The sequence below is a fragment of the Orcinus orca genome, chromosome 4 (assembly GCF_937001465.1).
Source record: "Orcinus orca chromosome 4, mOrcOrc1.1, whole genome shotgun sequence".
NCBI lineage: Eukaryota > Metazoa > Chordata > Mammalia > Artiodactyla > Delphinidae > Orcinus > Orcinus orca.
This window is the reverse complement of record NC_064562.1, coordinates 115,673,174-115,745,262: the sequence shown is the minus strand read 5'-3', so window position 1 is coordinate 115,745,262 and position 72,089 is coordinate 115,673,174. Positions and strand designations below refer to the sequence as shown.

The window sequence follows — 72,089 nt, the reverse complement described above, 5'->3', positions numbered from 1 at the left end:
CAGTTTGATTAATACATGTCTTGGCATATTTCTCCTTGGATTTATCCTGTATGGGACTCTCTGTGCTTCCTGGACTTGATTAACTATTTCCTTTCCCATATTAGGGAAGTTTTCAACTATAATCTCTTCAAATATTTTCTCAGTCCCTTTCTTTTTCTCTTCTTCTTCTGGGACCCCTATAATTTGAATGTTGGTACATTTAATGTTGTCCCAGAGGTCTCTGAGACTGTCCTCAGTTCTTTTCATTCTTTTTTCTTTATTATGCTCTGCAGTAGTTATTTCCACTATTTTATCTTACAGGTCACTTATCTGTTCTTCTGCCTCAGTTATTCTGCTATTGATCCCATCTAGAGTATTTTTAACTTCATTTATTGTGTTGTTCATTGTTTCATCTTTAGTTCTTCTAGGTCCTTGTTAAATGTTTCTTGCATTTTCTCTATTCTATTTCCAAGATTTTGGATCATCTTTACTATCATTATTCTGAATTCTTTTTCAGGTAGACTGCCTATTTCCTCTTCATTTGTTAGGTCTGGTGGGTTTTTATCTTGCTCCTTCATCTGCTGTGTATTTTTCTGTCTTCTCATTTTGTTTAACTTACTGTGTTTGGGGTCTCCTTCTTGCAGCCTGCAGGTTCATACTTCTCGTTGATTTTGGTGTCTGTCCCCAGTGGCTAAGGTTGGTTCTGTGGGTTGTATAGGCTTCCTGGTGGAGGGGACTAGTGCCTGTGTTCTGGTGGATGAGGCTGGATCTTGTCTTTCTGGTGGGCAGGTCCACATCTGGTGGTGTGTTTTGGGGTATCTGTAGACTTATTATGATTTTAGGCAGCCTCTCTGCTAATGGGTGGGGTTGTGTTCCTATCCTGCTAGTTGTTTCGCATAGGGTGTCCAGCACTGTAGCCTGCTGGTCATTGAGTGAAGCTGGGTGCTGGTGGTGAGATGGAGATCTCTGGGAGATTTTTGCCATTTGATACTAAGTGGAGCTGGGAGGTCTCTTGTGGACCAGTGTCCTGAACTTGGCTCTCCCACCTCAGAGGCACAGCGCTGACTCCCAGCTGCAGCAGCAAGAGCCTTTCATCCACACGGCTGAGAATAAAAGGGAGAAAAAGTAGAAAGAAAGAAAGAAAAAAAGAAAGAAAGAAAAAGAAAGGAAGGAAGGAAGGAAGGAAGAAACAAAGGAGGGAGAGAGGGAGGGAGGGAGGGAGGGAGGAAGGAAGGAAGGAAGGAAGGAGGGAAGGAAGGAAAGAAAGAAGATAAAATAAAATGAAATAAAGTAAGATAAAATAAAGTTATTAAAATAAAAAATAATTATTCAGAAAAAAAGTTTTTTTAAGGAAAAAAACAAAAAAAAAACGTACGGATAGAACCCTAGGACAAATGGTGGAAGCAAAGCTATACAGACAAAATCTCACACAGAAGCATACACATACACACTCACAAAATGAGGAAAAGGGGAAAAAAATCATAAACCTTGCTCTCAAAGTCCACCTCCTCAATTTGGGATGATTCGTTGTCTATTCAGGTATTCCACAGATGCAGGGTACATCAAGTTGATTGTGGAGATTTAATCCGCTGCTTCTGAGGCTGCTGGGAGGGATTTCCCTTTCTCTTCTTTATTCTCACAGCTCACAGGGGCTCAGCTTTGGATTTGGCCCCACCCCTGCGTGTAGGTCACCGGAGGACGTCTGTTCTTTGCTCAGACAGGATGGCGTTAAAGGAGCAGCTTCTTCGGGGACTCTGGCTCACTCAAGCCAGGGGGAGGGACGGGTACGGAGTAAGGAGCGAGCCTGCAGCGGCAGAAGCCCGCGTGACGTTGTAACAGCCTGAGGCGCGCCCTACGTTCTCCCGGGTAAGTTTTCCCTGGATCACGGCACCCTGGCAGTGGCGGGCTGCACAGGCTCCCCAGAAGGGAGGTGTGGATAATGACCTGTGCTCACACACAGGCTTCTTGGTGGCGGCAGCAGTAGCCTTAGTGTCTCATGCCCGTCTCTGGGGTCCGCGCTGTTAGCTGCGGCTTGCGCCCGTCTCTGGAGCTCCTTTAAGCAGCGCTCTTAATCCCCTCTCCTCGCGCACCAGGAAACAAAGAGGGAAGAGAAAGTCTCTTGCCTCTTCGGCAGGTCCAGACTTTTCCCCAGACTCCCTCCCGGCTAGCCGTGGTGCACTAACCCCTGCAGGCTGTGCTCACGCCACCAACAGCAGTCGTCTCCCTGGGATCTGACCTCCGTAGCCCGAGCATCAGCTCCCAGCCCCGCCCGCCCCGGCGGGTGAGCAGAGAAGCCTCTTGGGCTGGTGAGTGCCGGTCGGCACCGATCCTCTGTGCGGGAATCTCTTCTTTTTGCCCACCGCACCCCTGTTGCTGTGCTCTCCTCCGCGGCTCCGAAGCTTTCCCCTTCTGCCACCCGCAGTCTCTGCCCACGAAGGGGCTTCCAACTGTGTGGAAACCTTTCCTCCTTCACGGCTCCCTCCCACTGGTGCAGGTCCTGTCCCTATTCTTTTGTCCCTGTTTTTTCTTTTTTTCTTTTGCCCTACCCAGGTACATGGGAACTTTCTTGCCTTTTGGGAGGACTGAGGTCTTCTGCCAGCGTTCAGTAGGTGTTCTGTAGTAGCTGTTCCACGTGTAGATGTATTTCTGGTGTATCTGTGGGGAGGAAGGTGATCTCCGTGTCTTACTCTTCTGCCATCTTCCCCTCATCTCTGCTATAAACTTTTAATACTGTTTTTGCTGCATCCTCTAAGTTTTTGGTATGTTGTGTTTTCATTTTCCTGGCTCTCAAAGCATTTTCTATTTCCTTTTTGATTTCTTCTTTGATTCAGTGGTTGTTCAAGAGTATGTTGTTTAAGTCCCATACATTTGTGAATTTTTCAGTTTTACTCCTGCTATTAATTTTTACTTTCAATCCATTGTGGTCAGAAAAAAATACTTGGTATGATTTCAATCTTCTTAAGTGTTTTAAGACTTGTTTTGTGACCTAACATGTTATCTATCCTGGAGAAAGATCTGATCATTTGATGCTGTGCCAGGGGCAGGTCCTCTGGTGAGAAGGGGATCTGAATCTCCCTACTGTCTTCTGTTAGTCTGATTCACATTCTCCTGGGTTACAGGAGTCTTTCACCTAATTTCTGGATTTCTCAAAAAGATAATTTGTTCATGAATTGTTGCTGAATTGGTGTGTTTGTAGGGGCAAGAAGATTCCAAAACTTCCTACTCTACCATCTTGTTGACATCACTCCTGAAATTTCTTAATGACATATCCAATGTGGGTCTTAAAATTTATCTTGCTTGTTATTCAGTAGGCCTTTTTATTTTTATAGAATTCATATTTATTAAAGGGGAATTCACAAACAAGGTTATCCATTTTTGAAGAACATTTTGATAAGCTTTCACAAACATATCGTTTAAATTTACCACTGTATCAAGGTACAGGATATTTCCAGCCCTTCATGCCTCTTCTTAATCCCCAATCTTTCATCTCCCATGCCTAGAAAACACTAATCTTATTTCTGTCTCTATTGTTTTGCCTTTTTGAGAATGCCATACAAATGCAATCAAACTGTATGTAGGCTTTTGTGTCTTCTTTAATTTATTAAAATACTTTTCAGATTTATTCACATTGTTGAATATATCAGTAGTTTGTCCCTTTTGGTTTCTGTAATATTCTATTGTTTGGATGTACCATAATTTGTTTATCCAATCAACAACTGAAGAACTGATGATCTCTTGGGTCGCTTTTTTTTGATATCATATAAATAAAGCTACCATGAACACTTATTTACAGACTTTTGGGCATCTGTTTTGACTTCTCTTGTGTGAATAACTGAAAGTAAGATTTCTTGGGTCACAACATAATTACATGTCTAACTTCATAAGATATTGCCACTTGTTTTCCAAAGTGGATGTACCTTTCTGTTTTCCCACCAGCAGTGTATGAGAGCACTTGTTGATCTGCATCAGCCCCAGCACTTAGTATTTTCCATTTTAATTTTATTTATTTTCTATTGTTAGACATTTCAGTGTATATATAGTTATATCTTGTGATTTGGACCCTTTCCTTTCGAGGATTCACATTTCCTTCAGTTCAGAAAACTTTTCTTGTATTATTTATTTGGCAATATCCTCCCCACTCACCCCCCCCCCCCCGCCCCCTCCATCATCACCATTACTCCTTTCTAGAATTCCTTTGAGTCCAATGCTGGGCCCATTGGACTGTCTTCCATCTTTTCTCTCAAATTCTTCTCTATCTTTTTAGCTCTAGGTTCTGTGCCAGTTATTTGACTTAATCTTCAACCCGTGTATATGTTTTTCCTTTCATTTTATCTGTCATATATATTTTTCAACTCCAAAGAAACTCTTCTTTGTTGTTTTGTGGTTTGCTTCTCATGGCAACTGATTCTTATTTTTTGATAGCAGTGTGTCCTTAGATTTGTCAGGGTACTAATTAGAACCTGTTTCCTGTTAGAACCATCTATTTCTCCTAGAGTCTTTATTCTTCAACCAATTCATCGCAGTCTTTATCATGGTTTCTTCACATTTCAGGAGTTTCTGTGTTGTCTAGTCATATTTAGGAATTAGGCAAAAGGATGAATTTTTGAAGTTTTGTGTACAAATGGGTAAGGCATTCAGACCAACAATCTTTCCTTCTATTTTCCTCCTTAACAACTCATTGCTCCATAGGAAGCAAAGGCAAGGCCTACAGCTACTGAATTACTGTAGAGGGGAATGTGGTGCAGTTAATATTTATTAAGAATTAACACTGTGCCTGAACACTTTCAAATTATAGCAGTAAAAACAATTAATTGTTGTTATGTTATGCTTATAATCTGTCTGGCCCTCTTCTAAGAACTTTTCATATGTTCATTTCATTCCACTATAACCCTGTCATGGATGCCTATTACTATTATCCCTCTTTAAAGAGGAGGACATTGAGGAACAGAGATGTCAACTAATGTGTCCAAGTTTGCACAGCTAATAAGTGGCAAAGCTGTGTTTTAAACACAGAAGTTGGATTCAGTGTCTTTGCTCCTAAACAGTATGCTGCACTGACTCTCCGATATTGACTTTCTCCCTGAATCCTTTCAATAAAACTGTGATGTAGGTATTAAAAATGCCACTTTGCAAAAGAGAATGTTGAGGTCCAGACAAGTTAAATTAAAAACCTCATTCCACAAATCTCAGGCATGGAAACTGACTACAAAGCTCAGATTTGTCCAAAGGATGATCACTTTAAACACTTACAAATAAAGATTGCTTGACAATTAAATCAATGTTTATTTGAACCGGAGTAACATTTGAACTCCATATTTTGGTTTAAATGGTAAAAACAACAACAAAAAACTGTTACTAATGATCTGTACAAACTGTCTCTTTTACTTTGGAACCAAAAATTAAGACCTGAAATATCAATTATATTGTTTCTCAATAACACAACGGATCAATAACCTTCATTTGGTGTTCTTGATTACTGCATGGGGGTTTCTACAGAAACACTCTGAAACAGATCTTGCGTATTAGTCTCTGCACACAGTTCTTGTTCCTCACAGTGGAGCAATCAGACCCTGATTAATGTTAGCATTAAACTAACTGCTATCTAATCAGTTGACAAAATGCTCCTTTTGACTCTAGTTTCTGGGGTTTGTTTGTTTCAGATGCTTCTGATTGGTGTTTGCTGTAGGAAAGAATAAATAAATAAGACATATATTATTCACTGAAGTGAATAAAAGGATTTGTGTGTTATTCCCTCTGGCTTTGACAGAATGACAGAGCATTCTGTCAAAGCCAGAGGGAACTCAAGGCTTCAATGTAAACCACTGTGCTCCCCATCCTGCTATTTTTTGATGACTAGAGAATTTAAACCAATCATCCAATAAGTAAAATATCACTCTGGAATTCCACATTATGAAAAATGATACCACTAGCCACCAACTTGCCCAAGGTGGAAAAATGGGAGTGAGTCTCTTTCTTCTCTTCCTTGTATTCTAGATTCCTTCAGATCCTCAGACCATTCTTTCTGCCCTAATTAAAAATGCTGTTTACCATCTTTCTCTTCATCTATTTCCATGCTTTTGTAGTCATCCATCCCAGCATCCATTTTATCTCCACCCACCAGTCCTCCACACTGTACAGGGTGATAATCCCAATACATAGTATCCTATCATCCACTTCATGTTCAAAATTGTCCAGGGGATCTCTGATGTGTCCACTAGCTCTGCAGAGCCCCAGGGTTCAGTAAGGATGTCTCAGGGGTCCAGGTATGCCTGAGAGGAAAACCTTCCACCTGACTTTTAAAAGAGCAGTTCTGTTTTTATCTGCCTTCTATCAAGGGATTCTGAATCATATTTTATTTGAAAAGTAAAAAGCCCTGTAACTGAAAAGATTTGAAAACTACTGACCCACAGAAGGAAATTCACATTCCATCCCACAACATACATGTATAACATACATATACAACATTCATCCTGCATACTACATTCCATCCTCTATTATACTATGTCATATAATAACATAGAAGATTACCTGTGAAGGGGTCCCTGCCTTCCAGTCAATCCATATTATGCTCCCTATTCCAGAGCATCTTTTAAACATTTAGGTTTATTCTGATTTACTTGCATCTCACTAGATGATCTGTGTCTTCTCATGTCAGATCCCTACCTTGGCACATTCTGTTTCCTCTGCCTGAAATCTCTTGCCTCTGCTGTTTTCCTGAAAGCTCCTATTTAGTCTTCATGTCTCAGCCAAGAGCTGCTTTGGGTGAAGAGTTTCTGATCCTCTAGCCTAATGCTGTCCAATAGAATGCGGTACAAGATAGGAGTTTTCTATTATCTGCACTGCCCTGTTCTACAGACACTAGCCACGCATGACTGTCAAGCCCTTGAAATGTGACTAGTGCAAGTAAGGAACTGAATTCCTAACTTTACATATAAAATCGTTTTAATCATTTAAATAATCATACATGAGTGGTCACTACTGCTTTGGAAGAGCAGCTCTAGATAGACCTACATTGAGACTTACTTCCATTACAGAACTTTTAATAAAAACTGCATCATAATTATTTATATGAACATTTTTTCTGCTGACCTACCAGCATCTGTGGGACAGGACTGTGTGTTTGCCTGTACAAACCTTTGTCACTAGCACTTTCTCTGGGACGTAGTAGGGATTCTTCGAATGTTGAATGAATAGGTAAAAGAAAGCAGCGTTATCAAGTAGGAAATACAACATATAAAGGGAAAATTACAAGGACTTTAAATTAGACACTCCTTATTTGGAGTTCATGATTTTGCAGGTAGTTGGTGAATGACGTAGGCAAGTGGCTCTTCCTGAGTCTTACATTCTCACCTATTTAATGAGGATGATGCATAATTTCCCTCCATAAGATTTGTTGGGAGGATTAAAGGAGCTATGATATATGAATTAAATACAAGTTAATTAGGTAACATTAATCCCCTTTCAAGATAACCCACTATGTATTTAACTACTTATATATTTTGTCCTGAAGCATATTTACAATCACCTGAAATTCAAAATTCTAATGATAGAAATGTTTGAAAAATCCATACCAAGAAATAGCAGATTATAATATACACAAACAGCGAAAAAATATATACTTTTAAAAGAACTACAGCTGGTGAGTTGCAGACACAAGTCAGCACAGGTGTGTTCCTAACTTCAATGAAACCAAATCCGCCTCTACTTGGGTAAAAGTATTTGCAGAAATTTGCCAAGTGACAGGTGGTGAGCTACGCTAGCATGACTAATGTTGGAAGAAAAGAGGAAGGCAGAGGGAGAGAGGCTGCTGGTGGAAACACAGTGATTTATTATTTACTGGGAAAATGCAGTGTCAAGAAGTATAGGATCTTGGCTGACATCAGTGCTCTGAATCAACTGAAACAGTTTTATTTGGGTGAGCTGCAGCCAGAAACAATTGTCCACCTTTGTCATCACTTTGTATGCCTAAACACAAAATGAAGTGAAGGCTGCAATCAGCAGAAGGGAAGGAGGCCATAAGAAAGTATTAGAGTTTTGGCATATGTATATGTAGAGAGACAGCAACCCTGAAAACACTGTGATGATGTACATAAACAAACACAAAAATACATGCATGAAAATAACCTCATTTCCAAATCAAAGCCATGAATTCATCACAGCACACTCTAGGGGCAGTCTAGTGATCCTTGCTTTCCTACAGCTCCAAACCAGATCCCTGTTTGAAGTTTAAGCAGAATCCAGTTTAGGAAACCTTCTGTCATTAATCAAATTGAGGCATTAACAGTAAAGCAACTTTGGTAACTTATAATTATTATTTAATTATTGAGCTTGAAAGTTGATGGGACTCAACTGCAAAATATGCAAAACTGCAAAACTACACATTCATTTCTCAGGAGGTTTTTCTTTCCATTTTGTGACATTTCTCTTCCAGTTTTAATCTCTTCTATGGATCAATGTTCATCATGAGAGGACTGCAATCCATTTCTTTATTTTTATTTTTATTCTTTATTTGAGGTATTTTTTTCACTACACATGCAACAGAGCATTTAAAAGGATAATAATCAGTGAAACTGATGTCAATTCAACCTAAAAATTAATACAAGGATCAATTATCTTTTATATCAGAAGCTCTGCTAGGTGCTGAGAAGGATACGCAATAAGATTTTCTTTCCATCTGCAGTAGGCAGAATGTCTAGGTAAGGCCACCAGAATCTACACTCTCTCTAATCCTTAGCACCTGTGAATGTGAGATATCACACCCATGATTGTGTTATAAAGCAAAGTTGACCATAAAAAAGGGATAATACAATATCTTGGTGGGCCTGATCTAATCACATGAGTCCTTAAAAGAAAAGAACTTTCTCTGGCTGGTAGCAGAAGAAGATAGAGGTAGAAGCCACAGAGGTTCAAAGCATAAGAAGAAGTTGAGTTGATGCACCATTGTTGGCTTTGAAGATGGTGAGAGCCATGTGAGAAGTCAAGGGGACAGCTTCTAGAAGCAGAGTGGCCCTGAGGTGACAGCCAGCAAGGAAACAGGGAACCCAGTCCTATAACCATAAGGAACTGAATTCTGCCAACTTGCATAGTTGGAAATGGATTCTCCCCAAAGCCTCCAGTGAACACCCAGGCTGGCTGACATGTTGATTTCAGTCTTACAAGACACTAAGCAGAGAACCTAATTGAGCTCATCTGGATTTCTGACCTACAGACTTTCCAGATAACAAAGAGGTGTTATTTCAAGCCACCCAGCTTATAGCATTTTTTTGCACGGAAGTAGCTAATTACTACAGTATCCTTGCAGAACATAAAGTTAGCTTAGCAAGAAAGGAAAATGTCTGAGTAATAATTATAATGCAGTGCAATATGTGTTGATATAGAGAAAATTTGAAATGTGCATCTAGATGACATTTGACTTGGGATGTGAAGAATGCATAGAGTTTGGCAAGTGAAGATAGAACAGAAATACTACCCAGGCAGAGGACACGTATCTACAAATAGCCAGTAACACAGACTGGTTCCTTGGGAAGCAGACTTGGAGATAGAGATTAGTGTGCAGGAATTTTTTTTTTTTTCAGGAATGCCCTGGGATCTACAGCTGTGGAAGGGAGAGAGAGGAATCAGGACTCTACAGAGGGAGAAACTGAGCTGTGATTCAGCCCCAACGAAGTCTTCAGGCAGCCCTAAAGGGAGAGAGCTCATCAGAGATGTCCTGAGTTGGGGAAAGGGAGCTGGGACTTTATAACCTTGTGATGATTAACAATGGATGTAGGGTGCCTTGTGGAAGCAGGTGTGACCTTGTGTAAAGCCATCTTCTATAACTGAGACCATTCCCAGTGAAGCATGACAACTAAGAGCTGCTTCTTTCATACACATTTCTGAAGTGGGGTCTGAGAGGTGCACACGAAGGCATGGAGGAGTCTGCCCATTCAAAGATAAGTGGAAAATTTAATGTAGGTGAGGATATGCAGAAAAACAGAGAAGATTAGTAGGAAATTAGTCTAGAGAGATGGATGGGTCTCAGCTCATGGATGGGGTACCTTTGGAAGGTTTAAGAAGAAGGGTAACTTGGATTTGTATTAGTTAAATGTTCTTGTGGCAGTGCAGATAGAATGTGTGTCTGCTTTAAGGAATGGAGAGAAAAAAAGTGAATCAAGGGATACATAGAAGAAATCAACAGAATTGGGTTTGAAATACAGAGGCAAACTGGACTAAGATATAATTTCATATATTTATAGTTTACATTTATAATGGGCTCCTGTGATATACTTTATTGTTTGTGCAACTGGGCATGTATGTTGGTGCCATCTACTAAGCTAAGTAATAGAGGTGGAGTAGATTTAAAGGTAAAGATAATTTCTGTATTGAACATGTTTTTGAGGTGGTAAAGCTTGGTATAAGTTGTAGGAAGTAGAAAATTCAGAAATGGAATAAAGGAGGCAGTACCACAGTAGAGACAGAAATTTAGAAGTCATTGGCAGGACATGACACTTACTAAAGCTGAGAGAGGGTTAACATTTCCTAGATATAGCTCATTGAACAAGAAAAGAAAGTGACCAAGATAGAAACTCAAGGAAACCATATTTTAGAGGCTGTTCAAAAGCAAGAGGAGAGTGAAGAATTCTGAAGGAGTTTGAGGTGTAGGAGAAGATAGAAAGGTGGTATCAAAGAAATCAAAAGAAAGCAATTAAGAGAGTGGATGGTCAAGAGTGTCAAATGCTGAGCACTGGAGATATTAATGGTAAGCAGAGCTTTGACATGTCCATTGACCTGATGGAGTTTACAGTCTAATGGAGAGATAGACATGAATTGAATAATTACAAGCACACATGTAGAATATTACTGCCATGGCAAGGGCTGTGAATGGATACACAGTGTAGGATGCTATAATAGACTGTAGTGGGGAAGTCGGACTTCATTTGGCATATCAATAAAAACTTCTCCATCAAAGTGATATTTGAATTGAAATCTGAAGGATGGGTAGTATTATGGGCTGAATTTATCCTCCCAGAATACATATGTTGAAGTCCTAACCCCCAGTACCCCAGAATGTGACTGTATTTGGAGACAGTGTCTTTAAAGAAGTAACTGAGTTAAATTGAGGTCGTTGAGGTGGGTCCTAATCCAATACAACCGGTGTCCTTTTAAGAAGAGATTAGGAGAGAGACATAGGCAGAGGGAAGGCCATATGAAGATACAGGGAGAAGACGGCCATCTACAAGCCAAGGAGAGAGGCTGCAGAAGAAATCAACCCTGTGAACACTTTGATCTCAGACATCTAGCCTCCAAAACTGTGAGAAAATACATTTCTGTTATTTATGCTCCCCTGTCTGTTGTACTGGGTTATGGCAGCCCTAGCAGGTAGGGCTGATACAGGTAGGAATCCACCCACCAGAGTGGAATGATGGAGATGTGGAGGAAGTCAGTGGCTATGCAATGGGTACCATAAATCGGACTTGATGGGAATGAATTGGATGTTGGGAAACGGCGTTTGTTGCATATGGTAACACAGATCATGAAAACAGTTTACAGTGAGTGGTGGGCTGAATCCAGGATGCAGGAAGTTGGGAAGTTGAAGAGTGGATGAGAGAAGTGGAGGCTCAGATAAGAGTGTGGTGCACACATTCAGGTGGTCAGTTGCACATATTCAGCATCTTCTAGCTCTCAGGCATGGGGGCTGTACTCTCCTTGTAGAATGGACAGAGGCTGACCTCATGAAGCTTAGAGATTATTGAGGAAGCCAGATGTTGTACAAGCAACTATGCTAATAACTATTGACTGATGGATTAAGTCTTTTGAAGGAGAAATATGTTATGAAAGAATATAATCATGCAAGGAAGTAGATTGGGCTAGAGTATGGATGATTATTGCTAAGGAAGGGATTTTAGGATAGGGACAAATATGATCATTGAGATAAAGGGAAGAGGGAAAACCAATAGGTGATGTCAGGGCGGAATGGGAGCAGGAATTTGTAACCGTGAATCTACCACATCCAGTGTCCCTGTGGGAAGGAAGTTCATCTGAGAAGGCAGCCAGAGCACTGACATTTATCACCATGGAGCCCAGCAGATACAGAACCTGCTCTGACTGAGCAACATTCACAACACTGTTCAACACACCTTGTCTGGGGACAGCCATGCAGTCTTACTGCACTGCTCCAGCCAGGGGGCTAGCTTCGTGGATCTTCCATGATGGGAGAAGCAGTGAGCTGCTCAGACAGTCAAGAAGCTGCAGCTCTCCAAGTTGGAGGGGCCACCTGCCAAGGCTTTGGGATCCGAGAGGGAATGTCTTAAAGTGACAGTGTTCATTCACTCAAAACATATTTAATGAAAGCCTGTTGGGGGAAAGGCATTATGCTGGGTTCAGGGACTCAGGTGGTCCCCAAGAGAGAGAAGGTGTTTGCTCTCTGTATATTATGCTCTTCCCTCAAAAGAGGATGTCCAAGTTCTAATTCCTGGTACCGTGAAGATGAAGTTATTTATAAATAGCATCTTTGCAGATGTAATTTAGCTAAAAGTCTCAGAATGAGATCTTGGATTTAGGGTGGGCTGTAAATTCAATGGCTGGTGTCCCTACAAGAGAAAGGAGAGGGGAATTTGAGACACAGACACACAGACACAGAGGAGAAAGTCATGTGGGGCAGAGAATGGTGTGGCACGTCTACAAGCCAAGGATCACCAAGGACTTCCTGGAGCCACCAGACGCTGGAGGGGAGCCAGGTAAAGCATCTCCTTCAGAGCCTCCAGAAGGAAACAACACTACTGACACTTCGACCTCAGACTCCTGGCCACCAGAACTGGGAGATAATACATTTCTGTTATTTGAAGCCACTCAGTTTCTGTTACTTTTTCTAGCAGCCCTAGGATAGTAACACACTCTCTAAGCTCACTTTACTGGTAAAAAAAATGAACAAGTAAATAAATGTCAACTTAGGTACAGATCTTTGACATGTAGATTTAAAAGCTAACCTAGGGAAGGTGGTAGAGGGCCAAGTAGGAGGGAGGCATACTAAGAATGAGATACTCAGGGAAGTGTCACATCTATGGAGGGGACATCTGAGCAGACACCTGCAAGGTGAAAGTAGCAGTTCTGGGGAAGACATTCTAGGAGGAGGTAAGAGCATGGACAAATGTTCTGAGTGTGAGAGGGACAGAAAGGAGTGTGGAGCCAGAGCCCTGGAGGAGGCTGGAGACAGGTGCCAGGCACCTAACGGCCATGGTACGGAGTTTGCATTTTATTCTTAAGAACAAAGGGTTATAAATAAACTCAAAATGGATTAAAGACCTAAATGTAAGGCCAGACACTATCAAACTCTTAGAGGGAAACATAAGCAGAACACTCTATGACATAAATCACAGCAAGATCCTTTTTGACCCACCTCCTAGAGAAATGGAAATAAAAACAAAAATAAACAAATGGGACCTAATGAAACTTAAAAGCTTTTGCACAGTGAAGGAAACCATAAACAAGACCAAAAGACAACCCTCAGAATGGGAGAAAATATTTGCAAATGAAGCAACTGACAAAGGATTAATCTCCAAAATTTACAAGCAGCTCATGCAGCTCAATAACAAAAAACAAACAACCCAATCCAAAACTGGACAGAAGACCTAAATAGACATTTCTCCAAAGAAGATATACAGATTGCCAACAAACACATGAAAGAATGCTCAACATCATTAATCATTAGAAAAATGCAAATCAAAACTACAATGAGGTATAATCTCACACCGGTCAGAATGGCCATCATCAAAAAATCTAGAAACAATAAATGCTGGAGAGGGTGTGGAGAAAAGGGAACCCTCTTGCACTGTTGGTGGGAATGTAAATTGATACAGCCACTATGGAGAACACTATGGAGGTTCCTTAAAAAACTAAAAATAGAACTACCATATGACCCAACAATCTCACTACTGGGCATATACCCTGAGAAAACCATAATTCAAAAAGAGTCATGTACCAAAATGTTCATTGCAGCTCTATTTACAATAGCCAGGACATTGAAGCAACCTAAGTGTCCATCATCGGATGAATGGATAAAGAAGATGTGGCACATATATACAATGGAATATTACTCATCCATAAAAAGAAACGAAATTGAGTTACTTGTGGTGAGGTGGATGGACCTAGAGTCTGTCATACAGAGTGAAGTAAGTCAGAAAGAGAAAAACAAATACTGTATGCTAACACATATGTATGGAATCTAAGAAAAAAAAAAAAAGGTCATGAAGAACCTAGGGGTAAGATGGGAATAAAGACACAGACCTACTAGAGAATGGACTTGAGGATATGGGAAGGGGGAGGGGTAGGCTGTGACGAGGTGAGAGAGTGGCATGGACATATATATACTACCAAGCATAAAGTGGATAGCTAGTGGGAAGCAGCCCCGTAGCACAGGGAGGTCAGCTTGGTGCTTTGTGACCACCTAGAAGGGTGGGATAGGGAGGGTGGGAGGGTGGGAGACACAGGAGGGAAGAGATATGGGAACATGTGTATATGTATAACTGATTCACTTTTTTATAAAGCAGAAACTAACACACCATTGTAAAGCAATTGTACTCCAAGATGTATAAAGACGTTAAAAAAAAAAAAAAGAACAAAGGGAATAGTCCTGAAGGAAGAGGGGAAGAAAGGCTCCGAGATAGGTTTGGGGAAAGTCCTGACAACACAGAATCAGCATTGGTAGAGCTAACAGCAATCGCAGAGAAACAGCAGTTTTATCTTCCCAGATGTGCTTATGACTGGTAAGATTTCCATCCACCAGCGATGTCACGAACGGATGTTTCTGGTCACTTTCTCCAGTCCCCGCATAAGCACAATGCCTTATGCCAGGACTCTAATTAAACTGCGCTTAATGAAAGTGGAGATAAATCCAGCAGTGGTGGCCAAACTATAATAGTGAGAAGGTGAACATTGGACACTTTTGGGAGATATATATATATTTACAAACATAGATACACTGATTGCATGGCTCCATGCTTATCCTATGGGGTCAATGACAATCTTATGATTTTCTTTGGTGTGGGATAGAGTTGGAGAGAGAATTAGGAAAGACTGGTTGTGGCCTCCTATGGAATGACAGTAACTACTCAGAGGAAGAAAGCAATGAATATTTTTGGTTTTAACTACTACATACCAGGCATTATACTGAATATTTTATATGTAAGAAGCCAATTACCTTTTATAATCCTAGGAAGTTGGCTTTATTATCCATATTCTTCATCCAAAGAATCTGACACTCAGAGGGATTAGGTGATTTGTCCTAAGGCACCCAGAATGGAGCCAGCAAGCTGAGGCCAGGGACCCAGAGCTCATGTCTTTCTCCGATACCAAGCCTTATTTCTCTCCCTGCCAAGGAGAAGATCCCGACTCAGTGGACCCCAAATCAGACACTCTCACACATGCCTCAGTTTCCTTCCCTGTTAAAGAGATTGGACTAGACGGCTGTAGAGAGGATTTGCCGAGGTTTCTGGAGTCCCAGAGCTTTCCTATTTACCCTGCCTGGGCAAATACATTTTGAGCATTCGGTATGCACAGTGAAACATATTCATTCCCTCTCTAGCTGCTCTTGGGGTTGTAATTCTTATCTTTATTTCTACCCTTGCAAGGAGGAGTAAATCATTATGTGGGTATTTTTCTTGGCTTTTTCTCTCTTTCAAAGTTAATCGAGTTACTTCCATATAATTTTTTACAAAGGAAATTTCCAACTACCTTTAACTACATATTAGTCATCACATTGGGCTTTTCGGGGTTATATTAAGTCATCCGTCATAGATGCTGCCAATAATAGCTTAGGCTAAACGTTTCCTTGTTCAGGGTATTTATCACATCCTGTACTTGCCATGCCTATGAAAATAAAAGGCAGTGAGGCGGGAGTGAACCCGTTCATAGCAAGCACACAATAATAAATGTGAAAGAGCTGGAAAAACTGCAAAGGCTTCTGTAGTTGGGAAGTGGTTTTCATTGTCATTAAATCACTCTTCAGCATAGTGTATCTCTGAATGATGAAAGGGACCAAGAGGAAGTGTATACATGTTCACGAATACATAGGGGGCTGTGTAGGAAGAAGATGGGCTTTCATGCCTGGAAACCAAAGCTAACTTTGACCTTGGGCAAATCACTTACATTCCCCCCATGTCAGCCTCCTCACTTGTAAAATGTGAATTGGAACCTCTACCCCATAGGGCTGCTGTGAGATTTAAATGAAATTGTGTTTGTGAAACATTAGCTGGATGCCTGACCCCTGGCATTCTGTAGATTTCGTCTTCCTCTCACTCGAGGCACCCGCCTAGAAGGGAATCTTGGAAGTAACAGCTGGATTCATCTGCATTGATTGTGTCACACCTCATGTATAGTATGTGTACTATAGACATCTGCTGAAGGAGTATGTGGGTTCATGTATGTACAATATTCGTTGAATAAAAGAATACATGAACACACTGACCTTTATAAATAACTCTGTCTTGGTACTTGGACTAACGGGGATGGGGCAAACATTTAGTGGGCTAGGGGCTGGTCCTTTCAGTGCATTTTTCTTTTTGAATGATAACTACTTCAATCTATCAGGTTGGGACTGTTATTCCCATTTGAGAGATGAGAGAGAAAAGAGGCTCAGAGATAAGGAATTTTAAGTAAAAGGATGGTAATAAAGTGCCTTAGTTTCTCTGACAAAGAGTAAATCCTCAGTAAGGGCTTTCAAATAAATAAACACTTAATTGGTTACATAATGTAGGTTAGAAAATTATGTTTAGTCTTCCAATTGTTGTGTTTACTATTATTATTATCATCACTGTCACCAGTTTAACACTCGTATTCTCGTTTAGGCAAATGAATTTGAATTTGTTCAAGGACACCTGACTCTCCATAAGAATTCATACCACTCAGATTCCTTTAACCAGAGGCATGTGATCATACTCCACCTGAGTTTCTCCATGGCCATGCGGTCCCTTGTTCTGTCTAGGATATGGCAAAAGTCAGAGGGTGAACAGAGCACACGTGTTGACTGTCTCTAACAGAGAGACCAATGAGTCCCAAAGTGAAAAGCCCCTGGGCACATGGTGACCAAGTAGGGCTGGGACTGTCCCTAGCCAACTTGGGCATGTGGTCAGCCTGGGTAGAGAGGCATGAGGTGGAGAGCTCAAAGCCTGGGCTTTGTAGTCAGGAATATCTAGGTCAATGCTTGAACTTGAGACAGTGGGCAAATATCATAACCTCTCCAAGGCTATATTAATAATGAGGATATAACCCATACTTGGTACATCTGTGGTGAGGATTAAATTAAATCACACATGTAGAGAACTCACTGAAGTGTCAGACTCATGGCTCATCCCAAGTATGCTGTAGCTACTATTGTTAAGTAGTCCTATGCTTCCCTTGTTCCTATGAAGGGGCTGAGACTCCAAGGGTGTTTTGTGTCGATCTCAGCCTACTGATAACCAATGCTGTGGTTCTTGTTAGGATTGCAAGACATCCTCAGAAATAACCATCAGGAAACTTTGAAAGAAATAAGGTTTATTATTTTCAGGTCCTGGAAATTACACAGCACACCTGGGGCCACACAGCGGGGTTGCAGTTAAAGAACACTGGTCTGGGATTCTACTTTCTTTGGGGTCGAGGGTAGGGGCTAGAGTTTCATAGATTCACTCTTTTTTGTTGTTTGTTTTTTTACTGTTTTTTTTTTTTTAAAGTATAGTTGATTTACAGTGTTGTGTTAATTTCAGGTGTACAGCAAAGTGATTCAGTTTTATACATACATATATATATATGTATATGTATATTCTTTTTCAGATTCTTTTCCTTTATAGGTTATTACAAAATGTTGAGCATAGTTCCCTGTGCTATACAGTAGGTCCTTGTTGGTTATCTATTTTATATGTAGTAGTGTGTATATGTTAATCCCAGTCTCCTATTGGTGAATTTAATGTATGAGAGGGGCAATTTAAAGCAAGGAAAAAGAAAAAAATGTGGCCCGAAATGTCAGTTATTTAAATCAGTAGAGATCTCTAAAACAAAGAGTCCTGGTGGTGGGGAAGGGACGACCAGCTCTTTATCTAGTCCTGTGACTGGCAGTGTGTTTTTTGGTTACCCTTCTTTGAAATAGATGCTTAAGTAAAAGCCTCAGCAGTCAAAGCTGAAGTCGGGGCTTACATTACAAGGGGTCATGGGACTTGTCCAAAGTTACCCAGAGGCAGAACTCACATAAGGGACAAGGTCTACAAAGTCCCTCATGTTCTCTGTCCATCATGATGTGATGCTCTGTTATTGCTTTCTTTATCACTAGCCACTAACACAGTGCTTGTGAAATGAATGACTCCATGCTAACAACACTAATAGTATCCTTCATAATGGGGTTCCACTTTATTTATTCATTCATTCAAGATTTATAAGACCCTTACTATTTTCTAAGCCCTGAGGTATAGCCAGGGGTAAAATAATGGTGAATGCAGACAGATGCCCTTGGTTTCATGAAGCTTACACTCCATTCTCAGATTAGTATGATACAGATTGTTTCAAAGGCTAGTTTCTCTACTCTGGCTCTGGGAAATAGAAAATGAGACCACTTTTTATTTAATATTTTTTGATTTGATTTTTTTTTATTTACTATTTTTCACTTCACCACTTTTATTCTGAGAAGAATTTTCATTCCAATTCTCTGGCCTTACCAGAGTCACTAAGCAGAGATAATTCTTAAACAAGCAACAAGATGAAACACATGGTTTCTCTCTTTTGATGAATACATAACAATGTTTTTAAAAATCTATTTTGGGATACAACATCTTTTGTTCAAATTTTGTATATAATGGTTTAAAGAAAAGAACAACTAAGGCATGTAAACAAGAAGCTTTGTATTCATATTTCAAATGGTTCATAAAAAACATTAACTGTTTTTAAAAAAGCCACAGAGCTCCCTAATTATCATCAAGTGTTATTTTTTAAACTGACCACACAGGGCAGCTACTTTAAGATATAAAACAGTATAAATATAGAAGGCTGAGCCTACACCTTCAAAATGAGATAAATTGGTCAACAGGTGTATAGTAAGTACCTACATGTGCAAGACAATGTTCTAGGTATTGGTGCAAACAAGAGAGACATAATCATTGCCCTTAAAGAAATTATATTCTAGAGGAAGAAACAGAAAATTAATATGTAAATAAAATGTTATGAGGATAATGTTGGGTCCCGATAAGCGCTATGAAAAAGAGAAAATTGATCTGTGTGTTAAAGAGGAACTGATGGTGCTGCCATAGCTGGAGGTGGGAGGCTCTGACATGACTTTTGTGGTGGGACAGAATGATAAGATCATCATGGGAAGGTCTGAAGGAAAGTATTACAAATAGAAGGAATGGCAGATACAAAGGTCCTGAAATGAATGTACTTGATGTGCTGTTCTTGGGAAAGCAAGAAGGTCAGTGTGGTTGGAGCCTAGAGGTGAAGAAGAATGTGACCAGAGATGAAGTTCATGAAAGGAGCAGGGACTACATCATGAAGGACCTTGAAGGACATAGTAAAGAACTTGGGGCATGGCTTTATGCAGGGAGATTACACTGACTGTTTATAAAGCTCCTCTGCTTCTGTGTGGAGAGAAGACTTCAGGGCACAGGCATGGAGGTGGGGATAACAGGAAGGATGATGACTCTGGAACTGGGTGATGGACAATGCTGACCTGGATTCAGGTTTCTATGGTAGAGATGATAAAAAAAGACAGGATTTAGGATGCATTTTGGATAAAAAGCTCATAGAACTTGTGGATGGATCAGGTTGGGGTAAGGGTAAAGGAAGAAAATCAAGAGTTGTTCCTAGTTTGGGGCTTTAGAAATTGGGGTGATGCTGGTTCCATTTGCTGAGATCCAGAGGCTTAGGGGAGAGTGGCTTTTGGTAGGCGCAGGGGTGATGTGGGGAAACAAGTGTTCTGTTCTCTTCTGGGCCAAGCTAAGTTGCAGGTTGTTAAGTGCACATACTGAGTAGGAAGTTATGCACACGAGCCTAGGACTCAGAGAAGTTATCAGGTTTAGAAATGCAAATTTGGAAACCTTCCTGTATCTATATATTTAAAGGCAGGAGACTGTATACAATTACCTGAGAAAGAGTATAGCTAGAGAAGATAAGCCATTTAGGAACAGAACCCTAGGCGCTCCAAAATTTAAGGATCTGGCAGAGGGGTAAGAGAGCATAAAAAAGATAAACAGAAGGAAGGAAAACAATGTAGGGGGCATATTCTTCTTGTCCTGCTCTACCCTCAGGACTTCAATTCAGCATGTCCAGATCCTCTGTTTCTGGTGAGTTTCCATCTTGATTGATAGTCCTATAAACTTCTGGATCCAGTTCTGGCTTGGGATCTATATCCTAAATACTCACTTTGAAGATCCATGAGCTTAAAATCTGTGAGGGTGTATTGTCAGGGCCAGAATCACAGGCTTTCCAATATAGAAGAGGTAACAAACAAAACAACACAAAAGACTGTGAAAAGTGAAAATTCTCTGGTTGTACTCATTCACTTTTTTATCGAACAGATAGCTTCTGTGTATACTTTGGGATAAGTAGGGACTGTGGTTTTAATCTTAAGCTCTGCTTCGATTCTGGTGCCTGGATAGGAGAGATGATGTTTCATAGGTGAAAGGCCATGGATCTCTGGGAGAAAGATCTGGAACAAAGTGTCTTACGGTGCCTGTAATAGATTGGTATGCTGATTTGTCCACATGTTTCTCCGTCTTCTAGGCTATTAGTTTCTCATAGAATAGGAGCCATATGCTAATAATAATAACAACAAAACTGATAAAACAACTAATATTAATTGAGGGTTACCTCTATGCTAGGCACCATGCAATAAAGAGCTCTATTTCATCCTCAGAACAAAGTTAAGAGGCAGGTGTAATTATCATCTCCTTTTCTGAGATGAGTAAACTTAGCCTTATAAAGTTGATTACCCTCTCTCAAGATCACAGAGCAAGAAAGTGGCCAAATTGCAAACCAAACTTAGATTTCTTGACTCCAAGCCTCCCAGTGACTTAAGCACTGGTTTAAAATATAGACTTAGAGTCAAACAAGCCTTGGGATCTTGTTGAAAATGCACGTTCTGATTCAGCAGGTCTAAGCTGGTGCCTGAGAGTCTGCATTTCTACCTACCTCACAGGTGGTGCTGATGCTGCTGGTCCATGGACTGCTCTTTGAGTAGTCACTTGAAGAGTCTATGCTAGACTCCCTCTCATAGCATGTTTGCCATTTTATGGGTGTTGAGCAAATGTATATGGAGAGAATCAACACAGGAAGATGGGACAATGGGTAAGTCGACTGATCGGCTTAGGGAAACTCATCAAAAGATTCAATCTGGGCTTCCCTGGTGGCGCAGTGGTTGAGGGTCCGCCTGCCGATGCAGGGGACGCGGGTTCGTGCCCCGGTCCGGGAGGATCCCGCGTGCCGCGGAGCGGCTGGGCCCGTGGCCGTGGCTGCCGAGCCTGCGTGTCCGGAGCCTGTGCTCAGCGACGGGAGAGGCCACAGCAGTGAGAGGCCCGCGTACCGCAAAAAAAAAAAAAAAAAAAGATTCAATCTGACCTCTACATTTCTTAACTCCCAAGTAAGGAAGGAGAGATTTCAGTTTGTGATTGGGTTATTATATAAGGCTGAGTAAAAATACATTTCAATCACATTTTGGCTAAAACTTAAATCAAGAAATGAAAGAAATCCTGAATTGGGTCAAGCATCTTCCGGTTTGTACCTTTGTGTATAAGATCAAGGGGAACTTCACCCAGATTTCTCAGGCTTAACCATAAATTACATTTTGTGTGTGTGCATGGTAATTTTTTCCTTGCAGTATTTTTCTCCCTGCTAAACCCGAAGTCCTTACGGCCTTATCTCCCTTTCCTTCATGCTGCTCATAACATAGGCTCAGTTTTCTCTACTTTGCAAAGGAAGGTATGGGAAGCACAGATAACTTAGGGATTTGCCTAAGGTCACTCTGGGAATCAGGGGTGAAAGAAGGAAGTAGACCCTGTGCTCCTAGCTGTTGGGGCACGACACTGTCTCCTTCTCCACCCTTTGCTCTGTGCGACGTGCATTCTTTCTCAAGGAAACAGAATGCTGATCAAAGAGAGGGACTTAACCTCAAAAACGTGAAAAAAGCGTTTCTGAAAAACAGGTACTAGGAAATCTCTACTATACTCTTCTCATGAATTCACGAGGGATGCTCAACTCTCTGCCCTGTCATTGTGTCTGGACTACAAAGTGACCTTTCAGCTTTCACCTGCCCATCGACCTATGGATAGAAGTCACTCTTCTCATCCTTCTAACCACTACCATAAATTTTACAAAAGGCTGAACAAACAATATGGTGGACACATGATAGATTGTTTAAGAGAATGCTCCCTCTAAGGTGGAGGTGTACATCTGGCCCTTTAAAGATACCCAGAGACACTAAAACAATCTGTTAGAGAAGTTAGACTCTGCTATGCTCTGTGTTGAATTCTTCTTTATTACTTTCTCCTTTCTTCACTTGTTTGTTGGAGGGATCTAATTTGTTGTTTTTATTATATGTAACATATATTATATAATAAACTATATAGATATAGTTTACTATAGTATATATACTATAGTCTACTATCGTATATAGTAACTATACTATATATATGATATATACACTATATACCATACCTGTGTACCTGGTATGTTGATTTACTTATCTCTTCTTCACTCTCTCCTGGCCCCTTTGATTTTATTTGATTTTTACCCACAGTTTCCCCTGTTATAAGTTTCTTGTTCTTGGCCCACAATCTCACTTTGTAATTGGCTCAAGAAAGAATCTTCAAATATGGAAGCTTGAGGCTGGCTCATTGAAGTTAGTCCGACTGTAGTACTTTACCTACTCGACCCACCTCTTCCTTGCTTTGCTCCCTGGCACTCTTCATGAGTGGATGGGTTTGAAGCTGTCTGGTTGGTGGACACTGAGGGGCAGATCTCATTCCCAGGCTGATAAGCATCAAAGACTGAACACACAAATTGGTTACACAGGACAGCCAGGAGCAGGCAAATCTGGAGATCATGGGCAGAGCTAGGCCCAAGGGAGACTGTCAAGGATCTTAGCAGATTTGCCAAACCTACTGTCAGAATCATGGAACCAGAAATAAAGATTGAAGCAAACTATAAGAAGCCAGGTTAACACAAGCATAAAGTAGAAGACATGAATGAAAGAGGGTTCAAGGCAACGGTGTTTGGGACCTTGTGTGCAGAGTGTTATAGGGATAGGGCTCCATTATTCTGGGGCTGGCCAGATGGTACCAGGCCGGGTTAGCCTGAGATGGAAACACAGAAGCTCAGCAGAGACCAGGTCAGCTTTCTCCACTAGGCTGTAAACACTTGAGAAAAGGAAATATGTTGTAATTATCTTGTATCTGCCACATAAATTATCAAAGTTTTTAGAACACAGAGAGTGTTCAGTGTATGCTCACTGCCTGTATTTTGTAATCTGTCTCATACAGATTCTGTTTCACTTATGAAACCTACTTTTCTTTTGAGAAAAGATTACAAGACATGGTGCTCAGTGGGAAGATGGGTTCTATTAACTTGACATGAGATGATTTCAGGTGGCAGTTAATGTGTGGTTCGCCTTTCTGGGTTTGAATTTAGTCGTGCCATTTGCTTAGCTGTGTGAGTTGGGAAATTAGTTAACCTCTCTGTGCTTCCATTTCCTTGTGTGAAATGGGGAAAATGACAGTTTCTGCCCCTCTGGGCTATGATGAGATATAGATGGCTGTAAAACATTCACAGCAGAGCCCAGTGCTGAGGAGGTGGCTCAACAAATCTTAGCTATAATTATTATTAATTATAACTTCATAATGACTATCAGTCAGGGTTGACCCTTTAACAACATGGGTTTGATCTGCATGGGTCCACTTACATTTGGATTTTTTTCGATAGTAAATACTACAGTACTACACGATCCGGTTGGTTGAATCCACAGATGCTGATAGGGAGGAACCTTGTAATGGATGAACTGGGGATACTGTTCTCCCCTCTCCACCCCACTCGTGTGTGTGTGTGTGTGTGTGTGTGTGTGTGTGTGTGTACAGAGAGACAGCAATTATGATAATGCAAATGTAATAAAATTGGTGAATCTAGATATACATGTTTTCTATACATCTCTTGCAACCATTCTGTAAGTTTGAAATTATTTCAAAATAAAAAGTAAAGAGAGGGAGAGAGATTTGTATGCAATTTATATGCCATTGTACACCTGGTTAAGGAGTGTCTACAAGGCTATCTCCACATCTGATGCTGAAGTTTGAACTTTACAGGGAGCATAGTCAGTAAGGAAGCATCAGGAGCAGCCTGGAGATGGACCCCACGGGTTCACGTTGGGCTTAGGAGGCCATGAAATTATCTTGTATTTATTCTCCCTTCTTCTTTCATGGAGGCAAATTAAACTTGCATTTCCTAAGCAGCCGAGGGCTTATGCAGCTGCTCAATGAAATCATGAAAGACCCAGACTGGTCTAGCTTCTAATCCGCCATCTAGAGCATATAGTTCTCATCATCAGGGTTACAGGATGGCTGTTCTGCCCCCTGGACATTGATTCCATATTCCAATCAGAAAGAAGGAGGTAATAAGGGAGAATGGAAGCTTCTATGGCTGGAGGAAAAAGGTTTTCTTAGGAATCGGCAAGAGAACACAGTTTATGTCTCATTGCTCAAAACAGTATCAAATGTCTACCTTTACCGTCAAGGAAGGCTGTGGATTGGGGCTTTGGGATTTTGTTTTCCTATGGACATGTTACTGCTTCAAACAAAATTAGGGTCCTGTTAGTAGAGAAGAAGAAAGAAAAGGTAGGTATTGGACAGGTCAGTGACTTTGACAACCAGAGGGAAATAAGGCAGGAACTTTCAGAAGAAGAGTCTGGAGACTTGGAACATGGTGGTCATGAGTGGACCTGGTTGCAAGTGGTGGAGTCAGGATGCATTTTGAAAGCAAAGCAATCAGGATTTGCAGGAAGATTTTATGTGGAGTGGTAAGAAAAAAGGGGAAAAAAAAACACCTCATGAACCATTCTTGATTTAGGATAAGGTTTGGATATTGAACTTCCTGGATTTAGTGACAATGTCACAGGTTCAGGACTCCATGCTTCACCCTTACTTCTCAGAGATGCAGCTGGATGCAAGGAAATCCTGACAAAATCAAGGAATGAATAGCTGGTGTTTTAGATGATTGAATCCTAAAGGCTGAAAGAATGAGGCCAAACCTAGGTAGGTGTCTTGGCTGTACAATGAATGAAGAAAGTTGTAAAACTAAAAAGTGGGAAAACCAGGGTTGAGTAAATACCCAGCAACCTCTCTTAACCACCTGTGTATGCAAATGACCTACCTTCTCTGAGCCTCAGCTTCCTCCTCTGCAAAAGTAGGAGATTGTCATTTGAGGGCTGTTCTGAGAATTACTTGGGAATCTTATATAAGAATAATTTAGCTTTCTTTGTTTGTTCCTGGTCTGGGAAAGTACCCTCTTTTTTGAAACCCCAGGCAACTCTGATATCAGACTTAGTGTTCTAGAGACAATCTGATATTGTGGAAAGGACTAGATTTCTGCATCAGACAGATATGGTCTCAAAACGTGCTTCTTATCAGCAATGCGTGACTTAACATATGACTATGTGTGACTTAACTTTTCCCAACTGCAGTCTGACAAATGCAAAACAGAGAGAATGATACTGACATCATGGGATTACTGAGAATTGTTGGGAGAATTAAGTAAACTTAAATGTAAAATATAGCACATAAAATTTGTAGCCCAGGATGTGGCATCTGGCAGTTAGGTTCTTATTCAATGTTCATTCTCCTCCATCAAGATAAACAGGGATATATAAGCAAGATAGATTATTCATCTTAAAGCTATTAGGTTTTCTGTGATACTGGCTTCTTAACCCAGGCCTGGTTGACAATTTTTTGCTAATTTTTTTTTTTTTGAGATACCCTGTGTCTCATTCTGGAAGCTTTCCTTACTAATTCCATAACCCTCTGGAATTAGGGGATCTGGAGACTTTGGGTGGAGAATAACCCATGGTGCAATGCAGTCAATGTGTCCTTCAGCACCCTACAAATACAATAAGTCCTGGAATGATGCAAGCAAGGGACTCTAAAAAAAAAAAAAATAGGTACAGGGATTAGCTAGGAAGGAAGAGATGGATTTCCCTTGAGCCAGTGGTGAAATAATGAATCATGAAAATAGAGACCTTGTATTTTAAATGACACACAAGGGACACCTCCCCATCCAACCTGCTTCCCACTTAGGGTTGTCAGCACAAATCAGAACTGGGACAGTCTGCCAAGGCAACAGGCTGGTTCAGCGTGTGACAGGAAGGCTGTCAGGGAGTTGGGTCGTGCCTTACATGTAGAAAGCCTCCTGTCATCAGACTAATCACAGAGCCTTTTCCTTGTAACTAATGGGTAGTTTTCTTTAATCTCCAGAAATCTCTGATCAATTAACTGCTATTTAAGCCAATCAAGGAAATTGAGATATGGGGTTAATTAGCTTTCTGAAGGTTACACACAGTATCAGTCAGCAGAGAAGCCTGAAGTGGAACTCAAGGCAGAGCAGGTAGATGTGTGCAGCGTGAAAACGAGGTGACATCCAGGTGGTAATGAAGATGTGAACGGGCACCAGGAGATTAGACATTCTCCGCCCACCATGGGAAACCCGAGGGTCCTCTACTGCAGCTCCTTCAAGGAAACTAACTTCTCCATTGAACAATTAATTGTGTTTGTGTTGGTGTTCTTAAAGCACGTTTGACTTCACACTTATTTCTTCCTAGGTCAGCCCATGGCCTCATCAGCCTTTAACTTCGCTGGGCAATTGTGAGGAATTAATGGTACAGCACGTGTGATGATTTGATGGTGAAGATTTAAGGCTGTAATGCCCATGAAAGTTTTAGCCAGCGCCAAGCACACGAGGGCAATGATCAGCCATTATTATCACTGTTATCTGCCCCCAAGTTCTATCAGTGTAAACTCCCTGAAAAAGTTCTATCGGTGCAAACTCCCTGAAATATTATATTTTCTTTTCTCTCTCCCTCTTATTCTGGATAACTGCTTTCTCCTTTTTCAGTTTTAGGTGGCTTTACCACATGGTTAGTGGGCAGCCCTGCCCTGTCTTCCCAGTGCCCCCATATCATCCTGGTTTGGCATCTCTTCCCCAGATTTTTTTGCGTTCTGTCAAGCTCATGACTCAGTCAGTTTATCTGAATACAATTTGTTTTTCTGTGACAAAGTGTGACTTCTACTCAAAGGGATATCGGGCCGTGTTTCTTGGTCAGTCTAAGCATGGGATGTATTTGTCTCTCCAGGTGTGACATGGCAGAAATCCTGGGACAGATTGATAGTCTTGATTTCTTTGGTTGTGGCATAAGTTTCCTGTTGCTGCTGTAACAAATTTTCATAAATCTAGTAGTTTGTAACAACACACATTTATCAGTTTTCTTCCTCTCTCCCTGTCTCTCTCTGCCATACTTCCTTTCTTCCTAAGAGATTTCACAGACAAAGTATTATAATTTAGATAGGGGCTGCAGAACAAACATTTATAGAAAGCTATATAATTTCAAAGATTTCATTGCATGCATTATCTCAACAGATCCTTACAAGTCCCCATGGAGGTGTTTACGTTAATTACCCTTATTTGCGGATGAGAAGACTAAAGCTCTACAGCCTAAGGTCACATACTCATTCCGTGAAATCACATCTCACTTCTTCCAGCTCTTATCCTCTTTGCACTAGGCCACCACATCTCCCTGGTCCCCATTCCATCCTTTATATAGTTTCCTTCTGAAATTCCCAGTATGTTGTATTATCTCTGAAAATATCTTTGGAAGTTTTTTAGTTTTTGCCTGGAAGATTAACAGGCAAAATGCACTTTCTTGAAACTACTATTGATGGCATTTCCATGACTAGGGTCATAGGTTGGTGCTATTTATTACTGAGAATGTGAGGTTTGCTTTTCCCCTTTGGCAAAAATAAATGGAACAAAAGGAAAGTGGATAATCTGGGATCTATGAGAGTTCACACTCTAAACCCTGGGAATCCACCTTCCAACCTGCAGGCTAAGTGAGAACCACTTGAACTGGACATGGGCTCCACCTGAGATTCATAGTACAATAAACACTTATCCTAATTAGCCAATAGACATGAACTCAGAGGTCAGCAGGACTTAACCACCTGTCCAGATACCATGTCTCTCTGACACCTCAGACAAGAGGCCATGGATCAATGACTAATTTTCATTGAAGCTGAATACATTATTTGGAACTACACAAATTGCATTCCATTACAATGAAAAGTCTTGAAACAGAAGCTATAAGAAAGACACTGACAAGAGAGAGGCAGTGTAGTGGAGGAGAAAGAGTACAGGTTCTGTTAGAAGTGGATGGTCCACGGCTTTTGTCCTGATTAAAGCATCCTCTGAGGCTTTGGCCACAGATTATTATTTTTGTCTGCTATTGCCAAACTTTGTGCCATTTAATTCCACCACTCTGGTTACAACTGATTATGGTGTGGAACAGTTTTCAGGCCTCCAGTGACCATGAATATGCTTGATATTATCAATAGTAATGACATGAGCTCACTGTGCAATAGACTTCCCAACAGAGACACTTCATATTAGATACTGTTTATTGGAGCATAATAATGTGAAGAGCAGTGAAGTATACAATTGGCATTTGTTCATACCAATTTCTCTCTCCTCATACCTCCAGCATCTCTATCCTCTTCCTCACATTTAGCTGATAATCACATTTCTAACTTTACTGAGAAAATGGAAGCACTCAGAAGATCTGAACAAACTGCCTCAACTTTTATATCCAGCTACCATCATCCCTACTCATAATCTCTATTTTTACTCCTACTAATCTGTAGAGATGAATTGCCCATGTTTCTCTCTATGACTAACGCTTCCTCTTGTGCAGTAGATCCTGTCTCTTTGTGCCTGTCCAAGGATATTACCCTTCTTTCTTCTGCATCAATTTCTTCTTCTATTCTGGAACATTACCATCAAGATAAAAAAACACTATTGTTTCTGCATCTTAAAAAAAATGTCCCTCTTGACTTTGTTTCTTCCTTCAGCTATTACCATCCTTGCTTCTTCTTCATAGGGCAATTTCTCAAAAATGATACATGTACTTACTGTTTCCAATCCCTCCCCTCCCGTTAATTTTTTAATGAGCTCTAATCAGATGTTCATTCTTACACTCCACCAAAACTCCTTTATAAGGTCACCAACGACTACTGTGATGCTCAGTCAATCCTGTTGTCCTGTTGACTTAACAGCAGCATTTGGTAGAGTTAATCACTCTCTCCTCCTTGAAATATTTTCTTTAGTTAGACTCCAAGATATTACACTTCTTTGATGTTCCTCCCTACCTCACAGTTCTCTCATCCTCAGTTTTCCTTGCTGGTTCTTTCTCTATTCCTGACATTGGAACAACCCAGGGCCCAGTCACTGATTCTCATCTCTTTCCTATCTACACTCAGTTGTTGATTTCAGCCAGTCTGAACACAGGTAGCAAGTCCCACCTGTGTGTTGAAGACTCTCAACCTTACATCTCTAGTCCAGACCTCTTCCTTGAACTTTAAGTTTGTATGTCCAACTGCCTACTGGCCATCTTCACATGGATAAAATGGATATCTCAAACCTAACATATCTAAAACTGAGCTCCTGATCTCCCCCAACCCCACTGGTACTCTAGATATTCTGCTCAGATGATGGAAACTCAATCTTTCCAGGTACTCAGGCCCCAAAACAAACAAAGAAACAAACAAAACACTCAGTGTCCTACTTGTCTCCTCTGTTTCTCTCACATCACATATTCTACTCAGTTCATCAGGAAATCCTAAGTCATGCCTTTAAGATAGTATATCCAGAATTTGACTCCTTCTCACCACTTTTACCATATTAACCAGGCCTGGGCCACCATTAGCTCTTGCTTTGGCTATTGTAATAGCCTCTTAATGATATTTCTGCTTCCATCTTCACCCTCCTACCATTTATTTCCAACTCAAGAGCCAGAGTGATCTTGTTACAAAATAAGTCTGATCATGTCACATTTCTGCTTTAAAAAAATTCCTTAAAGTGGCCTATTAGGCCCTTCACAATCGGGCCAATGTTAAGGCTCTAACCTTACCACACTTACCCTTACCTTAGTTACTCCACTTCAGCCACACTGGCTTTCCTCTCCTCCTTGAACATGACAAGCATGTTTTGGTCTCTGGGCCTTAGTAATTTTTGTTTTCTCTGACCAGAGGATTGACTGATTCCTTACTTCCTTTAAATACTTTCTTAAATGTCACCTTCTGAGGTTGAGGACCTCCATGAACACTGTATGTAAAATCACATTCCCAGCACGTTTCTTTCCTTCTTTGAACAATTTTTGTCCATAGCTATTATCACCTGCTAGTACAATATACGGACCATTTATGATTTTATTTATGTCTACCCTTCCAGTCCAGAATATAAATTTCTTGAAATGAGGGTTTTTTGTCATTTTTGTTTGTTGATATCTCTACAGCAGCTAAAATGGTGCCAAGCTTAATAAGCACACATACACATTAGAAATTTTCAGATTAAAGGGAATGAGTGAATAAATGAATAAAATAGACTTCTCAGAGAATATAAAGAGTACCTTCTCACAAGCACTCTTTTTATTGCTAAACAAAATAATATGGAAATTTGGTTATGATAAAGGTGACATCACAACCCACCAGAGATACATCAGAAAAATATATGAATTCATGTATATACAAGATTATTTGTTTAAGTGTAATCAAATAGCCCTACATGGCAATGAAAAGTTCTTCAGAGATGAACTCAAGCTAAAATCCCACTACTGGGCATATACCCAGAGAAAACCATAATTCAAAAAGACACATGCACCCCAATGTTCATTGCAGCACTATTTACAATAGCCTGGTCATGGAAGCAACCTAAATGTCCATCAACAGACGAATGGATAAAGAAGATGTGGTACATATATACAGTGGAATATTACTCAGCCATAAAAAGGACTGAAATTAGGTCATTTGTAGAGATGTGGATGGACCCAGAGACTGTCATACAGAGTGAAGTAAGTCAGAATGACAAATATATATTAATGCATATATGTGGAATCTAGAAAAATGGTACAGATGAACCAGTTTGCAAGGCAGAAATAGAGACACAGATGTAGAGAACAAACATATGGACACCAAGGGGGGAAAGGAGGGTTGGGATGAATTGGGAGATTGGTATTGACATATATACACTAATATGTATAAAATAGATAACTAATGAGAACCTGCTGTATAGCATGGGGAACCCCACTTCGCTGTACAGTAGAAACTAACACAACATTGTAAAACAACTCTACCCCAATTAAAAAAACTTTTTAAAATAATATGTAGAGGAAATAATAAAATTAGAAAATCACTATTTGAAAACTCTGCTAAAATAATTGATTCAGAATGAAACCATTGGATGAAAGGTTGTTGAGGGAACTTCACAATGAAGGAATTGGGAATTAACACTTGAACCCACTGGTCCAGTTTAACAACACTGAACTTGGCACAACTAACTTATAAGAAAAAAGGAAGCTAAAAATACCAGTTGAATATCACAATAAGCAAACAGATGAGTAAAGAATATGTGATAATCATATTGCCCAAACAAGAATTTTCTTGAGTTAAAAGAGGTGTTACCTAGGGTGGAAAAAAAGTATACATTAGAACAATCCCATGTAAAGTGTAGTTTTATTATTCAGAATATAAATATTCTAAGAGACAATTGACCTGTTTTTCACAAATCTATAAGAAAGGGAAAGAAAGGAGGGACTTAACAGATAAATGTAACAAATCAATATTGATTTTTGGTTTTGTGGATGTGCTTTTTGGATATGCTTTGCAAAAAAAAGTGTAAAAAGACATTATGGAGACAAAGAGAAATTTGATTATGCCCTGGGTATTTGATCATAATAAGGAACTAGTAATAATTTCATTAGGTCCTATAATGGCATTATAGTTTGTAAAATTTTGTTCATGTTTGCTAGCAATATATACTAAAAAATGTAGGAATGAAATGGAGTCCTGATTTGCTTTCCTCTACTACAGCAACACATCTTTTAAAAGAACAGGTTAATCAGTTATGGAAAATAATTGACAACTATTGAATCTGGGGAATAGATATGTAGATTTATCAAACAATTCACTCTACTTTTGTGTATTTAAATATTTTCTAACAAATCTTAAAATAACGAGTAATGTTAAACCTTGGTGCTGCTCCTACATTCTAAAAGATGATGAACCATTGATCTCTTTTGCCATGACCTCAGGAGTATATTGTACTCTTAGAAGTGATAGGACCTCAAGGGACTATTTCCTGGCACTTTTTTGGATTTCTGTATGACCTTTTCATTAACTCCCAACATAAGAAACTGAGGACCATAACTCCCTTTCAACTAGTAAGAGTCTAAATATAATACCTGAATTTGAATTCTAGTTCTATTAATACCTGTGTGAACACTGGCAATTTTCTTTAAGCTTAGGATTCCTATAATATAAAATAATAAAATGAGCATAGTATAGGAATGCTGGGAGAATTTGAAGTAATGTGTATGAAACACTCATGCAGGGCTTGGCATACATCAGGTGATCTTTCCTTGCTTCACTTCCAGCAGAGTCATGGCCAGCACATAGATTCTGCTGAGTCAAACTAGCTATTGGAAAAAGCAACATGACAAATGAATGCCCATTGATTTTGCATCACACGATCTTTATTGAAAATATATGTATCTACCCCTGCTTTTGACAATACATCCTCAAGTCCAATAAAGGTCATTGTGAGAGCAAACTTGGTTCCTATCAAATTAAAAGAAATACAACCTCTAAAAAATCAATGCTGTTTCCGAGTGGATTTAAAAAAAAAATGCATGCATGGAGGGTTCCAATATTACAGTATAGCAGAGTAAAAACATAAACAGCATAAAATATATCTCATGGGTTTTTTCTAATGCTATAAATACTATTTTCTTAATCAAACTGAAATTTAAAAATTAAAATAAAAAGAAACCAGAAAGAGCACATATTTTATTTCTATTTAAGTTTAAAATAGACCTTTTGAGGAAGTATCAACTCTACTTCTCCTAATTAATCAGAGTTTGGTTGTGCTTGCCTGATGGGTTTACTTCTCTTTTACCTGGGCACCAAAAGCTGTTTCTTTTTAACTTGGCATCAAGAAAGGTGTTGTTCTCAAACTTGGCTCTGAAACCAGCTCTTTCTAGGACACTGCATTATTTCCATAGCTGTTGTTATTGCTGAGAGTCAAACAGTCCCATTTCTTAAGAAACATCTCAGTGATACCCATTCGGATGAGGCAGATATTTATATGCAGTAGGTTTCCCCTCTTTCCCCAAGTTCCATTATAATGTCAGGGGTTATTTGTTCCCTTTTCAGGGAGAAACACTGGGCTCTTCTTAATTCTTCAGAAAGGTTTGGGCTTGTGAATTCCTCATCCTGTGTTAAATGACCATGCTCGAACACCATATGTTTAGAATAAAATTCAAACTTAGTATTCTGTAATAACCTATATACATATATATATATATGTATAACTGAATTACTTTGCTCTACACCTGAAACTAATACAACATTGTAAATCAACTATATCCCAATATAAAATGAAAATTAAATGTAAAATATTGAACAAATAAAAACCTCAAAATAAGCCCTCAAGGAGTTTGATAATCTTTCTTCTACCTCTTCTCTAGCCTCATCTTCAGCAACTCTTCTAGTGATAATCTTCATTCCAGCTTTACAGAATTATGAACTCAGAGCCTCTTTAGAAATTTTCCTTTTATGTACTAAACCTCTCCTCACTTATCTGCTCAGCTAATTTTTACTCATCCTGTGGTATACATCTCAAAAATCTCCTATTCCAGGAAGTCTTCTATATTAGTTTCCTGTGACTGCTGTAGCAAATACCACAAAGTTGGTGGCTTAAAGCAACACATTTATGGTTCTGGAGGCCTGACATCTTAAATCAATATCACTGAGCCCAAGTCCAGGTGTTAGCAAAGCCTCATTCTCCCCTGGGAGCTCTAGAGAAGAATCTGTTCCTTGTCTTTTTCAGCTTCTGGTGGCTGTCAGCATCCCTTGGCTTGTGATCAACATGGCTTCAATCTTTAAGGCCAGCATCTTCAACTGTCCTTCTCTGTCCCATCTTCACATTGCCTTTTCTTCTGTGTATCTTTGTGTCAAATCTCCCCCTCTACCTCCTTCTTATAAGGATACTTGTGATTATATTTAGGGCATGCCTGGATAATAGAGAATAATCTCTCCATCTAAAAATCCTAACTTAATTACATCTGCAAAGCCCCTTTATCCAAATAAAGTAACATTTACATGTTCCAGTGATTAGGACCTGATATATTTGGCGGGACATTATTCAGCATGACACATCATCCTTGTTCTTTTCTTCCAACTATAGCTCTGCTTTACAGGCTGGATTATGAACCCCTTATCTGAATATTGATTTAAAACCTTGTATTTAACTTTATCATGATACGTATAATGATGATGATGGCAATTTTGATGTTGATAGGTAAGAGATATCAATTGCTTATAGTATACTGGGCACTACTGTAAGAATTTCACAGATATTATATCAATCGATTCATACAACAATTTTAAAATGTAGGTGCAATGCTCGTCCCCATTTTTCAGAAGGTGTTACTCAGGTACCATGTCTAGCAAGTGGACTTTCTGAGATTTGAATCCAGGATGTTCAATTCAGAGCCTGTGTAGTGTTGCACCATGAATATCGATTCACCTGCTGTCTCCCCAATTCACTGTAAGGTCGTGGAAGCCAGCCAATATCCTCAGCTTCTAGCATACAGCTGATGTTCAGTGATGTTTGGGAAATAAGTTGATAGGCAGATTCTAAACTGGATCTTCCCTTAAATAGATATGGGGTCTCAGACATGTGTGTAAAACTTTCTGGACCTCAACTATTTAATCAGGATGTTGGACTTTGGATGACCACCATGATCCCTAATGTTTTATGAACAGATCATCTCAGACATCCATTTGAAGTCTAAAATCTATTGGATTAAGGTGACTGATTCACTTGGCCCACGTTTTTGAGAATACTCAGCTCAGGGCACTGTTAATGATTTATCACACTGGGGAAGATAACTTTTGAAGTAGAAGTCATTTTAGAATGTCCATGTTCCAAAAGCTTTGAAGGAATGCCAGAAGTATTAATAACATCTGTTTTCCCAAAATAGGCACATCACTTCTACTTCTGGTGGGAAAGACTAACCTTTTTGGATTCTCTCAAAAGACTGTGTTTTGTTCACTATTGCCTGTCATTCCTGAAGCCTAATGACACAGAGTCATTCCACCTAGGTGACCTACCCACATAATAAATGAATACTAATATCTCAATCTTGGGTTGGAGGACCCAGGTCACACATCTATATAACATTCTGCCAATGGGTTAATGAATAGTGAATCAAATAAATTCAGAAATTAACCTCAGATGTAAGAGCTGCATGCATGCACACACATTTAGTGCTTTCTACACAAGTTACTTAATAAAGCATTTCTCGAATACTAGAATGTGAACCTTCTAGACACTTATAAATATTAATTGACAATAAAGGGAAATACTGAAAAAGTTATTAAGAGCACTGTATAGTGCTGACTTGGTCTTCGAGAGCCCTCAGAAACCCTCTTCTGTTGGAATAATAATCATGGAAATATGAACCAAATAAAAGACTTTAAGCTACACTCTGAATGACGTTGCATATGATTAACTTTCATTATCATTAATGTGTATTATGGTCATATCCCCAATGACATGTGGCTGGGAGAAGAGCTCCTTTAGTGACAAAACTGTTATCTTATTGCTGTTGTTGCTATTTCAGTTTGGGTTCCTGGTACGAGGTGATGATTGCACAGCTTGAAAGCTGCTTCCTTTAGTGGAAACAGCATAGGCTTTGGAGCCAGACAAGTCTGGATTCAAATTCCAGACACTGCTGGTGAGTTGTGTGGCTATGGGCAGACTGCCTGACCTCTCTTCCTGAAAAATAAGGTTTAATGGAGAAAGAGGTAGAAAGATGAGTTGAGGGAGAGTCTATATGACCATTCCCACGCTGAGTTTCTCTGTCTCCTGAGGGAGAAATGCTTTGGCAAAACTCCCTTCTGAAACCCACACAGAAAGTCGCTTTCTATATGGATGCCTTAGGCTTTGGTTCCAAGTCTGTATCTGTACTTCCTAAATCTTATTTTTTGTTACATCTTTGTTGAGATAGAAACCATATACCAAAGTTTACTTTTTTATAGTGTACAATGAATGATTTTTAATATATTCACAAAGCTGTGCATTGATCACCACTAATTCCATCATATTTTCATTATCTCCCCAAAGAAACTCCATACCCCCTAGCAGTCACTCTCTATTCCTCCCTCCCTCATTCCCTGGCAACAACCAAGCTATTTTCCATCTCTATCAATTTGCTTCTCCTGGACATTTTATATAAATGGAGTTATACAATAAGTGGTCTTTTGCATCTGGCTTTTTAAAATTAGAATAATGTTTTCAAGGCTCATCCAGGTTGTACCATGTATTTTATGCTCAAATAATATTCTACAGTATGGATATATGATACATCAGTTAATGGACATTTGAGGAATTTCTACTGTTTGGCTATTATACATAATCTTGCTACGAACATTTCTGTACACATGCTTTTTACAGACATATACTTTCAATTATCCTGAATATACATAGGAGTGGAACTGCTGGGTCATAAGGTGTGATAGTAAGAAAAATTGTCCTACAAAATGTACATATTCTAATTCTTGGAACTTGTGAATAAGTTATGTTCCATGGCAAAGGGAATTTAAGTTTGCGGATGGAATTAAGTTTGCTAATCTGCTGAGTTTAACATAAGGAGATTATCCTGATTAATAGAGAGGGACCAATGTCATTGCAAGGATCCTTAAAAGTGGAAGGGGGAGGCAAAGGCAGAATTTCTGAGGGAGATGTGACTATGGAAGGATGGTCAAAGTGATGCAGGTTTGCTGCATTTGAAGATGGAGGAAAGAGGCCACAATCCAAACAATGGAGGCCACCTCTAGAAGCATGAGAAAAGGAAATGGTTTCTCCTTTAGAGCCTCCAGAAGGAATACATCCCCACCGACACCTTGATTTTAACCTAGGGAGACTGTTGTCAGAGTGTCAACATCTCAAACCTTACGATAATAAATGTGCGCTGTCTTAGATGACTGAGTTTTACATATTTTGAACACCAACTCATATTAACACCAACTGGTAGTGCCACTGGGACAGCTGTGATGTCAAATGATTGTGGCTTTGAGTCAGGTCAATAAACGATGAGTTCTGAGAATGGAGATCTTCAGTGAGCTTTCAGAAAGATCAAATAATGCAATTATCCAGGGAAGGGCTTTTAGGATGGTCCAAACCTGTTTTTCCCGCTCCTGTGACTTACAAGTTGCTGGCATAGCTAGCTAGCATAGTTGCAAGGCTGTTGGCTTTCAAGAGCTGGAAGAAGGTGATGGTGTTAGGGTGATTTAAAATGCCAGAGGCTCTCTGTTCTTATTTGATTCAACCATTTTTCCTGAATAAACATTCCTTTGATGGTTAAAAGCCCAAGTTCTGAAAAAGTAGCTTTGACAATTTTTTCCAGTGTTCTCATTACTTTGTAGAGGAGTGGATTTTCAGAGGCCCTTCCCCTACCATTCTGGAAGTAGACCCCCCTTCTTCTGGATTTCTACTCTGGAGAGCTGGGCAGATTGAGAATGGGACTCAAGTCAAGCACTTTCAAGCTTATATTCTTCTCAAGATGAATCTGAGTTGCCTACTCTCCACCCCCTACTTCCAGGAGTCCCATCCAGGTTGTATTTATTCCTCTGGATCTTCCTGCTGTACCATTCTGTCCTTCCTGAGTCTATAGCATAAATGGTTTAACTGCCTACTATGAAGCTCCTTCCCTGACCTCACTGGCCTTTGAGGATGATGGGGCCTTGGGAGGGTGAAGGACTAGCTCTTTTTGAAGGAGTCCTTATAAGTCTATGATCTCTAGATTTACTTGGGGTCTAAGAGTTACAGGAAATCCTTCTCTGCTAGTTCCCACTCCATGTCTGTTAAGCTGCTACTCCTGACCTCTGATGCTCTTTTACTCTGCACTATGCTCTGAGAGCCAGAAAAATAGACTCTAGTCTTGGATCTGATATCTGTTGGCTTCTTCTCTTAGACACATTATCATACTTTGCAGGAACTGATAGACAAATGGTGATAAAACAGCAATGTCACAAGACCGTTTGGACATCACAAATGATAATTTATTGGAAAGTACCTTCTGCAGTCTCTATCTCATTTGGATAACTTATCTTAGGCTGTAGGAATCCACACTCTTCAATTTTCATTTTGCTTGAACTTGTTTTTCTCCAACTGTTGCTCTTGAGTTCTCTCTAAAGATCCTTATCAGTGTTAAAAAAATATTTTTGTGATCAGTTTGAAGATACTTTTCAAAATTAATTTTAGTCTATTTTAGATTGTTTGGAGGACCACCTCATAATTACATACTCTAGGCAAAAGTTTTTTCCTCATGTTTATTTATTTTTTATTGTATTGTCATCAGTTAGCATTACCTTCATTGTGGAAAAAGAAGCAAAGTAGAATTTAACATGAAAATGATGCATGTATTTCAAATAGAAACTAAATGACATCACAAGTCATAATAAATTGAATAGAGGCATAAGTTGGAAGAACTGAATTATTAAATTACACAAAATTAATAAAAATAGAACACACACATGCACACAGACTTTGCCCAAGCAGCTATTACAATACTCACATTTCAAATAGCACTTTTGGTTTCAGCAAAATTATATCAACTGACATGTAAATCTGATGTTGATTCCTTGGAATATAATGGTTCTACAGTTTTGTTTGTGATAACTTGGTGAATATTTTCAGGTTTTATACCAGGGTAAGAGCTATAAGCATAAGGTGATTATAATGAGTTTATATGTACACCTATATAAGTTATATTGTAATAAAATTATGCAGACAGCACTAGGGGGTCCATGAAAATGTTTTATTTGCAGATGGAATGTATACATTGCTCAAGTATGAAAGGGACTGCTCTGCATACAGAAACCAGGCAAAGCTCTCAGGGAGCCTTCAGTTTATACGCAGGCTGAAGGCATGTCTTTAGGCCACAATGACAAAATAAAGAGACAAGAGAAACTTTCTCACGTAAAGGACAGAAAGTTGTACATCACCAAAAGACACAGAAAAGTCTTGTGCAGAAACTAATTTAAAATAATGAAGAGAGTTTTCTTTACTGGAAAGGGAATAAGTAAACTATGAGAACGTTTTGGGAGCCCATTTTTAAGAACGTAGGCCTGTGAGAAAGAAGGTCTGATTTAAAGTTCTGTTTCTACCCCATATCTTTCAAGATGTCCCATTGGCTGCAAAGCTTAATGTTCCTAAGTCTCAGTTTCTTCAACTTTAAAATACCTCCTTCATAGATTTGTTATGTGGGTCAAATAATATTGTAGAAGTTGAAAGTACTTTGTCAGACACAAAATCCTGATGGTGATGCTACTCTGTTTCATTTTGTTAGATGTTCATAAAGGGTCCCTGGAAATTGTTCTAATTCTTTGCAGTTGAACATCTCAGCAAGAAGATAAAAAGCCCTTGAATGCTCAAGGTCAGTGAAATAAACAATTCCTGCATCTAATCTAGGCTGAGATCTCAGCAAATGCACAGTTGATGTATTCTACAACACCTTAGGGAGATGGGTTTAGACCAGATCTCTAACTGACAGAAAATTTCGACATTTTCAATAGATTTTGATTGTGTTAATCACAAAGTTTCTTCTATAGATAAAATGAAAAGAAAAATACCTCACCTTTCTCATATCTGTGCACACATATATTCCTACACAATTCACCCACAGAAACATCCAGGCCCATCCATGTATTTGTGTTTCTGTAGAGACACACACGATAGTGTGCTTACACATGCATGAACCACCTGCATACACATGCCCTACTCACTCTTGAATGGACCCAATTCCCATTGACCATAGTAGCCCATAGTCTATCATAGTTAGTTTCCAGCCTGCTTTATGAGGACAGGGCAAAAATGTCCTGGTCTTTCCTCTCACAGCATTTATCTCAACCAGGGATTCCCCAACATCCGATTCTTTAGATCATTCTTAGAAGGCATTTTGGGAGCCACAAAAACAGGTTTGAAAGTCAGTCATGCTTAGATTTGAATTATGACCTTGGACAAGTGACAATCTTTTTGAGCCTCGTTTCATTGATTGTAACTTGGTGGTAGTGAACACTGCCTCATGGACACGAAGGCATTAGAGGCAATGATATGAGTTTCCTCTATGCTCTTCTGGTTCTATTTGAAGGTGCTTTTCTTCAGAATGATACATATATGTGGATAGTAAGAACCACAGAAATTTTAGATGAAGTCAGGCAGGAGACGTTCTCATCCAAAATGGCCCCAGCGTCCTTAAAGGGTGAAACTCATGCATCTCCTTAATGTTCATTTGTTACCAGCTTGGATCCCCTTCCTGCACATCTTCTCAGTTCTTACCTCTTTAGTATTAACTTTCCTTTGCTTGCTCAGATTTGCTACTTGCTTCTGATTTTCCATGGCCTTGTTGGACATGGATTTACCTCAAGGCATCCTCTCAGCTTCTGACTCCATCATAATAGCTATGGTCTCACCACGTTGCTCAGTTCCACATTTGTAAGAGAAGAATTTGATGTCAAGACATCTTTTTCACACCAGGCCATACAAATTTAACTTTGGAGTCCCGCAGACCTGAGATAAAAATCTAGCTCCAACTTTTATTAACTCTGTGACCTTAAGCAAGTTGTTAAACTTTCAGAATCTCAATTTTCCCATAGTCATATGGAGAAAATTATGGTTCTTACATCCATTGAATTGTTGTGAGGACTAAATCCAATAATGTATGGTAAATGCTTAGTATAGTACATGGTATATATTGAACCATAAAGAAATGCTATTCTTTAGTGTCAGTTCTGGTCATAGACCAGAGGTCAACCTGAGAATAGGCTGACTTTTTGCCAAGTTCCCACCCTTGGTGTATTAGTCACAGCCACTGGACAACAGAGACCATAGGTTGTTCCCTTAGACAAGAGTGTCAGCAGGACAGGTTTTCTGTAGCCACATCTACTCAAAAGATTATGGGATGCAGTTTCCTTTAATTCTATATAAAGTTAGAAAATATGCAATAAAATCAAGCTGTGTATGTATGACTGTAAAATAACTTTGGGGAAAAATCCATTAGTTTTCAGAAAGTTAAAACTTCTTCATCTTCACATATTCACTGCCAATATAATAAAAAGGGTCATCTGAGAAATCTTAAGAAGGAGATATTCTCAAGGTGTTTTGATGAATCCTCCAACCAAACCTGGGGACTGGGTAGGAGAGGGTGAGACTTCCTGGAGGTGATCCCATAAGCTTTGAAGGAAGACTATGAGTTACACACGTTAGGAAGCATGAGCATGGGGACAGTGGTACTTTCCAGGGAGAAGATGCCATGTTCCTGTATTATACGCACCCGTATTACTGGCAGATGCACACCTACATGTTCAAAATGGGCATCCCCATCCCACAACCCCCTTTTCCTCAAAAAAGTGAATGACACACTAGCGATTTTAGTTTCTCAATACATATATCTTCCCTAACAAGTAGTTTACATTCAGAATGAGGGCAATCTGGGTGCATTAACAATTACTACTTCAAAGAGTTTACTAAAGTACTTGCCAAGTGTCCAACCCGTGGGTTGGACCAATCCTTACCTGTTATTCTATAGATTCTACAAAAGGAAACTTCCAGAAAAGTTCTTGATCTTGAGCAGTGACCACAGGAACCCAGACTGCTTCAAATTGTCCTGAATTATTTCTGGGCTCTTCAGTGGAGAGTCAGACAAAGGCTCAGAAAACCCTGATTTCCATGGTGTTCCCCTCACTCTTCCAGGCACCGAGGTCCCCTCTGGGACTGCTTCAGACCTGAGGATGCCAAGTCTGTGTAGCCCACGGCAGGTGGAGGAAGGCCTCCAGGATCTGGGGTTTATGGTGTAACAAGGGTACCAGAGCAGCTGTGCTTGGCTCTCAGTAGGAACTTACTTGTCAAACAGGTATGCTTTTATTCTTTGAAAAAGTGAAAATTGAAAGATACAGAAGCAAAAAGAGAACAATTTAACAACCATCTGCATACCTGCTGTTTGCAATTAACAAGTATTAATACTTTATAATATTTGTTTCACAAATTGTCATTAATACAATAATTTCACTGTCAAGTTGAAGCTCACTGCTTCGTCCCATTCCAGACCACCCACTCCTTCCCAAGAGATAACTATTAGGATGAAGTTGACGTATAACTTACCAACCAAATATTTGTACCTTGAATACATAAACCATACGCTGAAGTTTAAAATTTTTTTTACAAATATTATCATACAATATTCAGCTTTCTGTAATTAGCTTAGATTTCATTCAACATGATGTGTTTTTTTTAAAGGTCTGTGTTGGTCCACTTAAATCTAGTTCATTTGTTTAAATTGCTGAATTGTATTCCATGGATAGATGTATAAGTTGGGTTTTTAGATTTTACCTACAACATCTCTCTTACAAGTATCGAGGCATCACATTACAGAAACCTGTGTAGATTCAGATTTAGGAATAGATAGCCAACGTGTGGCCCTAAGAAATCCATGGTTATCTCTAAATGAAGGCTATTTACTTATTTATTTTTCCTTTCTGGGTTAAATTTACCATTCAATTTTTTCTTAGGATGAATCTTTATTTTACTCACAGTGTTGCATGTTGACTTTTATAAGGCCATGGAACAACTTCCTTGATATTTTTATATATGTCTGAACCCCAGGGAATGTTATAGATGCAGATTTCCATAGTCTGTCCCTTCAATTTACCAAACATTTTCATATATGCCAAAAATCAGCAGCAGAGTTGAGCAGAATACCCAAATTCACCAATAATGCTTCAGACCTGCCACATTTTTCATTATCCACTTAATTATTCTCTGTCTCCTACAGGAGTTTCCATGTACAAAATTGCTTTTCTCAAACACTCAATATCTCTTTCCTTTCTAGAAATGAGGATCGCATAACTGATCATGTACTATTTTTGCCTTGGCCACTAGGAAACTCAGAACCAAATTTGTTGCTGAGATAGAATCGTGGCCTTTCCTTGGTGTTGAAGGTTTACTTCAGCTTCATTTAGCTATTTCACAACATATTCCAACATGAAACAACTTATGTGTAAAAAAAGACCATAATTTATGTGACCATGCAATTACTGTACAAACTGGACACTTTTAAAAATGAAAGGCAACAAAAAAGTAGCTAATATTGTATACCTTTTTGAGTTATCATGCTTTACATAGAGTGATATGTAAATGAACTTTCTATAGCTCCATGAGACAAATATTCATATTCAGATGTAGTCTAATTTAAATGACTTCCAACTTTTGAGAAAGATACTGATGCTTTTTTTTTTTTTCAGGGTTTGGGTCTTTGGGCTGTGACATCACTGTAACCCCTTCCTGACTCACAGTAAGCACTATATATGATTTTACCATTTTTTCCTATCCTAGGATATAGTTTTATTCTAATGGACTGAAGGTAATAACAACAACCACCAAAAAAACCCGAACATCATCATCACCATCAACTAGGAAAACAATAACAAAGTGTCTTTAGTAATATTTTCAAAACTGGTCTTATAATATGAAGACCTCTTATCATTTATTCAAGGCTTAATATGTCAGACAAATTGCTAAATACTTTGCCTATATATCTTACACATTTTACTCTTCAACACAGGTCTCTGATATAGATACTATTCCCTAGTTACACAGAGGTAGAATCTTGGGCTGAGAAAGGAAAAGTGATTTTCCAGAGTCACATAGCATCTGCATGGCTGAATGGGAGTTTATCACCTGGTCATTTTCTTCCAGAGCCAGTGTTGGTAACTACTAAACTCTCTTATATCAGTAATGTAAACAACTTTTTCTAAACCAGTGATATTTCTTATCAGCATGACCATTGACTGAATCATTGAGTTGGGAAGGGAATTGTATTTTTTCAGCAATTATTAATTTAGGAATTGTAATTTGTAAAGAGGCTTGTTCAGGTCAGAGACATGATTAACAAAAATTTACCAGTTTTTATCTGCCAGTGATTACAAGTCCTCCTCGTGTGGAAGTTCCTCTCCTTTGTCAGGCCAAGAGAGGAAGGATATTTGGCTGTGTGTGGTGAAGACTCTCAGATGGCAGGGGTAGGAAAGGTGATTTTTTTCTGCTATGGGAGAAAACTTGTCTCAGCCTACTGAGGCTGTTAGGTTCTTTAGGAGGTCAAGGCCATAGAGGGCTCAGCTCCTTCCAATGGTTAGGAGTCAGGTTTATATATACCAGGAAGACAGGGTCTGATCAAATGCATCTTCCTCTACTTTCTTCTCCCTGCTCCTTTCCCCACCCCACCCCTTAACCCCATCTCTTTCCTCCAGGATCACTCTAAGTTGTGTCACTCCCAAGAGAAGTTGCTAAGATGGCTTTTGTTCCAAGTGGCATAAGCTGAATTTCTCCCAGCGTCAGGCAGCCCCTCACCCAAGACAAACTGTGCCACCCATCATGTGCCTTTGGTACTTTTTGAATGATTCAGCTTCATAGGTTGAATTCAGCCCTGTCTGTGGTTCTCAAAGGAACCTCGGTATTCAACAGCCTGTTTTGAACCATCCTTCTTCTGCCTGCCCTACTGTCTGTTCTCTGATTATCTCTTTGGTACATGTCCTTGGCCTTATAATATTTGGTATTCAAATTTTGTTCTTCTTAAAATGTTTAAATAAAAAAAATATGATTGCTTTTACATTTAAAGTTTTTTTACTTTTTTTAAAATTAAATTTTGTTCTTATTTCTTCCATGATGTTTGCCTTTGTCTCTCTCTGTCCTGATTTTGGCTTGGCTCTTCTGGACAAGATTTACTTGAATAGACCTACTGGTGACATCCCCTCTATTTGGCAAGCTCAGAGCTGACCCCTCTTTGGATTCTGTTCTTGGAGGCATTTCTCTTTTGCTTATTTTCTAGGATGGTCCTAGGTAATCTAGATAATAAGAGGGGGTTGTCATAACGTGTAAAAACAGAACCTTCACAATTCAGTTTACTATCAATAAGAATTTTTAAAAATGGACATCATTCACAGAGCTGAACAAAGAGCGAAACGTACAGTCAACAGGTTATCTAGATGACAAAGACTATCCTAGAATAATTCCTGGTTTGCTATAACCAAAAACTCATTTATACAGAGCAAAATAATCAAGGCAAAGGAAAACAGTGAGAACCAATAAAATCTTTCAATTGTACAACAATTCTGCCTTCTATTTACCCTCCAAAGAGCCCATTGTTTTAGCATAGCTTTTGTTCAGAGTTGTATTTCATTTGGCAGTCCTGCATGCAAAAACAGTAATGGACACACATACATTTTTTTAATGACATAATTGTTTTTTCTCCAGAGAAATGTCTCCTTTGATGTCCAGGGAGAAAAGAGGCAAATGTTCCTTTGAACTAGTTTCTTTGTTCAGCAGACTATTGTGCTAGTTATACTGCACGCATGGAATTCTGGAGGGAGCACGAGGTAACACATGAGAGCCTGGGTGCTGGAGTCAGCCTCCTGGGTTTGAAGTCTGGCTGTGCAACGTTCCAGCTGCATGTTTCCTAAGCTACTTCAGCAACGTTCTCCTCACCAATACTATGAGGAACTTTATAAATACTTTATAAGATACTAGGAACTACCTCAGAGGGTTTTGTGAAGATGGGATGCAATTCTTCAGATCGAGAGCTTAGAATAGTGCTGCAAAACAGCAGTTCTCAATCTATTTTAGTCATTCTTAGTTTGTAAGAAAGCGAACAACTTTTACAAAGTGTGACAGGACGATCACTGGCTCTAGAGTCACACAATCCTGTGCCATTAGGTAGCTGTGTGATTCCTGTCCAGTCAGTCCTTGGAATGTTAGTTCCTCCATCTCTAAAATGTGGATAATCATACATAGTCCTAAAGGTTCTTCAAAGAGTTCATGTATGTGAAGCTTCAGGCACAAGATAGATGTCCAATAAATCTCAGTTCCTCTTCACTGGAAAAGCAGTGGAACAAATGGAAGAGGGAGAAAATGGGGGTATGAATAGGAAATGCTTTTATAGGTTGCTCTGCACATTATGGATCAGTGGAGGAGTGGCTGGGAGCCAACTCGCAATGTAGGACTTCCTTCTTTGCTTGACGATGCTCTTCTTTCTCTGTCGTACCTCTGGATGTCCCTAAGCCAGCCACTCTCCTGGGAGTGAGACAGGGAATAAGAACCAGTGGGTCTTCTTCCCTAATCTTCAGGACCCTCAGAACTCTGCCCATACAACCCCCAAGGGTTGGGGGTTGGTATCCTTGCACGAGTGTGTGTGTGTTTGCTTCTTTGCTCGTGGGTATGTCCCTGTGAGATGGTGTCCACCATCAAGGTTACCATCTCACCCTCTACAGTCAGACAGATCTGGATTGAAGTTCCTGCCTGGACACCTTGATGTGTGGCCTAGAGGAAGTTACTTAACTGCAACTAAAAACTAGAAATGACGGTAGCACCCTTCACAGAGGATTAAGGTGAGAGACAAACTGAGACAAAGGACTGAAAATCATAATGGTTGGTGTGCAGTACATGCTAGAGCAAAGCTGACTACATTGATTACGACAATCATCATTAATCTCTCTGTCGATGAGCAGATACAGGGCTGTGGCTGTGAGGCTCACATGGTGGTGTGGGAAGAAATCACATGGGTGCCTTCCTCTCTTTTTCTAAGAAACCAGGAAGAGGATTTGCAAGCCCTTCTTTCCTTACCCTGTATGAAGGCATCCTAGGGCATTACCCACACTGAGTGATTGCATTAGCACAGAGCCATTCTCCTGGGCATTAGCCATGAGCTCACACTAACATACCAGGCAGTGGGATGTCATGGACAGAGTAAGAAAGACCTGGTCCCATTCCCAGCTTATCCCTTACTATCTGTGGAACTTTGGACCAATTACTCTCTCTCTGTGAATCCCCGTTTTCTTATCTGTAGAATAGATAATATTTATCTGTGAAGCTTAATCATAGATAAATATGACTGCATTTCTAGAACCAAAGACAGAGACCAGTGTTCATTTCAATCATATAACAAATATGTATTATGTTCCTACTCTGTGCCAGACATTGCACTAGGCTCTTTGGGTGACAACAGGGAAGTTGTCCCCTGCTCTCTTGGAATTTGGAATTACTGGAATCTAATAAATGTGTTCAGAGAATATGAAAATTTTCCCTTCTCCTTTCATCACTTTGTATGGGAATGCTTTATAATTTTGGTGACTTTGCCCTCTTAATTTCTGTACTCTGCCCCACAGGTGAATTTCAAGTTCAGTGTGCCTTAGGCAAGTCAATTATTTTAAAGCCAGGAAGTTGACAAAGGTAGTTTCGAGCTTGAGGGAGTTCGAAGGTGGGAGGGAGCACAGAGAGCATTGCAGAGGGTTCTTTTAAGGGAAGACTTGGGGAACTGCCATATTCCTAATAAGAATGAATTTGCCTTTATTTAAAGAAGGAAATGACACTTTCCCACACAAAGGAGAAAGGAAAGGCTGTCTCCTCTGGCTTTGGTCACCAGTTCTGCCTCTCTGGCTGGGGGATTGCTACAGTGAGGAACGAAAGTGACAAATGCGGGCTTAGCCTTAGATAACTTCCCAGAGAAGTGAAAACAGAAGATAGAAAAGTGCCTGCTACTGGAAGGAATGAACTAGAACGCAAAAAAGGGCATTGCACCATAGCATTGCACATGCCGCGTGCGTTATGGGTCTGAAGGTTAGAGACAGGAGCTGTACTAGTACTGCTTATACTTACATCCTGGACACGGCAGAGATGGCTGGAGTTCAGTACCTCTCTCTCTGCCCCTCTGTGTTTCCCAGCATCCCCTGCAGTTAGATTGGGGTGCATGTGACTGAGCTCTAGTCAATGGGGTTTGAACAGAGCAACTAATTCGATTCCTTGAGCACCTTCTCAGGTGCCAGCTCCTTTTCTCTGTTTTGGGAATTCAGCAGGAAACACAACCAACAGACATTTCTGCCCTCATGGTGCTTATATATTCTGGGAGGGTGGAACAGACAATGGACGTGGGGAATAAGTAAAATGTATAGCAAAATACATGAAAAAATAAAATATATAAAATGCATTCATATATAATTTATAAAATATACATAAAAATACAAATGTTTACATATAATTTCCTAAATAAAAATAAAACTGTACATATGTGTATATATATATATATATATGATATATATGTGTGTGTGGTGTGTGTGCATATATGTTATAAAATATAGAGACAGAGATAACTGCTAAGCCAAAAATAAATTAGGTAAGGAGGATCAGAAGTACCAGGAGAAAAACTGTAATGAGGGTGTCCATTGGGCTTCCCTGGTGGCACAGTGGTTGGGAGTCCGCCTGCCGTTGCAGGGGACGCGGGTTGGTGCCCCGGTCCGGGAGGATCCCACATGCCGCGGAGCGGCTGGGCCCGTGAGCCATGGCTGCTGAGCCTGCGCGTCTGGAGCCTGTGCTCTGCAACGGGAGAGGCCACAACAGTGAGAGGCCTGTGTACCGCAAAAAAAAAAAGAAAAAAAAGAGGGTGTCCATAGAGGCCTCGTAGAGAAAGTGAAATCTGAGGAAAGAGCTGAAGGAAGAGCATGCAGATATCTCAGGAAGGAACATTCCATGGTTTTCATGGACTGCAAGGAGGCCAGTGGCTGGAGTAGAGGGTATAATATAACAAAAGAAGAGACCAGAGAGGGGACAGAAGTTTGTGTCATCTGTGGTCTACAAGGCCACTTTACGGCTGTTGGCTTGTAGTTTGAGGGAAACAGGGAAGCCAGCACAGGAGGAGTCAGATGTGACATATTTCATATAACCTGAGAATCTCTCGAGTTGCTGTTCTGAGGATACACTGAAAGAGATGTGGGGAGCAGTGGCAGGGACAGAAGCAGAAAGACCAGTGTGGAGGCTTTTCCAATGTTTCAGTTAAGAGATAAGGCTGACTTGGGCCAGGAGGTGAGAGTGGAAGTGGGAGATATGATCAGATTTGGATATATTTAAAGGTAAAGCCAACAGGATTTGCTGATGAACAAAATCTGGGGAGTGAGAACAAGAGAGGATCAAGAGTGACTCCAAAGGTTTTGCCTGAGCGGTGGAAGAATGGAGTTGCTATCAGTGAGATGGGGAAGGTTACTGGAGGAGTTGGCTTGGAGGGATATCAAAAGCTCAAGTTCAAGATGTCCAGTAGATCAGTTTGGGGAGGAGGTCCAGGTGGAAGATGCATACTTAGTAGTCATCAGTGATAGAAGTCATCAAATATTTCACATTATACTTGAAGCCGTAAGACTGAATGGGATGACTTTTCTTTTTGTTTCTTTTTATTTTTTTAAATGGAGTTTAACTTATATGTTGTGTTAATTACTGATGTATAGCAAAATGATTTACTTATATATACATGTATACATGTATTTGTATGTGTGTATATGTGTGTATATATATATATATATATATATATATATATATATATATATATATATATACACATTCTTTTCTATATGTTATTTTCCATCATGGTTTATCATAGGATATTGAATATGGTTCCCTGTGCTATACAGTAGGACCTAATTGTTTATCCATTCTGTATATAAAAGTTTATATCTGCTAACCTCAACCTCCCACTCCATCCCTCTCCCAGCCCCCTCCCCCTTGGCAACCACCAGTCTGTTCTCTATGTCCATGATTCTGTTTCTGTTTCATAGATATGTTCATTTGTGTCATATTTTAGATTCCACATATAAGTGATATCATATGGTATTTGTCTTTCTCTTTCTGACTTACTTCATTTAGTATGATAATCTCTAGTTGCATCCATTTTGCTGCAGATGGCATTATTTCATTCTTTTTTATAGCTGTGTAGTATTCCATTGCATATATGTACCATATCTTCTTTATCCATTCATCTGTCAATGGACATTTAGGTTGTTTCCATCTTTTGGCTATTATGAATAGTGCTGCTATGAACATAGGGGTATGTGTATCTTTTTGAATTATAATTTTGTCTGGCTATATGCCCAGGAGTGGGATTCCTGGATCATATGGTAACTCTATTTTTAGTTTTCTGTGGAACCTCCATACTGTTCTCCACAGTAGTTGCACCAACTTACATTCCCACCAACAGTGTAGAACGGTTCCCTTTTCTCTATACCCTCTCTAGCATTTGTTATTTGTAGACTTTTTAATGATGGCCATCCTGACTGGTGTGAAGTGATACCCCATTGTAGTTTTGATTTGCATTTCTCTAATAATTAGTGATGTTGAGATCTTTTCATGTGCCTATTGGCTATCTGTAATTTTTCTTTGAAAAAATGTCTATTTAGGTCTTCTGCCCATTTTTCGATTGGGTTGTTTGATTTTTTGGTGTTGAGTTGTATGAGCTGTTTGTATATTTTGGAAGGTAGGTCCTTGTCAGTCACATCGTTTGCACATATTTTCTCCCATTCTGTAAGTTGTCTTTTCATTTTGTTTATGGTTTCTTTTACTATGCAAAAGCTTGCATGTTTGATTAGGTCCCATTTGTTTATTTATTTATTTATTTAGTTGTGGAGCACAGGCTACGGACGGGCAGGCTCAGCGGCCATGTCTCACGAGCCCAGCCACTCCGCGGCATGTGGGATCTTCCCGGACCGGGGCACGAACCCGTGTCCCCTGCATCGGCAGGCAGACTCTCAACCACTGCGCCACCAGGGAAGCCCCCATTTGTTTATTTTTGTTTTTGTTTCTATTGCCTTGGGAGACTGAACTAAGGAGATCAATTTTCTTATCTTTTTTCATTCAAGGTGGTTGAATCACAGGTGCAGTGGAAGAAAGGGAATGAGTCAGCTTGAAGAACAGGAACTGGTGAATGGAGAATGGTTTTACAGGGAGCCCACCTCCTAGGGAAAATTTTCTGGACTTCCCAGCAGAACCCACAGAGCATAAAACAAACACACACAAACCAAATACCAAAACACTTTACGGGAATTTTACTAAGGTGAAAAAAATAAGCTAAATTATTTACTACATTATTTGGTAACCACAGGTGGAAGGCACCCCTTACTGCCGTGATATTGGCATGCGTAAAAGAAGGTATGCATGTTCTGATGAGTCATCCGCTTATCCCAGTCATAGGTCATTGGGGAACTCTGGGGTCATTCTAATGCCAGTCTTAGTTCTGAGGTCATTTCAGTAAAATAAAACAGAATTACTTGTCCACTAAAAGCTGAATAATACTTGACTGGTTAACACAGAAATCACATAATTAAATGCGTGCATAGGCCAGGCAGGAACTATAAATACATTTAAATGGCCAGGTGTGTAGACAGGAGTGGTGGGGGTCATAACATTGTGGCGATAACAGTGAACATTCAGTTGAGTGTTAACATGCAGAAATAGAGGCCTGATTTTCTGCAAATTTTCAAAAGTCTAGGAATCTGGATTTTATGTAGAAATGATTTCAATATAGTTTATTTTACTAAACGTTGTGTACATGAAGACAAAGCTTATCTTCTGTCTAGTTGTAGCTGATTGAACACAAATTTTCTACCACTCTTGGCCCATTTTTGCACAACCATTTACTAAGAAACTACTATGTTTTTGGTGGATACAAGTGAACCAGAACTGCATGTGGAAAGATTAAGTTCAACCTAGTGGGGAGGTAGACAGATCAATATGGGGTACGATGTTTTGAGTGTGTAAAAGATGAGTCTTAGGCAACATGGGAAGAAAAATTATCTCTGCAGGGACAAGCAACTGGAGACTTCATGGGGGAAGTGGGACTTGAGTTAAACCAAACTTGAGGGATGAAAGAACGTCAAGGTGTTAGAAGTTTGCCAAACTGTTGCATTTGGTTAATTTATTCTTAATGACTAAACTGTACTGTATTGTTAATGAGATTGTACTGCTTATCTGTCATTTTTCATTAAGATCTATGATCCATTTCAGCCACTCATTACAACTTTTTAAAAACAGTTTTATTGAATTATCATTTACATAGTATACAATTTACCTATTTAAAGTAGATCATTCAACATGTGTTAGTATATACATAGCGCTCTGCAACCATTAGCACAATCTAATTTTGGAACGTTTTTGTCCCTTCTAAAACACATTCCACACTCATTTACAGTCATTTCCCATTCCCTCCTCCTCAGCCCTAGGCAACCATTCATCTACTTTCTGTCTTTATAGATTTGGGCATTTTGTAGAAGTGGAATATTCCAATATGTGGTATTTTGTGACTGCTTTCACTTAGCATAATTATTTCAAGATTCACTAACATAATTTTTTCAAGGTTCATCTATGTTATAGCATGTATTAGTGTGTTATTTCTTGTTATTGCCAAATAATATTTCACTAAATGAATATACCACATTTTATGTACCTATTCATCAGTTGATGGACATTTGGCTTGTTTTCTACGTTTGTTTTTTTTTGTTTGTTTGTTTTTTTGCAGTACGTGGGCCTCTCACTGTTGTGGTCTCTCCCATTGCGGAGCACAGGCTCCGGACGCGCAGGCTCAGCGGCCATGTCTCACGAGCCCAGCCGCTCCGCGGCATGTGGGATCCTCCCGGACCGGGGCACGAACCCGTGTCCCCTGCATCGGCAGGCGGACTCTCAACCACTGTGCCACCGGGGAAGCCCTGTTTCTACTTTTTGACTATTATAAATAATGTTACTATAAACAGTGGGTGCAAGGTTTTATGTAGACATTTGTTTTCTTCTCTTGGGTCTATACCCAGGAGGGAATTTTGGGGTCATATGGTAACTATGTATAACATTTTGAAGAACTGCCAAATATTTTTCAAAGTGGCGGCACCATTTTACATTCCCAGCAGCAATGCGTGAGGGTTCCAGTTCTTCCACATCCTTACCAACACTCGATAATATGTCTATAGTTAGCCAGTTGGTGTGAAGTGGTATCTATTGTTTTGATTTGCATCTTCGGTAACTGTTGATGTAGAACAAAAACACTGCCAGTTATTCCTCTAACAAAAATGGGTTTATTCAGGATTGGCAAAGAATTGTCACATGGGATCTACAACAATCATGAGCCACGTGCAAGTCCTCTGCAACAAGGAGAGGAAAACTCATTAAAAGAGGGAAAAGGGGGACTTCACTGGCGGTCCAGTGGTTAATACTCCACGCTTCCACTGCAGGGGGCACGGGTTTGATCCCTGGTTGGAGAACTAAGATCCCGCATGCCTCATGGCATGGCCAAAAAATAAAAAGTAAAAAAAAAAAAAAGGAGGGAAAAATAAAGCTGGGAGGCCTATAGCAAACAGAGTATATTGGAAGAATTGAGAATTTGAAGTATAATGGCTTTTCATTGGCTGAGTTGTGACAGTCTCTCATTGGCTGAGCTCTTGCCAGGCAAGAGAAGGAAATCTTTCTTCTTCCTGTTGAGCTGTGCTATCATTGTCAGTAGTACATGAGAGCTCCCCCTTCTGGCCTCTTCACTCTTTTAACTGAGGTTTCTGTTTATTCATTTTTAGATAACATAATTTACATAATAGTTTCATGTAGTTATTGGATATCTGATATATTCTTTGGAAAAATAACTATTCATATTCATTCCTATTTCTAAATTCTTTTCTTGTCTTTTTCTTATTGAGCTATAGGAATTTTATATATATATATATTCTACTTAAAGAGTCCCTTATCAGACATGGTTTGTAAATACTTTCTCCCATTCTGTGGGCTGCCTTTTCACTTCTTGATGGTATTGTTTGCATCACAAAAGTTTTTAATTTTGATGATACATGATTTATTTTCTTCATTTAATGCTCTTGCTTTTGGTGTAGCTAAAATTTTTTAGATTAGATTAAGGTAATCTAAAAAATTAGCTTAACAAAATCATGAGGAGTTACACTTTTGTTTTATTTTAGTAATTCTATGGTTGTTGCTCTTTCATTTGGGGTTATACTAAATTTTGCATTAATTTTTATGTATGTTGTGAGGTAGGAGTCTAACTTTATTCCTTTGTGTGTGTCCTAGAACCAACTGTTGAAAAGACTGTTCTTTCTCCATTAAATTTTTCTGCACCTTTGTTGAGAATCAATTGAGTATAAATGTAAAGATTTAATTCTGGATTCTCAATTTCATTCCATTGAACTATATATTTATTCTAAGCCTACACTTCATTAGAAATGGTTAATTCTCCAACTTTATTTTTAAGTTTGCTTTCCCTTTCAGTAATGAGGCTCCTGCATGATCGCGGGGCACAGTGTCAGAGTCAGACTGTGGAAGTATTCCTTGCTGTCTTCCTTCTGAGAACAGCTCTGGTCAGGTGCCTGGGACCACCAGAATCTGGGTGGGGCGGGGGAGTGGCTCATGTGTTGTCAGACCTGTCTCCAGCCCCATGCGGGATCTGTGCTGACCCAATGGCCTTGCACCTTCCCAGGGTGGCTTTGTCCACTACAGTGAAGTGACCAATTAGTTTATCATGCTCAAAAGCTGCATGGTGGGAACCAACAAGTGAGTGCCTACCCTGCCCTAGTACTTGCTGGTGCAGACCAAATGGCGGGCTCTGGAGAAGACTGACCTCAAGCTTATAGACACCACCGCCAAATTTGGCCATGGCTGCTTCCAGACTGTGGAGGAGAAGAAAACATTCATGGGATCACTTAAGAAGGACCGAATGGCAAAGGAAGAAGGGGCCTAATGTCAGAACAGATTTGTACAGCTGGTAGAATCTCAGTAAGGTTGTTTTCCAGTAGGGGTATGTGGGGAAGTTTGCTTTCTCGATTCTTATCATCTTGCAATTTCATATGAATTTCAGGATGGACGTGTCAATTTCTGCAGAAAAAAAAAAGGCAGCTGAGATTTTGATAGGAATTGCATTGAATATGTAGACAAATTTGGGAGTGTTGCCTTATTAACAATATTAAGTCTTCCATTCCATGACAATGGATGTTCTTCCATTGATTTAAATATTCTTTAATTTCTTTCAATCATTTTTTTGTAGTTGTCTGTACCCAAGTCTTGCACCTAATATTAAATCTGTACCTAAGTGTTTTATTTTTTTTATGCTATTGTGAACTGTTTTCTTAATTTTATTTTTGCAATAATTGTTGATGTGTAGAAATATAATTAATGTATGTATACTGACCTTGTATCCTGCAGCTTTTGTAATCTCATTTACTAATTTTGCTAACACATATATATGGAATCTAAAAATAAAAAAAAAATGGTACTGATGAACCTAGTGGCAGGGCAGGAATAAAGATGTAGACATAGAGGATGGACTTGAGGATACGGCAGGGGAGGGGGAAGCTGGGGCAAAGTGAGAGTAGCATCGACATATATACACTACGGAATGTAAAATATATAGCTAGTGGGAAGCAGCAGCATAGCACAGGGAGATCAGCTCTGTGTTTTGTGTTGACCTAGAGAAGTGGGATAGGGAGGGTGGGTGGGAGGCTCGAGAGGGAGGGGATATGAGAATATATGTATGCATATGGCTGATTCACTTTGTTGTACAACAGAAACTAACACAGTGTTGTGAAGCAATTATACTCCAGTAAAGATCTATTAAAAGAAAAAAAAGAAATTTTGTAGGATTTCCCATATGCAAGATTATGTCATCTGTAAACAGAGATAGTTTTACTTTTTCCTTTCCAATTTGGGTGTCATATTTTTCATATTTTTTACTAATTACCCTGGCTATAACCTCTATTATGATGTGGGATAGAAGTGATGAAAGCAGACACATTTTTGTCTTGTTTCTGATATTAAGGGGAAAATATGCAGTTTCTCACCATTAAATACGGTATTAGCTGTGGGTTTTTCTTAGATAGCATTTAGCAAGTTGAGTAAATATCCTTCTATTTCTAGTTTGTTGAATATTTTTATTATGAAAGAATATCTAACTGCTCACCATCCATAATTAACAAATAATAACATTTTTTCATAGTTGCTTTATTTTTTTCTTCCAGCTTTATTGAGTTATAGTTGATGTACAGCACGTGTATAAATTTAAAGTGTACCGCATAATGATTTGACTTGCATACATCACGAAACGATGACCAAAATAAGTTTAGTGAACATCCGTCATCTCATACAGAGACAAAATTAAAGAAATAGGAAAATGAGATATTTTTTTCCATGGGATGAGTACTCTTAGGATTTAGTTTCTTTCATATATAACATACAGCAGTGTTAATTATATTTATCATGTCATACATTACATAAATAAATACCTAGTACTTATTTATCTTATAACTGGAATTTTGACTGCCTTCATCAAAATCCCCCTCTCCTTCCCCCTCCCCCTGCCTCTGGTAATCACAAATCTGATCTCCTTTTCTATGAGTTTTTTGTTTGTTTGTTTTTGAAGTAGAATTGACATACAACACTATATTAGTTCCTGTTACATGACATAGTGACTCAATATTTCTATACACTTCAAAATAGTCACTGCAATAAGTCTAGTTACCATCTGTCACCATACAAAAATATTATATAATTATTGATTATATTCACCACATTGTACATTTCATACCCATGACTCCATAGTCACTTTATATTTAAAAATGTTTAATATAAATAATACTGATAATTACCTTAACAAATACCATTTACATCCCTTAATTCTTTTTCCCAGTTTCATTCCTCTCACTGTCACCTTGACCAGCAGCAGCAGATTATGAGGTTATTGCATGTTCTTGTCCTTGTCTTTATATTGTCACAACATTGTGTGTGTATGTACATAATATATAGTGTTGTTTGCCTAAGTTTTAATGTTTATAATGTGGCATATCATTGCATACATTTTTTTCCCATTATTATATATATATATGTTTTTATATCTTCTAGGCTGATACAAAGAACGATTCTTTTATTTAAGTTTTGTATAGTTTTCTCTCACATGAATATTCTTTATTTTATTCATTCATATCCTCATTGATGGATATTTAGATTTTATTCTTAACTTATTGCTTTTATAAGCAAAGCGGCAGTGAACTTTTGGTGCATGTCATTTTATGCCTATGAGTATGAGTTTTTTCTAGAGTATAAGAAAAAGTGGAAAAGTGGAAATTGTGAAGTTTGTATATTTTTAAATTTGCTAAATATTACCAGATTATTCTCAAAAGTGTTTGTACCCATTTCCCCTTTGAATGAGAATCCTTTCCATACACCTTTACCTGCATCTGGAATTGCAGGACTGACATTTTAAAAGATGTGCCTTTGAGGTGCTCACAATCTAGAGCAGCTCTGTCTGTTAGAAATTTCTGTGATGATGGACCTGTTCTTAATCTACACTGTCTAAAATAGTAGACACTAGTCACACATGCTATTGAGCAGTGGAAATCTGGTGACTACACATGAGGAACAGGCTTTTTACTTTAATTTAAATTTAATTTGAAATGTATATAGCCCTATGAAGTTAGGAGGAACTAGATTGGACAACAGAGCTCTAGATGGAGAGAAAAAGATCTCCCAACACCAGTAATATCTGACAAGTGTCGACTGGAAGAGATACATTAAATATTGCAAATGTTTAGAGGAGGGAGAGACAGCTTTAGGGAAGTTGGAGGTGATTTGGGAAGGAAAGGTTTGAATTAGGTGTAAGGTTTGTGTTGGGAGAGAAGTCTGGGCAAACCAGTCTGCAGTGGGGAGATGAGTTATTACTAAAAATGACAGTTATGGCAACTATATACAATATGGATAATAGTTTGTGATACAACATTAGGTGAAAAAATAAAAGTAAGAAATGCTGTGATACTCTACAACTTCTAACATGTTTAATGCAGACTGGAATTGAATGGAATTGTGTTAGAATGGAAAATTTAAAAATCATTGTTTATTTTTTTTCAAACTGTCTTTGGTTCTTTATGATATTTTTTTCTTTTTTAAAGATTAGTAGATTTTGGGCTTCCCTGGTGGCGCAGTGGTTGAGAGTCCGCCTGCCGATGCAGGGGACACGGGGTCGTGCCCCGGTCCGGGAAGATCCCACATGCCGCGGAGCGGCCGGGCCCGTGAACCGTGGCCGCTGGGCCTGCGCGTCCGGAGCCTGTGCTCCGCAACGGGAGAGGCCACAACAGTGAGAGGCCCGCGTACCACAAAAAAAAAAAAAAAAAAAAAAAAAAAAAGATTAGTAGATTTTGTGGAATTATAAGAATAATTTAATGAACAATTAAGGACCAGATTTATCCATAGTAATAAGGTAATGTTCTTGAGTTGGAAAAATCTAAACATAACCTTGACTTGAATAGCAGAACTTCTAAACAGAGAATCACACAAATAGAGAGATTGCTGAAAATTCCTGACTCTACATGTATCCTTCAGCAAAACCTTATTATGGCACATTATGGATTGATTATTCTAAACTACCTGCTGTGATCTTAGTCAATACAAAGCATGAATTATTTAGGAATCAGGTTTTGTTCTTTCTCATAGGAGCACAAGACAGCCACTAGTTCTCTTCCAAGTAAAAAGAGACACCAGCAAAAAACCTCTACAGAAAAAAACAAAAAATATGATAGAAAACATGCACATTAAGGTTTTAATTTAATTTTTCCCTCCTCCTTGGTCTTTGCATATTCAAAGGGAAGTGGAGGTTTGGTATGTATTTCCAGTTGGTTTGAGGAAAAATAGAATCTATTCCTTGATGGTTTTGGTGGAAATGGCCTTGGGCATCCAGCTGTTGTTTCAGTTAATCAAAAAAAGGAGAATGAATTTTTTAATAAAAAAAAAGTCTTGAACTTGCAGAAGAATTATAAATGTGGAAGAAAGAACTTTGAGGAAATACTATTGACCTGAGGCACTATTCCCCTTCAATACTGTAGTATTTATTTTCTCTCAACAAGAATATTCTTCTATATAACCATAATAACATCATCAAATTTGGGAAAGTAACCTTGACACATTATTACCATCTAAACTTCAAACTCCATTGAAGTTTTCCAAATGTCCCAATAATGTTCCTTTATGGTGAAAGGGTATAATTCAGAATCACATGTTACCCCCGGAATAATTCATTTTTTCCTGAAAGTTCATGCTCTTGACGCTTTTGAAGACTGCAGGCCAGTTATTTTTACAAACTGCCTCAATTTGGCTTTGTCTAATATGCCTCATATTTAGTTTCACATCACACATTTTTAACAGGAGTATCTCAGAGTTGATGCTGTGTCCTTCTCACTGCATCTGTGACAGCCTGCGTTCTACAAGATGGCTCCACTGAGATCTTCCACCTTACATGCTGTCCTTTTTAAATTTTTTTCCCCTGTGCTATATGGTAGGTCCTTGTTTATCTATTTTATATATAGTAGTTTTGTATCTGTTACTCCCAAACTCCTAATCTATCCCTCCTCCACACATTTCCCTTTTGGTAGCTATAAGTTTGTTTTCTATCTCTGTGGGTCTATTTTTTTTTGTAAATAAGTTCACTTGTATCATTTTTTTTTAGATTCTACATTTACGTGGTATCACATTTGTCTTTCTCTGCCTGGCTGTTCTTACAGTGTGCTGTTGACTGTTCTCCTCCTGCCAGGTGGGATATGTGTTCTCTTTTCTTGATATGAGTGGGCCTATGACTATGAAGGGACTGATACAATGTATCTTCCAAAGTCAGGTCACAAAAAGCAGTGTAGCTTCCTGCCGGCCCGTTTGCCAGCCCGTTTGCCGGCCCGTTTAGAACTGCTCACTCTTGGAACTCCGTCCCCATGCCCTGGGGAATCAGAGAGACCATACCAAGTGGCCATGTGTCGGTATTCTGTCTGAAATTCACAGGTGACACGCCAGCTGACAACAAGCATTCACTTCCAATGTCTCAACAATGTCCTTTATAGGTGAGTAACTCTTTAGCTGAGTCTGGCCTTCAGCTACTGAATCATCTCCAGCCTTCATTGTTCTTTGCTGAGGCTTCAGACAACATGGAACAGAGATAAGTCAGGGCTTCAAAGCTCTGTTCTGGACCATCCTGGCTCTCCCCAACTGGGTCTAGAGGCCAGTGCTCATCTGCTCCACCTCATAGCTTTAGGATTGAATTATTTGGAAAGGAAAGGGAAAGGGGGAAGAAGAGGACTAAGATTTGGGAGTTGATCAATTATATTCATATTCTGGTGTTGCCATCTGTAAAGAGTCATCTTTGGCTTCCTGCTAAACCAGACTCGCAGTTTCCTCCTCTGTAAAGCGTGGGTGATGGTGAAGATTACTCCCACCTGAGGCTGTTGTGAATGCTGCATCCTAACATCTGCCCTTTCCTTGTCCTATGCCCCCACACCGTCCCACATACACACTGACACAGATGAGCCTGCTCCTAGAAGGCACGAGGTGTTTATGTATCTTTATATACCTAGTGCTTAGCTCGTAGTAAGCATTCCATAAATTTCATATAATGAATGAGTCAATTATATTTAAAAATCTTTATAAATTGTAAAATGCCATGTGAGCAACAGCTATGACTAATGAATAAAGATTTCTAACTCTCTGAAATATTCACCTATTTATTAAAATATATTTCTATATATAAACTTATTTTTTAAACTTCACACGACTTCTAGCACAATTCCTGGTATATGATAGGTGCTCAATAAATATGAATAATCAGATAAATAGATGTGGGGTTGGATAAATGGAAAAATAAGTAAATAACAAGTTAGATGTTTATACAAAGAGGATATTCTGGGATGATTTAATTTCTTAGACCTTGTGCAGATGGAAACCCTTAGGAGTTGCCTGTGAATTAAATTAGGGAAGTACTTGGCCAGCCACACAGCCCAGAACTGATGAGAAATTTGCCAATTCTTCAGTTGAGTGGATTGTTTAGATGTCATAAATGGAGGGTTTAGACTCAGAACTGTTACATAGTATAAGAAACCAAATGTGATTGTTATACTGCTGATTTGTGCAACTGTTTTGCAATATATTACAGGATAAAGTCCAAATTTCCAAGCATGTTTTTCCAAGTGCTTCCCCATCTGGCTGCAACCTATACCTCCAGCTTCTTCTGGCATTTCCTATTCTCTCCCTTTCCCTCTCTTTTATATATGGTTACGGGTTAAACATTTCTCTTTTCTTGGTATTTGTGTTCTGTTGCAAAGTGGAAATAAAAACTTCCCTGAACCTCTCATTGCTGAGACTCAAATGATACAAAACATAACAATCAGTAAATGTAATTTGATCTATTAAATATTTACTGATTATCTAATTCATGCCATAAACTGTTGAAGGCACTGTGGATAAATAACTCATAACCCCCATCCTCACAGCAAAATGAGAAACCAGAAACATTAGAATGGTCATGTCCAATAAGATGCTATAAGTGCTATCAATCTGCATTGTAGATATTATTGGCACACAGTTAGTTATTATTATTTTTTATTCAACAAGTATTTATTGAGCGCCCACTATGAGCTAATCTACTTGTTAACGTTAACATAGTTCAAATGATACAGTCTCCGTATTTCATAGAACTTATTTATGTTAGTACAGTGAATAGGAAATAAATAATCAAATGGATAAGTAATGTAATTGAACTTGGAGATAAATGCCATGAAGGAAAATAAAGGAGAGAAAAGGGATAGAGACTAATGGGAAGTGGGAACCAGTTTACTTGTCTTATGGAAGGATGGCTTCATCGAGGAGGAAATTTTTGAGAATCAGGGACTTGTAAATAGTAAGGGGAGACAGAGAGAACAGGCAGTGATAAGGTCCTGAGGCAGGAACATATTTGTGAATTACGGGAACAGCAGTAAGTCCAGTAAGCATAATAGGCTGAGTGGGGTATGTGGTGTGAAATGAAGTTGGAGATACTGGCAGGGTCCTAACCCTATAAGACCTTGTGCATATTAACAGAGCTTAAATTTTGTTTATAGTGTGATTGAGTGTTGTTTATCTGAGTTTTGAGTAAGGGAGTGGCATGATCTAATTTGTGTATTAAAATGAAAATATATAGTTGATTTACAATGTTGTGTTAGTTTCAGATGTACACAAAGTGATTCAGATATATATTCTTTTTCAGATTCTTTTCCATTATAGGTTATTACAAGATATTGAATATAGTTCCCTGTGTGAGTCAGTAGGTGGTCGTTGTTAATCTTTTTTATATATAGTAGTGTATATCTGCTAATCTCAAACTCCCAATTTATCCTCCCTGACCCTTTCCCCTTTGGTAACCATAAGTTTGATTTCTATGTCTGTGGGTCTGTTTCTGTTTTGTAAATAAGTTCATTTGTATCATAGTTTTAGATTCCACATATAAGTGATGTCATATGATAATTTGTCTTTCTCCGTCTGACTTATTACTTCACTTAGTATGATAACCTCTAGGTCCATCCATTTTGCTTCAAATGGCATTATTTCATTCTTTTTTATGGCCAAGTAATATTCCATTGTGTATACGTGCCACACCTTGTTTGACCATTCATCTGTTGATGGACATTTAACTTCTTTTATACAACATTGTAAATCACCATACTTTAATTTTAAAAAGTAAAAAATAAATAAAAATAATAAGAAAAAGAAAATATAAAGAGGAGGGGAGCAAGAATGGAGGACATTGCAGTGTCCAATGAGAGCTTTAGCTGATGAGGTAGTGGTGGAGTTGTTGAGAAGTGGTCAAGTTCACGACGTAGGTTGGAAGTAACTGGAGAGACCTGCTAATTGATTGAAAATGGGAGTTAAGAAAAGGTAATCAAGGTTTTTGACCTGATCAATGAGTTATTAGGTAGGTAGTTGGTTATACCAGTCTGGAATTTGGGGAGCAGTCAAAACTGAAGATATAAATATGGGAGTTATGGGCACGTATATGGTATTTAAAATTATGGGACTGCTTACTTAGGAAGAGTGTGTGTGGTTAGACAAGGGCCGAGGGGCAAGGGCTGAGATCAGAAAACATCAGTATTTACAGGTGGTAGAGGAGGAGCAGACAGCAAAGGGGTCTGAAGAGAACAGACTGCTTTCTCAGAAGACAGGACAAAATCAAGACTGTGGTTTCCCAAGTGCCAAGTAAGAATGTGTTTCAAGAAAGATGAGTGGTCAACCGTGTCTTGAGATTCTAAGAGGAGGATTGAATTTGAATGAACCAATGGCTCTGCTAGCTTGGGGGTTGCTGGTCCCTCTGAAAAACTACAGTATCATTGTAGTGGTGGGAACAAAATCCTCACTGAAGTGGATTCAAAACAGAGTAGAGGGCTTCCCTGGTGGCGCAGTGGTTGAGAGTCCGCCTGCCGATGCAGGGGACGCGGGTTCGTGCCCCAGTCCGGGAAGATCCCACATGCCGCGGAGCGGCTAGGGCCGTGAGCCATGACCGCTGAGCCTGTGCGTCCGGAGCCTGTGCTCCGCAATGGGAGAGGCCACAGCAGTGAGAGGCCCGCGCACCACAAAATAAATAAAACAGAGTAGAAGGTGAGGAAGAGGTAAAAGTGAGGCTAGACACGTAATTCCAAGGCTCAGGTCATTGGATCCATCTTCAGCTCTACTGAAATCAACAAAAATGATAATCAGGAGGAATGATGGAGAGAAAGATGGTGACCAAGTGTCAAATTCTTTAATGAGTGAAGAAAAATGACAGGATTGTGGTTGATCATTTTCATAAGGAGAGGTAGGGGTGATGTAATCTGATGACATGTATTTTAGTGGAGCTCTGATGGAGTTTTGACAGGGAAGAGGAATGGTATCTCAAAGCAGCATGAAAAGCAAATATAATATCTCCTCTACATTTGTGTCCTGCAGTACATGGCTGTGGGAGGAAAAAGAAAAAAAAAGCTATTACTTTTGTGAGCTTCAAGGGAAGCTCAGGACAATGGGCAAAAGAGCCTGTGAATCAGGGGCAGCCAGGGAGGGCTTCATGGAGGAGGTGGTACTTGAAGTGACCATCGAAGGGTGAATAGGTGCTTGTCAGGCAGGTGACAGGGGAAGGACGCATCATGGAAAGAAAAGCATATGAATAACCTCAAGGCTGAGAGACAGCAGACAGTGTTTCAGACATCAGCAGTTGAATCTGTGTAAAGAATTCACTAAGACCAAAACATAAGTAAGGAATGGAATAGAGGATATACAGCCACTCAGGTAGACAAGATGCCTTTAAACACACTTTGAGGAATGTTAAACCTATAAAGTATTAGTTTTGTATGATTCATACCTATAAATACTAGATAAGAAATGAATGGTTTTTGATAATTTAAGTCAGAGGATAAATGCAGGTAATGTCAATCAAGCACATACTATATGCTAGGCCCTGGATTACATGCACACACCGATATATTTGCTTCTAACACCAAGCCCAGGGTAGGCGGTGCAGCATTCTGACTTTGCAGGTGTAGAAACACAGAGACATCACTTGTTTTGCTCAAATTTATGCAAGTAGTAAATTGTGGACCTGGGATTTAAACTCAGTAATTCCAACTCTAGAGCTGGGTTTTAACTACATTACTGCCTGAATGCATCAACAGTAGATTAATTATAAAGCCAAACTCGAAGTGGAGAGATCTAGGTTCTAGCTTTATGTCTTTTACTCATGAGCATGTGGATAACACTTGCCCTCTCAAGAATTCAGTAAATGAAAGCATCTGCACTAGACTAGCATTTCCAGCACTTGTTCTGTGGAACAGGAATACTAGATCCTTGAGATGCTGCCAGGTCTTCATTGAAAACTATTCCCAAGTTAACTAGGTTAGAGACAGAGTATTCTCTGTCCCATTATTAGATATTCACAGTGTGCCTTAGGGTGCTAAAGGCTCTGACAAGTTCTGCTGCAAAGATGCCAGTTTACCATTAATCCAGTGCTAGCCAAACATATGTGGCTTGGTCACTTACTATTAGGAGAATCAATTGCCAAATCAACAGACACAAGCTAACGATCTATATTGTGATCAGTATGAAGCACTTGTAGGAGTGAAGCAAGATGGGAAATAAAAAAAGAAATGCTAACAGTGGCCCTTGAACCCAAAGGGGACAGATATTAACAATTGCTTAGAAGTTGCTATTAGGTATCAGACACCTTAAAAATGTAGCCTTACTTCATCCACATGTTAAATCAGTTGATGAGCGCTCTTATCCTCATTTAGAAACAGGTTCAGAAAGCTCAAAGGGCATATCTGAAGTCATCTATCTCCCAAAGTGGTAGAGAGGGCACTGTGACCTAAGACTATTGGCTTCAAAACCTATACTTGGGCCACTATATCATGGTGTCTCTCCACAAGTGGTCAAGAGAACAATATTCATAATTACAGTAATACCTCACCTTTATATAAAGGAGGGACTGGCAATCTTTTTCTACATAGGGCCAGATGGAAAATATTTTAGACACCACGTCTCTGTTACAGCTACTTAATTCTGTCCTGATGGTACTAAAGCAGCCATAGGTAAAATGTAAATGAATGGGTTTGGTTGTGTTCCAATACCTTTTCTTTATGAAAACAGGTGGCTGCTCAGATTTGCCCTGTGGGTTGTAGTTTGCTGACCTATGATATAATGTTTGCAGTTTCTAATGCTCTCAGGCCATTAGGTTATGTAAGCTTCCCAGCTTCTGTGTAAAGAAGACATTGTTATTCCATTTTACAGATCAAGTAACCAAGGGGACAAAAACATACATCCAGGCCACAGCATCTCAGTCTGAGAAATGGAATTTTTAATTGGTAAATGAGAATAAAGAAAGTCACTCAAGGTTAGGTCACAAGAGTGACGTACAATTCATAAGTACTGTATTCCTTGGAATTTTCTTGGCCATGACAGTGTTAGTAATGTGATTGCACAAATGATATGTTGAAACTATCAACATATCATTAGAGGAGGACTAAATACCTCCATGGGTATTTTATTTGTAAAACATACTTTCTAAATATCCCCAGGTCTTCTTTTTTATTCAAAAGTAACTTTGAGATACTTTGAGTATCTTGAGTATCACTTGAGTAATACTTTGAGAAATAATTAAATCTCTATCATTCAAATGACTTTTTTGTAGCATAGGTATTTTGCATGGATTTTCAGACCACAATCTTTGTATTTTTAAATATGTTGCACCCAAATAATCAAACAATAGAATACATTAATACAGTAATTCTTCACTTGAAAAAACCTTATGTGTCTTCTAGCTGCCAGTATCTTGAGGTTAATTGAGAGGACAAGAGGTTAATAAAAGCATTTTTATTCATGGGAGAATATTCCAGTCTCTCACCCCAAGAACATATTACTTTGATGTGCACATTTCACATATACAGTAACATTTCCTCTAGGGTGTAAGTTTATGAGTGTGGGAGATGGGAAGATCTGTGTTAAGAGTGAGCAGTGTGGCATTATGACAGTAGGTTAAGGACACACAAGAGCCTGATATTGATGGAGAAGACTGAAAATAAGAAGTCGAAGCACCAAAGATATGAACCAAAAATCCTAGCAATACAGAGCCGTTCAGGGTAAATACAAACTATCTACTTAGGTCTCAATAGGCCTATTTAGGTCTTTAGACCTATTTAGGTAGGTCTGAAGAGACCTACTCCTTTTAACGTTCATAACCACTGCTTTCCTCCAAGATTTATATTATGCTTAATTTATGCTGTTTTAAGAAGTGATCAATACATTTAGAAAGAATTCCATTGAGTAAGTTTGTTATTATCAATGCCCATGATGAAAATAAACTCACTCAGACACGTATGTTGATGAGTTCCTCATGGAAGGTATTCTTGGAGTTTCAACTAAAGCTCTAGAGTCTATACCTGCGCTGTCCTAAGGTGGTAGCCGCTAGCCACAGTGGCTACTGAGCACTTGAAGTGTAGCTAGTTCAGACTGAGATGTGCTGTATACAAAACCACTGGATTTTGACAATGGTACAAATATAAAATATTTTATTTATAACTTTAAATTGATTATACACTGAAATGGTGATATTTTGAGTCTATTAGATTTTTTAAATTCACCTGTTCCTTTTCACTTTTTTTTTATGTGTCTACTAGTTAAATTTAAATATAATTTGCATTATATTTCTATTGGTTGGTGCTGGTCTAGAACAATTGCTGCTTTAAGGGACTTACAGTCTTGCTGGGGTAAGGATATTTATTTATTTTTTAATATTTATTTATTTATTAAGATTTATTTTTATTTGTTTGTTTATTTATTTATTTAGGCTGTGCCAGGTCTTAGTTGTGGCTTGTGGGATCTTCGTTGTGGCATGCGGGATCTTTTAGTTGTGGCATGCGGACTCTTAGCTGCGGCATGCAAGCAGAATCTAGTTCCCAGACCAGGGACTGAACACAGGCCCCCTGCATTGGGAGCACAGAGTCTTACCCACTGGACCACCAGGGAAGTTCCTAATTAATTTTTATTGAGAATAGTTGCTTTACAATGTTGTGTTAGTTTCTACTGTACAGCAAAGTGAATCAGCTGTACATATACATATATACACTCTTCTTTGGATTTCCTTCCCATTTAGGTCACCACAGAGCACTGAGTAGAGTTCCCTGTGCTATACAGTAGGTTCTCATTAGTTATCTATTTTATACATTGTAGTATATATATGTCTATCCCAATTTCCCAATTCATCCAACTCTCCCCTCCCCTGCTTGGTATCCCTACATTTGTTCTCTACATCTGTGTTTCTATTTCTGCTTTACAAATAAGTTCATCTGTATCATTTTTCTATATTCCATGTATAAGTGATATTATATGTTTGTTTTTTTCTTTCTGACTTACTTCACTCTGTATGACAGTCTCTAGGTCTATCCATGTCTCTGCAAATGGCACAATTTCATTCCTTTTTATGGCTGAGTAATATTCCACTATACATGTACCACATCTGCTTTATCCATCCCTCTGTTGATGGAAATTTAGGTTGCTTCCGTGTCCTGGCTATAGTAATTAGTGCTGCAATGAACACTGGGGTGCATGTATCTTTTTGAATTATGGTTTTCTCCAGGTATATGCCCTGGAGTGGGATTGCTGGGCCATATGGTAGTTCTATTTTTAATTTTATAAGGAACCTCCATACTGTTTTCCATAGTGGCTGTATCAATTTACATTCCCACCAAGAGTGAAAGAAGGTTCCCTTTTCTCCACACCCTCTCCAGCATTTATTGTTTGTAGATTGCAGCAAGATCTTTTTGGACCCTAGAGTAATGAAAATAAAAACAAAAATAAACAAATGAGACCTAATGAAACTTAAAAGCTTTTGTATAGCAAAGGAAGTCATAAACAAGATGAAAAGACAGCCCTCAGAATGGGAGAAAATATTTGCAAAAGAAGCAACTGATAAGGGATTAATCTCCAAAATATACAAACAACTCATGCAGCTCAATATCAAAAAAACAAACAACCCAATGAAAAAAAAAGGGGAGAAGATCTAAATAGACATTTCTCCAAAGAAGACATAGGGATGGCCAACAAACAAATGAAAAGATGCTCAATATCACTAATTATTAGAGAAATGCAAATCAAAACTACAGTGAGGTATCACCTCACACTGGTCAGAATGGCCATCATCAAAAAATCTACAAAAGATATTTAATATATGAAAAAGTAACTAAGTCCGTGAATCACCATATACCAAGCTACCTGTAGCTTGGTATATTTTATTTTATATTTTTAGACAGGACAATGACTTTTTTGTCTTTTTTTGTTTTTAACTAAAACGATGTCTTCAACCTAATGAAGGTCAGAACAACAGAGAACTAGAAAACTTATTTTTTGTTTTGTTTTGGTTTTGGTTTGATTTTTGAGCAAAGCTTTTAAATTTCCTCTTCCTTTCCTAGCAAAAAGCCAATATTTTTTGCCTTTCTTTCCAATATACTCTTAGGATAATAATAAAAACAATTGTAATGATATCAAATATTTTTTAAATGCCTACTAACTACTTTTCACTGGAAAAGACACTTGACATTCAATGTCCTGTTATAAATGAAATTATAAATGAAAATTGAGTAAACTCCTCTACTAGAAGTCATAACTCCTTGAGACTTGGACAATGTTTAATGACTTAGAAGGTCTTTCAAATAATTATGATGCTTAGTTAATATTTTTTGGATGGGTAGATGAAAGAATATTGCATATGAACAGTGCTTGTTAAAACTGGGCTTAGGTACAATGGAATTAGGGGGTGGTGGTTACTCAGAAACCTGCCTGGGAAATTCAGGTGGTGGTTACTCGGAAACCTGCCTGGGAAATGCAGGTTCAAGGGCAAAGCATACCACATCTTCCCAGAAAGCATAAATTTTACTTAATTGTGGGAAATTTAAACCTCATTTTTATATCAAGGTAAACATGGAAGTATTGTAGGGGAGACTTAAAATCTCATGAATTTTTAAGACAGAACAAATAAGGGGCTTCAAAGGAATGCCATCCTCGTTGCAGACTTTTAAAGGCTAAATTCTCAAGCTTCTGACACCTTCATTTCTCACCCACCAGCTGGTTCCTATCTATGCTTCAGTGGAAAAGTGTGCCCGGAACTGCTCTAAGGGAGACACCACCATCCTTATTAACATAGAACCCGCTGGTGGCAGGCATCGTATGGGGGTCTGGGTTCTTGCCATGCTACCCCACACTCCAAGGGGCTTATCAAACATCAGTGACCAGTCAACAAGGACTGACTGTATTGCACAGGGAACTCTTCTCAATATTCTGTAATAACCTATATGCGAAAAGAATCTGAAAAATAATGGATATATGTATACGCATAACTGAATCATTTTGCTATACACCTGAAACACAACATTGTAAATCAACTATACTCCAATATAAAATAAAAAATTAAATTAAAATAAACAGCAGTGACCAAAAGCCTCTTCCTTGGGGATGTGGTGGATAGAGTGTTGATTTCTAGTTTTCTTCTGCGAAGTCACTAACACAATCACCATGATGCCACGATGTAAAACCCTGAATCTCCAAGAATGACAATTTAATTCTCAATATTCTTACATTCTCCATGCCATCTCCCTTGGCACCACCAAGCTGCCCATACGGAGGTAATCTCCTTTTAGTTCAAGTGTCATCTTGTGTTCGTGTCTTGCATAAAAAACCTAGACTCAGCTGGTTGGTTCAGCAAGAGGAAGATATACATTAATTTCCTTCACATAGTGGTAGCCATGGGGAACTTCAGCTCAAATAGCATGCCTGGCTACTTTTTCTTCCTTCATTCCTTCCTCTCCATGGGAGGAGGGGCTGCCTCTCTGACTGGTGAGGTTGGTAGAAGGAACTGAACATCCTTGCCCAACACACTCTCCACATGCATTCTGGTTTGCTCCCTGTCATGCCCTACAAGTAAGACCTGGATTGGCCCATCTGCGCTGGTGGCTGTGTGTGTCTATCTAATTCAGGGAGAAGCATTAGCAAGCTCACCTGGCTGCAGGTGAGTCTATGTCCTCCAACCCTGGCTTACGAAGCTGTGCAGCAGAAATTAGCACAACATTTTAAATCAACTATACTTCAGTTAAAAAGTATACTATATATATATTAATTTTATTTTAGAAAAGCAGTGCATCTGATTATTTGGACCTTCATCTGTCTGATTCTTGTGTCTTTCTTCACTTGTTTCCAAATTCAGGAAGGAGAGAGGGGTTGTTATTGGTGGGCTTGTAAGTCTCTAGTGGACCTTGATTATGGCATCAGAGAGCGTCAAAGAGGAGTGAACAAAGTATCATTAAGTCAGAAAATTGAGTTTATAACAAACACCTACTTAGCTTCTGATTGGGGTCTTAGGCTACTGTCTTGCTGGCCTCTTTTGTGGCAGGGATGTCCTTAAGACTGCCAGCTGGAACACACTTAATATTCCATGGGGTCCCCAAATCTAGGTCAGACCTAATAGAGACTGGTCTTCAAGAGCCAATTTTCTGTCTTGCACTTGCCTTTGCCTATAGGACTCACACCAGGGATGAACACCCCTCCTGGAGAAATCATATCCATGTGGCAGGAGGGGGTGAGAGAAACCTGTAAAGTGATTGCTGCAAGATGGTGGGAGGTTGGACCTAGGCGGAGATAGACAGGGACAGAGATAAGTGATATAAGGGCCTTTTTACCTCTTAAAAGATTACCTTGAAGCTAACTTGGAATCTTGCTCTTGTGCTCATCTTTCTTCTCTTCCCACCAAAACAAATCACCACATAGACAGAGAAGGGTGTAAAGTAAAAATTTTTGAAATTAGTGGCAGGAGGAGAGGGGAGCAAAGACCAGGGACATGCATTTAAAATGGAGTGGCTTGAAGAGAGCCCCATTATCTACTTGTGATAAATCTTAAAAGCCATAAGCATTAGTTTTATAATCTTACAGATTTCAAAAGCCTCAAAGTTGGAAAAAATGTTAAGGATTCTTTGGATGGAGAGGTAAGTGTTCATGTGAACAGGAACACAGACCCACTGGCTAGCAGCTACCATCTGATAACAGATGAGGACCACTTTATAACATGTGAATGCAGCATTCTGAAGGTTACTGGAGACCATCAGCATTGGCTCAGTCATTGTGTAGCAGCCTCACCTGGGGTCTCCCCAAGAGGATGGTTGGGACCAATGTAGGAATTATATCTCCTGGTTCCAAACCAAGACCTCTTTGACTTTCCACCTCTGCCGACAATACTTATAAAAGGAAATACTGTAAAATGTAGAGATCACACTTTGCATTAAGTAACATTAAAATTTCTACTGAGTTTCCAGCTTTTTAACATAATGCTGAAATTCCTTATGCAATTATTGATGACTGTATCTTTGTATGATTTAACATTTAGCTAAAAGATTTCATCTAAGTATAAATGCAGAAAAAGTTCAGCACATGAGCATGGGAAATATAAATAAATCTTCACTTGAAAATGATCAAAGTAGAAAAGATCAATCTCTTTATTGGTGCACTTTGTTCATTTACCAGAAATCTTTTATAAAGTGCAATCATAATTTTTATTTGGGTATAAATGATGATAGAAACCACCATTGCCCTTAAAGCTAAGGATTCAGATTGAAGATCTGAAATGCACCATGCTC

The 72,089-nt window shown here is 39.2% G+C and overlaps 1 long non-coding RNA gene and 1 other non-coding gene across 4 annotated transcripts; both read left to right on the top strand.

Moving 5' to 3' along the window:
- Positions 1–37,541: 37,541 nt before the first annotated feature.
- LOC117201225 (uncharacterized) lies at positions 37,542–52,096 on the top strand. 3 transcript variants are annotated; one of them, XR_007477198.1, is made up of 5 exons: positions 37,542–37,889; positions 39,626–39,712; positions 42,028–42,187; positions 43,575–43,624; positions 50,997–52,096. It is a non-coding gene; the product is annotated as an uncharacterized LOC117201225 (long non-coding RNA). The 3 variants fall into 3 exon arrangements; XR_004483211.2 differs by lacking the exon at positions 50,997–52,096 and having other exon boundaries at positions 43,575–44,935; XR_007477197.1 differs by lacking the exons at positions 42,028–42,187; positions 50,997–52,096 and having other exon boundaries at positions 43,575–44,935.
- A 2,285-nt stretch (positions 52,097–54,381) lies between these two features.
- LOC117201249 (small nucleolar RNA U83B) lies at positions 54,382–54,475 on the top strand. The gene has a single exon (XR_004483250.1). It is a non-coding gene; the product is annotated as a small nucleolar RNA U83B (small nucleolar RNA).
- Positions 54,476–72,089: the final 17,614 nt, after the last annotated feature.